This window comes from Carassius gibelio, chromosome A5 (assembly GCF_023724105.1).
Source record: "Carassius gibelio isolate Cgi1373 ecotype wild population from Czech Republic chromosome A5, carGib1.2-hapl.c, whole genome shotgun sequence".
In the NCBI taxonomy this organism is placed as follows: domain Eukaryota; kingdom Metazoa; phylum Chordata; class Actinopteri; order Cypriniformes; family Cyprinidae; genus Carassius; species Carassius gibelio.
The window spans coordinates 11272071-11344159 of NC_068375.1; the positions used below are offsets into that span (position 1 = coordinate 11272071).

Genomic DNA, 72089 nt, shown 5'->3' on the forward strand with positions numbered 1-72089 from the left:
GTGGCCTGCCAACCCATTCGCAAATATCTCAGGTTTGTCTGTTGCAATGGGGATATGTGTCTCAAGATAGTTGTGCCTTTTTTGTAAACCAGTAGTTCATCCTTTGTTGTAATGCTGGGAATTACAGAACACGTGAGGACACTGTGCGTCAGATAGTGGGCAGTCTGACGGGTGACGCAGAGGGGTGCACTGATCTAGCCAATGAGCTCTCTCGAGCTGACCCTGTTACCTTGGAGACACAGGATAGTGAAGATGAGGGGAGTGATCCGGAAGACTGGACCCCAGATCCCACTGATGCTCTCACAGGTTAGTGTTTTTTATTTTTGTCGAAACTGTGATACATTTTTTTTTGGATTCTTTGAGAAAGAAAAGTATTTATTAAATATAATTCATATTAATATCTAAATAATGCTAAATGTAGTTTTATTTCATTGTGGAATATTTCTGTCAAATGTCCCAGCCACTGGCATGGGTGCAGAATAGAGTCAATACAGTCTGCAGTCACAGAAATTTGGGTCCTGACAGGTAATCCACATTTCAGCACTCTCTCATTGCTTCTGTAGATAAAACCGGCTCTAAACGGCGCTCTTCTGACATCATCAGTCTGCTGGTCAGCATTTACGGAAGTAAAGAGATCTTCATTAATGAGTACAAGACTGTACTGGCTGACCGACTTCTGCATCAGCTCAACTACAACACAGCCAGGTTACCCACCTTACACACACAAACTTAATCCAAAATTATTAGCTTCAATAACAGCCTCTTTACAAAGGAAAAAATACAAATAAATTCAATACATAAATAGTAAATACAAATACAAGTAAAATAAATAAAAAATATAATTTTTCAAATATAATGAAATATTTAAAATATTATTTTAAATCTTTCAATAAAGAACCATTTTTTTATGAAAGTTAAATCGACTATTGATAAGCTCTCTTTTTATAGACTGCTTTTTTCAAAAGTAAAAGGTGCAGTATGAGATCTTGGAAAATGCTAGCATTAGCCTGATAGCACTGAAAGTGAATGTCCCACCCTCCCTGCAATTCCCGCCCAAAGCCAACTGAATGAATTTATGCTCACAGACCAGAATACCAGAGACAACATTACAACAATAGGCTACATCACCTGTTCCCAATTCCAGCCCATGTACCAAAGTGAAGTAAACCCCTGCTCGGGGAGTAGGGGGCAATGAACACGGTGTAGGGATCATATCGATCGGGACACAATTCATTCACGTAGCTCACTTCTAATGAGTTGGTAATCTGAATCGGGTGTGTTAAGTGAAACAAAAGATATGTGCGCAAGGACTGGAATTGGGAACCACTGGGCTACGTCATGTGCCATTCACCTGCAAGAATTGTTACGTCCCCTGTTGTTAGTAAAGGGTATGGGGAATAACATTTAACTTTCGGGGTTTGACTTCAGTCCAAAACCAGTGCAAGCAATGAAAACCAAAGCGCTAAAGCCAAGCAACAAGTGTTTATTTACAATGTTATTGTAGGAAAGCTTATATACAAAAATAGCTCACAGTGATATTTACATAATAAGTAACAAAAGGAAAAATAATAATAAAGCCCCAGGCAACTAAGGGAAAAAAGAGGAGGAAATTGGGTGGCAGTCAAACAAAAGGTATAATCAAAACACAGCCCAACTCAATTATCAATTCTACACTAAAAAAAGAAAAAGTATCCGAAAATCTTCAGTATCCAAAGATACCCTAATTTAAGCTACTCTTTCTAGCTCAAACAAAAAGTACATTTTGGGAATGCACCGAACACACGCAGATATACAAAAACAACAGCTTAACCCACGATACACAAAGTTAGTGTCGATCATCGGCTACAAATCACAAGAACAAAAAGAATAACAACAGACAACAAGCAATGCCTCTCTTGCATTGTCAGCATCTTCCTTTTATAGATCCTGGTATTCGCCAGGGGGCGATGACGTAACAAACATAACAAAAAATGTTTCTGAAGACAATCACCTATTGCATCTTTTAGAAATGTGTGGAAATTGGATTTACTTTAAATGAGAAATAAAAGAAGTTGTTGTAGATGTTTAAATGTGGGTGTTCAAATTCCCAAGGAACATAATGTATGAATGTAATATTGTATACCTTAAATGCACTGCAAATCACATTAGATAAATATCTTGCAAATGCATAAATGTTAATGTATTCATCTGTGAGAAAATTGCAGATTCATTTTTACAACCTTGTTTCATAATTATAAAAACACTTGTGTTACTTGAGTTTTAAATTCTAATAGTTTTCATAGTGTAATGATCTATTACAAAAGATCAAGGAAAATTAAAGGTAACACTTCAGTTTGGGGAATAAATTTCACTGTTAACTAATTGCTTATTAGCATGCATATTAAAAGCATATCGGCTGTTTATAAGCACTTGTAAAGCACATATTCTGCATGTCCATATTCCTTAATCCTACCCAATATCTAAACTTAACTTCCTTACTAACTATTTATAAGCAGTAATTAGGAATTTTTCCTCAATAAGGCAAAGGTTGTAGTTAATAGTGAGAATTGGACCTTAAAATAAAGTGTGACCAGACTAAAATAATCATGACATGGCACTTTAAAGCAAAAGAGAATAGGCAGTGATGTTTGTTTACCATGTTACTAATGTATACAGTACCTCTGTGTTTGCGTTTATAGAGAGATTCGCAACGTAGAGCTGCTGAAACTGAGGTTTGGCGAGTCCCACATGCATTACTGTGAAGTGATGCTAAAGGTATGCTTTGCACTCTTCGCAGCTCCTGTCCACAAATGCACATCTCTTGGTTATCAGTCATCCTGTTATCACAATATGTGACTTTGAATGGATTTACTTCCATTATGTGCGCTATTTATATTGAACGTGTCTGTCTTCCTCTGCAGGATGTAGCAGACTCTCGGCGGATCAACACTAATATCCGTGAGGAAGAGAGTCGTCTTCCTGTAGAGGAGCAGTCTACATTACCGCTGTCTGCCATGATCATCTCATCTGAGTTCTGGCCCCAGCTGAAGGACGAGAAGATGGAACTGCCTTCAGCCATCTCTAAAGCCATGGAGGACTACACAAACCGCTTTGAAAAACTCAAGGTACTCCCGGCGTAGAGATATTATGTTGCTGACCGAACACAGATTTCTGAATCATGCCAGTGATGACATGCACATGCTTTTTTAATTATTCATTACAGTGTTCTGTTGAAAATGCATACAGCCATATCTTTTTTTCTTAGATTTTTATTTTATTTTTATTTATTTTTTGTAGGCCATGAGGACTTTGAGGTGGAAGCCTCACCTGGGATCTGTTACGTTGGATGTGGAGCTGGAGGACAGAACCATCGCAAATCTCACAGTGACTCCTATCCATGCTAGCATCATTTTACACTTCCAGGACAAAGGTACTGAGCTTCCGACAGTGCTTTTTGTCTTTTAAAAAAAAAAAAAAAAAAAAAAAAAACCTTTCCCCTGAAACATTGGAATTTGGAAATAGTTTGCAAATGATTATAAACACAAAAGGATGTGAAAGCAGACTACTTGGTAGACAAGGCCCTGACATCCTCCCTATTTCCATTTAGCCACTGTTTAGTCACCACCTTTTTCAAGACAAGTAAAGGATAAACAAGTAAAATACAAGGGGTATTACTGATGTATTTCATGACACAGAATAAAGTGGAAATATCTTGATATTGTGTTAACCACAGTACTGGTTTCCAGGTTTTGACATATAAAAAAACACCATCAGCACTCCTCATCATTCTGAACATGTGCACTACCTAGTGTTCTAATGAATGATACAGTCTTGATTATTTGTGTGCCTGAAGTTCCATTACTATTTGTTTTCCTACTCTAGGCACATGGACATTGGAAGAGCTGAGTGGTGTCCTGGGCGTGCCGCAAGAGATGGTGCGCAGGAAGTTGGCACTGTGGCAGCAGCAGGGTGTGCTGCGTGAGGAAGCCGGAGGTCGATTTACAGTGCAGGAGACGAGCACTTGCAGAGAGAGATCAGACAGAAGTGTCATGCTCATAGACAGTGATGAGGAGGGAGACTCCAACACCGCAACACAGTCTGAGCAGAGAGAAGAGAAACTACAGGTTATTTAAACACTTACAACTCTTGTCATAGTACTGTAGTGTAACACTGCTTAGGACCTTACTTGCCATATAATGCTAAGACCCTTTTCCCTTATTTCTCAGCTGTTCTGGGCCTACATTCAGGCCATGCTGACAAACCTGGAGAGCATGACTTTGGAGAGGATCCACTCCATGCTGCGAATGTTTGTGGCCGCCGGGTCTGGTGTCACTGAGATGGATGTGAATGAGCTGCAGGCTTTCCTGCAGAAGAAAGTCAGAGCCCACCAACTTATTGTTTCCACGGGTGTCTACAGACTACCCAAGACCACCCAATAGTCAGAAACAATTGCGTTGAGACCGTAAAACAATCATGAACTTTTTCTCATAATTTGTGTCAAATGCACAAATTACTCTGGTTTGTTAATTGTGCAAAATAATAAAACAATGACATGTTTGTAATCTCGTCTTGCTGTCTTTTTATGATATAAAATGCAGTGCTGTGAAAATGTTTTTGCCACCATACTGATTTCTTCTGTTTTTGTTTGTTTTATAATAAATAGTTTTAGATGTTCAAATAAAATATAAACAATCTGAGCTAACACACAGTTTTTGTAATTATTTTTTTAGCAAAAATACAAATAAAAAATTCGAAAAACGAATCGCCCTCTTAAAGTTAAAATCTGATTTTTTTCCCTGTAACAGTAATAACTGCAACCAAATGCTTCCAATTACTGGAGATGCACTCTGTGCTCCAGAAGTTACCCTTAGGGTTCAAATATTGTAATCTGGTGATTCTTGGGGCAGCACAGTGGATGATCAGCTGTGAACCAAAGCTCTCTTCTGACTTTCTCCCAACGTATGAAATAAGATGAGAGCTGACTCATCAGACCACAATGCTTTTTCCATTTCTTAGTGTCCAAGATAGAGCTCTTGACACCAGGTTATGCATCTGTGTTGGCCTTGGATGAAAGTGGATCCATGGCAAACATGCTGCAGTTTCCATCTCTTTGGAGCTCAGTGGAGTTTGTGTTGATTATGGATCGCAGAGGTGCTGTTTTAATTCTCTGAAACAAAAATTATGTAAAGTGTCTAATCCCTCCATGAACCTTTACTTTGGACTAATGATTTAACAAGATCTTTTTGGTTTATTTGTTTTGTAAGTAGAATTTTTGATTTTGGAATGTGTGTGTGTGTGTAATAGTAATGATTTTCCCTAGTTAACCTGTCTGACCTCTATTTGCAGCTTAAAAAATGGCAAGTCGGTGATATATTTGAAACTAAAATGTAAATCAGATTACAATATTTATTGTCACATTACCATATGAACAAATGGTACCAATGTGCTCCCAACAACTGCATTGCATAAGTAACATAGTATGTGCCATATACGCAATGGAGAATATGCAAAGATGAAAAATTCAGAATATAAATCTGAGTGCCAATATGCTTATTATTAAATACAATATAATAGCGAAGTCAAGTAGTGTTATAATGTACATTATGTGTCACAGACTTTCACAAATTTTCATATAGCCTATTTATTAATTCTTAATTTATAGGGGAGTCGTGGCCTAGTGGTTAGAGAGTTTGATTCCTAACCCTAGGGTTGTGGGTTCGAATCTTGGGCCGGCAATACCACGACTTAGGTGCCCTTGAGCAAGGCATCGAACCCCCAACTACTCCCTGGGTGCTGCACCATTAAGTGTGTGTGTGTGTGTGTGGTGACCAAGTAAGGGTCACCATACTTGGCTGAATGTCATGTCACTTTATCTTCTAAAATAGTTCAGAAATCTACAACCATTACCCTTCAAACTGCATTTTATCCCAAGAATGTTCTGAAAACGTTTTGTGTTATATAATTAAAACCTAAAATAACTTTCCACTAGATAATGTTCTGTGCAGTGATATACAGTTTTGCAGTTTGTTTAATTGGTTGATCTAATGAGTAGGCTACGCTATATGGGCCATTTTACAGAATTGGTCCAAACTGCTGTCCCACAAGCAAAAACACATTTAAAAAGCAAAGTGTACAAATCTTAGATGTTTGCTAAGATCATTGTATTATCTATTGAAACCCACAATAATATTTAAAATATTAGTAAGCTTAACATATATAAAATCATTATTATACTTTCAGTTAAGAGGTGGCTGTCCCGAACCCTAACACCTACATTTCAACTTGATATTACAATATATATATATATATATATATATATATATATATATATATATATATTTATTATTATTTTTTTCATTGCTATTTACATTTGGTTGTTTTTAAAAAGTAAAGTAAACTATAAATAAATTAATAACTTAGATTTGCTTTGTAAAAAAAATGTAAATAAATAAAAACAAATTTTAAAGTGTACTGAATTTTCATGTCACTACCGAAACACTGTATGTTTTAGTCCACTGGTATTTTAGTCCATATTTGTTTCTCTCTCATAGCTGCAGGGGGAGGCCCCATCATTTGGAGATAGATGTAATTAAAAGTCTGAAAAACTGTGTGTAACTCTGAGGAACATCACTACTGAACACCTTTATTCTGCAATTAAGCACACTTTTTGGGGGAGTTTTTCCATATGATTTAATTTTTATGTGTTTACAACTATGTGCTTATCTTTGAGATAGGTTCGAAAGTATCTAACTGTCACTACCGAAACATTTGGTGGAGTTTCAGTAGTGACATCTTTATTTATTTGGGGTGCTATTTGAGGGAAATTATATATATATAATGTAGATGTAAGCAAAATCTTAATAGGTCAATATAAACCTTCTAATTAAATTATTATTACTGTGTTTCGGTAGTGACAAACTTGGGGAGAGCACAAATATTCCAAAACTTTCTGAAAATACAATTTTGAGAATTAACTGCGCAATTACTAGAACGGTGTACCTTGGATATCATACAATTTGCATAGGCTAGCCTACATAGACATATTTTGGATATAAAAAAAACAAACACTGACTTTGGACCCATTCTGTAGAATGGCCCATATAGCTAGGGACATTTTGATTTCTTACAATGATAAAACCTTTGAAATTCACCTGAAGCAGATTATTTGACCTGCAGACAGAGGGAGCCGTTAACTAGAGTATCGGTTATTAGCTGTCATGACGTGCAGGGGCAGTGCGAGGGCCGCGCGCGTTGAAGTTTCGCTCATCTGGATGTCCACACACGTACACGCGCGCACAGTCACACTCGAGAAGTCCATCAAATAAAGCACCAGGAGGCTCTGTCAAGCAATTTCATCGGAATACCAGGAGGAAAGGCGTCACGAATGGATTGTACTATTTATTTAAAAGAGGATTTTAATCATTTAAGTTTGATCTGAGAAGAATACATCATCTTACCTTGCGCGCTCACACTAGGAATTGTTTGTCAACTTAAGATGGGACCGGGACTTAGGATGGGATATAGTGTTTTCATTGTGCTGCTTATATATGTACTCATACCGGGATGCAGAACAGAAAAAGGGAATATCACCGTAGCGGTGATGCTGCCCGACAATTTGAAGTATTCGTGGGCATCGCCGCGCGTCCTCCCCGCGATCCGTATGGCGCAAGAGAAGATTCATAAGAGTGGACTTTTAAGGGGGCACACCATCAACCTCCTTAACTTCAGCACAGAGGATTCCTCTGGTTCTTGCTCGGAAAACGAGGCACAGATTATCGCCGTGGACACAAAGCTTTACAACAAACCAGATGCGTTCTTTGGACCCGGCTGCACGTACTCGGTCGCGTCCGTCGGACGGTTCGCGTCCCACTGGAAACTCCCTCTGATCACCGCGGGAGGACCAGCGTATGGTTTTGAAAAGTCGGACGAGTTTAAAACTATTGTCAGGACGGGCCCGACCACCACGAAACTCGGAGACTTTGTCAGTTATCTGCACGCGCATTTTAACTGGAGCAGTCGAGCGCTGATGATATTCCACGACCTCAAACAAGACGACCGGCCTCATTACTTCCTCTCCGAGGGCATTTACATGATGCTGCAAGAGGAGAACATCACCGTGGAGGCTTTCCCGTATGAAGATCCACAGTCTTTAAATTATAAAGACATCATCACATTTATAACGGACAACGGGAGAAGTAAGTTTAGATTCAGTTCAAAAAAGATTCGATGATTCTGGCCACTATGTTTAAACCACTAAAATGAAAATTATAACAATAAAATAAAATACAAAAGCACCATCATCCTTTGAGGTAAAGGTAGTGAATTAACATATCATGTTAAAAATATATAATGATGTTTACATTTTACTCAATATCCAAAAAAAAAAAAAAAAAAAAAACCAATGATGATTCCATCGGATGTATACTGTGGTACCCCACTGAATATTCAGTCATTCATAGGATAAACACAAATTTGTTTTATGTACAAAACACTAACATTTCTACCCAAATGGACACTTAGGAAATGACTTTTAAGTTTTATTTAGAAATTACCACATTAAAAGCCCTTTTTTTATGTTACATGACAATATATTTTACAGTGTCAAACTCTGAATTCTACAATAAGCCTTTATTCATATAGAAATTATCTCTAAACTCCCTGTTATAAAGATGAAAATATACATTTAGATTCAGTTTATTTGCATATTCATACCATATGCTATTGTACATTAGTATATCACATCATACTTAAAAGAAATAGTGCTACATATTGGAAAATACCATATATCAAATACTACAGTATTGCTATCTGTTACCCCTAACACACACACACACACACACACACACACACAAACAAGTTTATCCTCTTTAATCAATCGTGTTTGTGTTATTGCATAAAGCATCCCTCCAAGAAAACCAGATTGATATTCTTGATCCAATACATCTAAAATCTGAAGACTACAATGAGGCATTGATAGCTTTGGTTTAGGACTGACACCACCTGTGTTCCCCCGGGCTGTATTTTTGGCCCTGTGGTGCCCTGTGTGAGTTATTTACAGCACCACCAAAACAGGAGGGCACGCACCCTATTCACAGTTAATAAAGCAATGTAGTCAACATCTATGGACGCCTTGTGTACAGTAACCCACTAAACACTTATGTTTTTATTTTATTTTTTACAGTTTTTACAAATTTCTTGAACTGAAACACACTGAAAATTTGTAGGCGAAACTCAAAAGATACAGTTGAGTTAAGCAGAAAAAAAAAATTCCTCAGGCAATAGAATTACCGAAGAATGTTAATTTTTTTAGTTCCTTACCAAACACAAATGAACTGTTGTTTCAAATGCAGTAAAAAGACAATACGCCAAACAAATGATTCAAACAAATGATTCTTGATAAGAAGAAGGTTCTTTGTTGAATTTACAGGGCTGCAGAGAAACCTTGAAATCCGTTATTTTCAAGAGTGTGGCTTTATTCCTTGCTTTGTTACTGTGCTTGACATTCTAATAACCCCTTGAGCTGTCAAACACAGTTATTGTTGCAGGAATGCAATAACGCATGGAATGAGGAGAACACATTATGCATGTCTTTGAGGATGTCTTTGTGTCTCCACTCAGGATATTAGTGGCTTATATTTAGTTTAATTCCCTGAAGATTCACACAGCACAATATACTAAACGTCACATTATATTAATGCACTTCCGATTTAATTTATACAAATATTTGATTGTAAATTCGTGAGCACACAGCTGGTCAATGAGTTGTAATGCATGAACACTGATTGTACAACAATACCGAATGATATTATGCATTAAGTCCAGATTTATTAGATTGTTTATATCCACATGTTGAGAAATACCAAATGCAATTACTCTGAATTGATATCACCGTAAATAAGTAAATATATTTTTTTCCTCACCTTTTTTTCTTTTAAAAAACAAATATTTTAGATTCGACTGCTCTCGGAAAGAGGATCTGTAGTAAAGGATTGTTGCGACAAATAAACAGATTTTAACTATTGTTTTCTCTTGTTAAATATGTACGCACATAAAAAGTTGGATGGTCTTCTAAAACTCATTTAATATCATTTAGGCAAGGAAAATTAATTTTCACCCCTCCTGGTTATCAGATGTAATTAAAGTTTTTGTTCCCAGCCTCGGGACAATTATAAATGTGAACTGATCTTTCTTTAACCATAGAGCTGTACCAAATAATTATGTTTTGTCAGGTGAAAGTTCCTCAGATATTTTTAATTTTAAAGTAATTAGGCCATTATTCCTGATAAGCTGAATGAGGCATCATGCATTGCATTTTTGATGGGACACCAGTGTTGCATGTCAAGTCACCTTTATTTATATAGAGCTTTTAAAAATACAGATTGTGTCAAAGCAACTGTACAGCATTAATTAGGAAAATAGTGTGTCAATAATGGAAAATGACAATAGTTAACACTCATATTCTCAGTTCAGTTTAAATAGTGTCTGTGCAATCAAGTCAACGATATCGCTGGAAATTAAGTGCCGTCTTTTTGTGATGACAAATATTTGTTAAATAAAACTTGTTGAAATAAAGACATATTTAGGAGACAAACCATACACTGACAAAGCAGAACATATTTCATAGTGGTAGCATTATAATCTCTGCAGTGCAGCTCTTTTGATTTCAACGGTACATAAAATCAATAGAAGATTTTGTCTGGTAAGAGGCTGAAAACAGCTGGAGCTGGCAGGCGAGATGCAGCCCATTCAGTACAGTCAGACCGCATTTACTGGTTAGATGGTCTAACTGATTCCCGTTTAGTATTTCTGGTGCCTTAAATAATTGGCTGATTACACTGTGTTTGCCACAGTTAAGTATTTTTTCATGAAATATCAAAGGTAGGAATTGTGTCCTGAACGCAGCCTGACCAGCACTGACCTAAACACAACCTCAGGCTACTCAAGAACTTGCTTAGTTGTTTTAAAATGTCTGAATGATTCATGATTTGGAATTCCTCCTGACTTATGAACAAGGTTTGCACAACATAAATGGCTGTCTTAAGTTTTAGTCATTATAATGTTATGAATCCAATCATAAGAAATATGTTTTCAGAGACATGTTATGCCAATAGTCTTCTGCAGAAGTGTAGTATTTATGTGAGTCTGGGTAAGTTTTCATCCCTTTGTCTAAATAAGTCAGATCAATGACTTTAGTCGCTGAATCCACACTGCCATGGCAACACAAATCCATGTCTCCCAGTGTCTCCTTTGAACACACAAAGTAAAATGCAAAGGAAAGCGGCATGCTGCTTACAGCTTTTCACAAAGACGTTAGCTGTCATTTTACAGTCAGTGTTCAATAAAGAATATGCTCCATCAACATCAATAGATAAATATGAAGGAAGGTTCAATCACAGTGATGTACAGTCACTTTAATTTTATTCTGTTACTAGACTGCCTCCAGATTTTTGCACTTATCATAACCTCACTCTGTCATGTTTGGATTTATCAGTGCTGTAGCCTATGTTTACAAAAGTAAGTACGTCACCAAAATAAGCGATACCATCAGCAGCACATGACTTTTATCTGATAATACTTTTACCTTATCGTTTAAAAGCCTTTGGGAACAGTTCAACCTAGATTGTTCTGACATTAAACTACCCGGTTATAGTGTGTGAACATTTCAACATTTAGAACACTTTTAGAGCTAATTGCTTGCAGTTGCCGTTTTACTTTTAGCTTGATTGACTGCTCACAGATCCTGATTAGCCATGTCTTGTACTCACTTGTAAGATGCATTTATTAACATATTGCAAGTAAAAGAGAGCCATGTACGACCTTTTGAACTAGATTTAACTCTAGTAATGCAAAGGCAATGAGTCCCATCTGAAATAAGCTTTTATAAATGTTGTAGTAATCCAAGCTGTGGCAGGGATTGTGTAGTGGATGTATCTGTGACAGAAAAAAACATCTTCTAATGCGACCATTCAGTTTGAAAGCTGACTTATGTTGTAGTTTAATACTCTTCCCCATCTACCCCATCTCTCAATTTATCAATATATAAAGTATAAAAATTGATTCCATTAACATGCATTAATAACACTGTTATAACTATTTAATTACTGATAGAGCCCCCACAAACCAACAAGAAATACAGCTAAAATGTACAAAATTGGATATTGAACAGTTGTGCTAGCGAACGCATCCATACACCTGCACATTCATGTTTATTATGATTATTATTAATGTATTTGCCAGTTTATTGACATCTCAAAAGAGCAGTGGTTTACGTCCAGAGACATCAGAATGTCTCTCTCCCATCATTCCTCAATGAGTTTAGTTGCTATGACCCTGAGGTCAGATTAATTCATGTTTTTGGTTGTTGTTGTTGTCTGAGCTCGTTCAGTTTGTGAACTCACATTCCATACATTGGTGTGATAATGATCTGCCCTAGGCTGTGAAGTGTCATCACAAACCCTTTCTCCTTCCCTTTTTTTGTGTCCTTTTCGCTCCTTTACTGGTTAGACACTCAGCAATGAGCAAGTGATGAAGAAGTGTGATCAGAAAATTTTACAAGATGCATTCAAACTCTTACTGCCCACATGAACACTTTTCCCTTTCTTTTGGTTTAAATGTGGGAAACAGACAGAAGCTTTTTTTCTAATGGCCAGCTTTGTCTAATTTTTTTATACATACATATTTGTATGTAACATTTACATGAAAGCATACTTTTTATGTATGCACTACTAGCAGCATCTCTTTTCGTTGTATGTATGTCTGCAGCTAAAAATGAAGCAGGAGGTACATGGCAAACTCAAATCCAACTGTCCAGTCGTATAATTGTTCAAATGTCTATCCCTTAGAATAAGCAATAATTATAATGATGCATTCCTGATTTATTTGTTTCTGAATCATAAGTAAATGCTATTTTTCATAAAGGCAGAAGGTTAATTCTTTACCTTTCAAATGAATGAAAGCAGATTAAAACCAAATGTCAAATAGCCGAATAGGAGACCGTGCCAAGCTGTGTTTTTGTATGAAAGAGTGGGCATTAGTTCACTCAAATGTTTCAACTACACAAGTTCCAAACACACAGCTAAAGCACAAACAATAGACCAGAGTGTGCATTTTTCACTGTTGAAAAGACTGCAATTAAAGGAATTATACAGGCCTTTTTAAAAATCAAACTCACTGCATATTAAATGTCTGCGATGATAAAGTGAATCAATGACAATTTTTTTCTTCATTTGACATCAGCATATTTTCAAAGAGTTAAAAACAGTTGCATCAGCTTTGTTTGCCACCAGTTGTGACAATTTTGAATAAACAAAGCACCACTGAGCATCTTTTGTGCAGTGCACAAAACAAATGATTTTGGCATGACTAACAAAATGTTCAAGTGAAAAAAACAACAACCAAACAAACAACACCCAAACACATTTCAAAACCTCATCATAGAGAATTTTGAAACAAAATGTTCTCAACCAGTTTCCATGGGCTTTGTATCAGCCAGACTCGGGCCGATCCTTATAAATTCTATAACACCGCTGAACATTTTCCTTGCCTTTTTGTGCATTTGTTTTGGAGTACGTCCAGGAGACAGCAGGACTACTTGGCATGCATTTGTCTATGCTATAAGAGCTGAGGATTTGGGGGCTGAGAGGCAGACTGGGGCCGGCTTTGGTCTAGCACTTAAGGAAATGTCTGCTAACTGGGAGTCTGGCCCCTGAGCTGGCAGAAGCAGTGCTGAAAGACACTGCTAATGGAAATAATGCTTATAACATAGACACCAAGGAAAATATACACATATGCACGTGTGCATCAATATGCTGCCATGCAGCGGGGAAGAGTTCTGTCCTCCGATCCATCCTCTTAAAAACCAGGAGCACCCCAAAAATCATTTTCATTTGTGCATTTTGTGGTATTGCTAAAGGCAAAAAATATAATAGCGCTTACCTTTTATTTAGTAACAATTAATGTACTTCTATAGTAAAATACTGTCAAATGTACTATTAGTAATAAATGTACTATATATATATATATATATATATATATATATATATATATATATATATATATATATATATATAAATCCAATTAATATAAGTAACTGTAAAAAACTTAACCTGACGTCTGACACTTCACATTTGATGGTATTTTGCAACATGAAATGAAATGAAATGCCAGCTAAGGGGCCAGGCTCCCAGTTAGCAGACATTGCCTTAAGTGTTAGATCAAAGCCAGCCTCAGCCTGAATCAGAATCACTGTCACAGAATCAGAATATCATTAGGGCACCAGAAATATTTACGCTGAAGATGTAAAAAAATTGTTTCCATCTAAAGGTTTTTTTTTTTTTCTACCACAGTTGTGTATATCTGTGGGCCTCTACAGACATTTTTCCAAATAATGAAGCTCTTTGAAGATGAGGTGAAGAACCCGGAGGACTATGCCATCTTTTACCTTGATGTGTTTGCCGAGAGTTTAAGTGGTGATGTTCCAATGCCCTGGAAGGGTTCAGAGATACAGTGGAACGACCCCATCAAGCTATTTCAGGTATAATTAATCATTCCAATAATAACTACTGAGCTTTTGCATAACATTACCAGTGGCATTTGTCTGCTTTTGCTTTTGATATCGAACAAGTAGTTGCTTTGAATTGTCTACCTTACATTATGATTCAATGTGAGTGAGTATGATTTTTTTTCATGTTAACATACTTTAATGCAGCATTACATTTGAAGGATTTTGTCAAGTTATTTTAACTGATTTTATTTATTTGAATAATTCTCACTTAGCTGAAAAGTCTTCCTGGTTACGTTGATAGTGAATAGTACATTAGGCTTCCATTTACTTAAATGAGTGATTTTGCAGTAATTTCCTTACCTTTCGTTACCTCATTACCTTATCTCACTTTAATTGACAATGAAAAATGCAACATTATATTTTCTCTTATACTCGCACTTAAGTATCATAGGCAAGAGAGAATGTATAACTTTGTGTTTTTGGGTGTAAACGTAAACATCTGCACCACATTTATAGATTAATTTTTTTATTTATTATTACTTTTTTGCCATTTTTTCTTAAACCATCTTCAGAGTTGCCATCAAAATAATTGTGTGCCATTAAATGTAGCCTTTCTTTTCGTGCTTTTTAAATTCAGTCTTTAAAATATTTGGATTGACAGGTAATTGAGTCAAACGGCTCAGAGTTTAGAGATTACTTTTAAACATTATTTGGAGTTGTTCCTTTAGGCAGTTTAATGTGCATTACACAGCAACCTAATGTGATCAGCAAGTAATAACTTGCTTTTATATAAATGCCTGAACCTTATTGTCCAGAATGACACACTTTAATGTGTCTTACATTTCCAAAGACTCCAGTGTTTTGACACAGATGACTCTGATGAAGTTGATTGTAAAAAAAAAAAAACAGTGACTTGGTGTATGTAGCGTCAAGTTGTCAATATCATAAACCAGTGAAGAATAAAGGTGTATATTTCAAACTATGGAAGGTTGGTATGACCAGATCTGGTCACTTTATTTTAAGGTTCAGTTCTCACTTAACAAACCATTAACTATGACATTTGCCTCAATAAACCACTAATTTGCTGCTTACTTATAGTTAGTAAGATAGTTTTTAAGTTTAGGTATTGTTAGGGATGTAGAATATGTTCATGTAGAATATGTGCTTCATAAGTACTAATAAAAAGCCAATATATTAATAATAGGCATGATAATAAGCAACTGGTCTCTATACTAAAGTGTTACCTCAAAATCTTTCACAGCATGAGTAATTTTACATCGCACATCTAACTGCATTTATGTGTTTGTTTGTTTAGAAACTGAATGCACACAAACAAAAAGTTAAGATTATTATGATAATTCTGGTAGAAGGAACACTTTTAACTACAAATCAGAACAGTAATATGCTAAAAGTATAACCAGGTGAAATATGCAGAAAGAAAAAAAAGAAAAAAAAAGAAAGTGTAAATCAGTACAATTACAATAAAAATAGACTGACACACTTTCACGAGTTCACATCTACGTATATTAATTCAGAAAGGTTATGCGTATTTGGCGTGCTGTCCGGGTGGAGGGCTCCGAGCTCGGGATGTGGCCCGAAACCAGAGCACTCCCCCCGGTTGTGGTAAGAGTAGATGGATCTATAGTGAGGTATGACTTTAATAATGCACAATTAAAGAACATTAAACAAGTCAAGAAAAGAAAGTAAAAATATGAGTCAAGTGAGTAAATGATGTAAAAAAAATTTTTTTTTTAGTTTTTAAGACATTTTGAAATTGTATGGCTACGTTTATATTTAAAAACATACTCAGTGACTTCTTATGTCAAGAAATGTATTTTTGCCTATGGGTGATCATGTGTTTTTTTAATAACTCTTACTCTCTGACTGTTTTTTTTCTCCATCTCTCTAGTCTGTGTTCATTGTAACATACCGAGAGCCAGACAGCCCTGAGTATACCGCTTTTCGCAAAGAACTCCACAAGAGAGCAATGCAGGATTTTAATGTCAAATTGGAACCCTCAATGGTGAGTTGCTCATAAGCAAGATCAGGTTTTGGCATATATGCACAGCCATCTGTCACATCAGATTTAATTTAGAACATTTGTACAGACTAGCGTAGTTCTCTTTTGGCCTTCTATCACTGTCTTGAAAATATTGAAAGTTCAGTTCAGCTCTATAGGCTTTCAGGATCTAAACTGTGTTTCCTTTTACCACGAGATCAGATATGACACTTAAAAGTGCTTGAATCATAAGTTTGGCTTCCTCATGTCAGTCCCATTTTCCTGAATCAGCTGTACCCTTTGACAAAAGTCGGAAACAACTCCCCAAAAACCTTGGATCCACACGTAGCTGCCAATTGAAAACATTCAGGAAATGAATCCTTAAAGCCTTTGAGTACATACTAAAATGAGCTGCAATTATGAGAAAGTTAGAAATCAAATTTCTGCTTACAATAATTATACCAATTATATAATACCTATCCAGTCAATCATGCATAGTTTCGATGTCTACAGTTTCTCCAAAATTTATTTGGACACGTAAGCTCTTAAACACACTTAAAAATATCTGAATGCCATTGCATCAGAAACTAAATATGAATGCAAGTGGCATCTGCAAACAAATGCTAGAGCTAACTAACTTAATTTTACTGAGCTATTTTTACAATGACTTTTAACCAACCTCTCCCAAGGGGACTTTTAGTAAATGTATGAAGTTAGTTCTCTTCAAGGTCAAGTCAAGTCAAGTCAAGTCACCTTTATTTATATAGCGCTTTAAACAAAACAGATTGTGTCAAAGCAATCACACAGAAGTGTCTTTACAGAGTAACCACAGGCGTAGCTCATCACATTACCTATTTTTGACAATCTCAATTTTGAATTTGTTGTTTCATTACTTGGAACTTCATTAACATGATATGAATTGAATTTGCTTTAAAGGAACACTCCGACTTTTTGGGACTTTAGCTTATTCACTGTATCCCCCAGAGTTAGATAAGTCCATACATACCTTTTTCATTTCTGTGCGTTCTGTAAGTGTTATTTGACGCACCCACCGCTAGCCTAGCTTAGCACAAAGACTGGATGTAAATGGATAATGGTAGCATAGTAATCCCAATAAGTGACAAAATAATGCAAACGTTTTCCTATTTACATGTTGTGATCTGTATAGTCACAGCGTGTACAAATAACAAGGCTATATGAGACCGAGACCATTTTTAATCATATAAATACTGGGAACTATATTCTCACTAGGCGTAGAAGCAAAGCTAACGTGACTTGGGCGTAGTAGCTACTTGGGCGGAGCAACTTGGGCAATATATTTGTTGTCTAATGCAATGGCATTTCAGTTTTTTAATGTTTTATAACATTTGGGGTCACTATACATCTGTTAGTTTTACCTCAACTCATTTCATCTTCACTAGAGGACAACAGGCCTAATTTTTCTGCACTCCCCATTTCTGTACTGGATGAGATTTAGTTTTAGATTTCTTGATGTTTCTTTGTAATAAATCTATGTTTTGCCTTTCCTCAGATGGATTTTATTGCCGGCTGTTTCCATGATGGTTTTATGCTATACGCAAAAGCCCTCAGTGAAGCGTTAGCAGACAACGTGTCTCAGAATGATGGAATCAACATAACTATGAGAATGCAAAACCGCAGGATCTGGGGTGTGTTGAGTCTTCCCAGTTTACAAATACAAAGATATATGTTTGATAAAAGCATTCAGAATATGACCCTATGATGCTTTGATGTTCCTATCAATAGGATGATCAAAGATTACAACATTTAAGTGCTTCACAGTTTGAGGACGTGATGAGAAGTATCTAGGTTTTTAACAGCAGTGTCAAGCTGGAGTGTTTTGGCAACTCTTGTCTGTAAACTCACAGCCTCTCTTGCAGGGAGTGTAGAGGTCAGAGTCCTTGATTTAAAGCATGTCCCAGCTAGCTTGTGGATGGAAAATCTGTTTCTAATACACAACCCAGCTGCTGAGCCCTCTCCCTGGAGGAAACTACACACACTGCACCAAACACATACAGCAACCAGGCATAATACTGAATGGGAAAAACAAAAAAGTCTTGTTTTCAGTCAAATATTTAAACATAGTGAAAACAAGATTCATTTAGAGAGAAGAGAATATATCTTGAATTACATGTTTTCCTTCAGAGCCCTGCGCATTTCTGAACCAAAACTAATTACCATAAACATAACTTGGTCACAGTATCTATAATTTTTTCTGCATGACATGTGTGGGGCTCCGTAGAAAAACCAGCAATTCAAGATATTTTCTTTTTTTTCTTCAAGATTTTGCTTTCTGATGAAGCTTTTATACAAAAAGATATATAATTCAAGATATATGCAAGATATATTATCTTAATATTTAACAGGTTTTAATATTTTACACTATTTGCATCTCAGCTTTACTCGCTTTAAGGCTGTTCAGATATTTTACTGTAACTATTGAACTATTGAAAAAAATTGTAGAGAATGACATAAAAAAGACATAATAATAACCGATATCTGTTGCTTCTCCAAGAGAACAATGTAAACTGATATTACATTTTCTGAATTTCTTGAGAAAAATCACACGTCTCTTTTAGAAATTCAAACGAGAGATTCTAGTGTCCACAAAATCAAACCTCTGAGATTTCAAAATGAACTCTCTAGTAAATATCTAATGGCAGAGTTTCCTCTCAGTAAAACATTTTTTTCTCTCTGTCTTAAATTTTTTTTGTTGGCTAACAAAGAGGAAAGAATACATGACCTTTTAACTTCATACCATTGAAAGCAACACTCAGATAGAAATGTTTATTCGATCCCTGGGATTGTGTTTGTTTATCACAGGGGTGACTGGCCTTGTTAGCACAGATCGGAACAATGCCAGAGACACAGACTTTAGCCTTTGGGGAATGACTAACCTGAAAACTGGACAATACGCAGTAAGTAGAATGTCCTTTTGGAATCAAACGGTCTCTTCTGCTGCCAAATAAGAGTTTCAGAACCCATGAGTATCAGCAGGAGTAACTGAGATGTCTGCTTTTGAAAGCATCAGAAATAACATTATGAATGATGTAGCTTTCCTCTGGAATGTTTCTTTAATGAAAATCTTTTTGATAGACAGGTGAAAATAAATTAAAGCTTTGAACATATGTAGAACAACCGTCTAATTTAACCCACACACCACATTTTCCATAATTACTGTAAATGTGGCTGTGGTTCGGCATCGGCATACCAAATAATGTGTTGTTTAAAAATAAAATCCTTTACTTGCCCTTCTGTCCTAATCAAAAGCATGTGTTCATGAGCTTGTAAGTGTTTGTTTTGTTCATTTTTCCATTTAACTTGTTCATTCATAAATGTTCCTGGAGGCTTGCTTGATTTAGAGAGGTCTATTGCAACAAAAATATGAAAAGAAACTAACAGTGATCAAAAGCTGGTAACAAAGCGATTGAGTTATTGTGCATTGTTGCTATAGATACCCCTTATGTCACCAGTATATTCAGACTTTTGTTTTTCATCAGACAATGTTGTACAGTATATACACACTCTAAATCATAAAAATCATATACCATGATCATATAGTTTAAATATTTTCCGTATAACCATAGACTAAATAAAGTACAATTGGCTGGTTTTGTTATCTTTATTTTTATGTTATGTAATGCAAGATGTTGTTTTCTTGTCTGAAATGGGTTGCACTTATTTTAAGGTGTCCTTAGTGCACTGTAATTATTTGACTTACGAGGATACTGATACATAATTATATACATAATTTACTGTTATGTAAACAAGGACACTGTAAAATAAAGTGTTACCCTGAAATGCTTTAAATATACTTATGAGTATACTTTGTTACACAGATTGTTGGTCACTACAATGGGACCAGTAAAGAAATCCTGTGGTCCCCAACAGAGAGAATTCAGTGGCCAAAGGGTGTCCCACCCCTGGACTACCCACCGTGTGGATTCTCCCCATGCAAGGAAGGTAGGGACCTTTTTTAGTGGAAACTCTTCCAACACACAACATGGTTTTGGTAATTGCATGCTGCTGTTAGGTGACCCTTTACTCAGTTTTATTGGTTCAACTGAATTAAATTATTCCATTTTGGTTTATTTTTGACTGACTCAAAATCTTTCATCTGTGGAAGTTCTATATGATGTAGATATCACTGTTCAGCAAGAGGTTAAGCACTATACATATCCTTTCTATATTAATCAGACACACTGTAGATCACAAAAACTGTATTGCTATATATATATATATATATATATATATATATATATATAAAGAAAAAAAAGAAGATGTTTTGGGTACCTTTTGTGGTATAACTTGGCAAATATCCAGATGCACAATGTCAATGAGCTCAATTTCAGCTGATTCAGTTTAATCTGCTGCATACTCCACAAGCTGGAACTTACAAAACTGACCCACAAAATTGGCAATTGCACAGAGCAAGCTGCATTCATCAGACTTGGTGGGCGTCGTTAAATGAATTGCATAATTTCTTAAGTGAATTAAGCATCAGGTGGCACAATTTCTTTTCCTCCTTAGTATGCTCAATAAGTTACTGAATTAAAAGTTTTATATAATTGTTATTTAATTCCCCAGATCATATTCCTGTACTTGGAATAGTGGCAGTTGGGTCTGGACTAGCCCTCATCATTTTTGGAATCTCCAGTTTTCTCATATACAGGTACATTATTTTTTACTTCAAGCTTAACTGTAATTATTTTAGTTTTCATATTAATGACAATATGTGGAATACCTGAGAGAGGCGAAGAAGACTTGCTTGAAACAGCATATGTTTCTTTTTCAGAGGATTTACAGGAAAAGCTTCTATAGGTGCCAGAGTCGAATTTACATGACTGTTGCCAGAGCAACTGCTCAGCAGTTGTTTAAGTTAAAACATTTTCTGAGGCAAATCCAGATAGTCTAAAAACTTCAGTGCTTGTTTCACTTGGTAATTCGATATTTGAATAATATCAGGGTGTGCTATTGACCTCAATGCCTCAATTATGACTAGACACAGATGGAATCTGTGGACACTGCATTTTCTGAGCTGATTTTGGAAGAAAATCTGTGGAATTGTATGGAATGGATTTTAATGTGTTAAACAATGCTGAGAGTTTTGGCTTTTCAGTACCTGAAATCGTGAGGAAATTACTATAGACACATTTGGAAGCTGCAGATTTTTCTGTTGAGATTTACTAGATTATGACTGATACAAGATAAGATAATTATGAAAAAATTGGCTATTTTGAATTTTAAGTGAAGTATAATTTAAATATACATATGTTAACCACAGATGTTATATTGATGCTTCCCTAAATAATAATACTAATAATAAACTACAGAAAAAAGGTTTGTCAAAAAATCTAATGTAGGCCTAAGTGAATAAATTCATTCTTTCTTTCTTATAATTAATTATTTCATTGTTGAAAGGCTTTATATACTTGGACTTCTTTATTATCTACAGTATGTAGTCTTAAGATGTATTGACAGAAGCAAATAAATAAAATAAATAAATAAATAACCTGTTTGCAGCCTACTATTATGAATATTATAAGCTAGCTCTGTTGACAATTTTCTAATGAAGCTTCTCATCTCTTAATCTCTTTGAATTAAGTAAATAGTAAGTGAATACTGTGGGATGGTTTTCTGAATTTGTGACTCCATACATCATATTAAATTAAATTAAATTAAATTAAATTAAATTAAATTAAATTCAATTCAATTCAATTCAATTCAATTCAATTCAATTCAATTCAAATGTATAGTCAGAAAAGTTCTCAACTTAACTTTACTTGAATTTAAATTAGTGCAAACATGGTGTTTCAATCAGAATGTTATTTTTTATTAAAGTCACGCTCCTCCGTTGTGTATGATACATGATAGCCTACTGACATTTTTAGTGAAGTCTTGTGCATGCAGATGTATACTTTTCCATTTTTTTCAACTACTTCACTTTAAAAGGTCTGTTAGAACAGTCTACAATTTTAGCATGTTTCCTTCTTTTTCTAAAATCGGAGAGGATATTACTGAATAGTATGGAACGACATCTTGTGGAAAAGAGAATTGTAGAAGCTTACTCATGGATTATATAAATGGGCTCATGTCCAGTATAGTCAACACTATGAGACGAATATTGATGTTAGCTCCTCATGAATACTAGAATAAATATTGCAGTTGCAGCAAAGGTAGGCTTAATATTGGACTTGTCATTCTCTCATCTGAACTTGGTTTAAAAAAAATTTATCTAATATGAAAATGTTGTTTAAGGACACCCGCTCACACATAGCGTACACACAAACACACACACATAGCAGAAACTTATCAAGTAACAAGAATATAAACGCTCTTGGTTTCTAGGGTTAGGCAACACTCGTTCCCTCATCTAGAGAGAACCAAGATTAAATTTGTAACCAAGAGCGTTCCCTTACGAGAGTACTCTCGTGTTGCGTAAACTAGCATATGCTACGGGAACCCAATGTAAAATGCAGTGCGTGCTTAGAAATGTCCACACACACACATATATATATATATATATATATACATATTCCATACATATATTCCCAAGGGCATGTGCCCGGAGTATACATAATAGTAGGTAAATCCACACCAACTAACGTGGGTGTGAGTATATAATATGACCATCTCGAAGGACATGGGTGCTTATTACATTATAACAGTCAGGAACGACATGAGTTAGCCTAAACTGCATAAAAGCAAGGCTAATATCAGTTGGATATCTGACCAAGAGGGACAGATATGATTGTAGAATTACAGTGAGGGAGGACCTAAGTCAGCCTGATCTGTTAGTCTTAGACCCGTGCTAGCAGCACGCTCATAAAACACTGTATGCACAACGCAGAGTCGGGCAGATCGGTGGATATTACTGTACACCTAGACTGACAACAGTTTAGCCTGCCAGGCAGGAACTTCCAGGTTATAGAACCTTATGAATGTAAATGGGGAGGCCCTGGCTGCCATCACACAAATGTCCTGGAGTGAAACTCCACTGGACCATGCCCACGAGGAGGCCATGCCTCTTGTGGAATGAGCTTTGATGCCCAATGGGCTCTGTTTCGACGTGGCTAGTCCCTTAGTGTGGCACCAAAAAAAAAAACAAAGAGCTGCTCTGACTGTCTGAAAGCAGCAGACTGTCCGACATATATCCTCAGCGCCCTGACCGAGCAGAGGAGGTTCACATCGCCCTCACTATCAGATCTTGGAAGAGCTGACAGTGAAATGACTTTTGCTCTGAACGGAATGGAAGGCACTTTGGGTACATAACCGTGTGTCGGTTTGAGAATGACTTTAGAGTCGTTAGGTCCAAACTCGATACATGTAGCACTCACAGAGAGCACGTGCAGGTCACCCACTCGCTGGTCAGCCACAAAGAAACTGATCTTAAATGAAAGATACCGCAAATTCACAGACTGCAGTGGTTCGAAGGGGCCGCCCTTCATAGCATCCAGGTCCGTGGAGAGGTCCCAGACTGGAACCAGAGGGGGCCGGGGAGGGTTTAATCTCCTAGCACCTCTCAGGAAATGAATGATGTGATCATTCCTTGTCATTTTAGCTTAAAGAAGGGTTCTCGTGAGCGCCCCCTTTGCGCCCTCGATGCACACTTTTGCAAAGCCCAGACTGGGGCGAACTCTGCAGCAGACTTCTAATTTTAGGGAATCAAATTCATGACACTCATACCATGTTTTACCAAGAATGTATTATTGATTATCAATGAAACACTGTTTAATATTGGTGCTACAGTAGTTACTGTTGGCAAGGGTGTTGATATAACTAAACGTAACATTTAGCAAGAACAACACCATGCTGTGCAAACCGTTGATAGTTTTTTATGTGGAAATCATGACCAAATAGGACCTTTGTAGAGTCCTGTAACTAATATTACATATTGCTTTAGCCTGAAAACATATTTTGATGTAACATATTAGTTCTATTAATTACTGCGATTAATTATTTTAGGCAGATATCAACCACAGGGTGCTTCAGTCTAAATATTTTATATACAGTATAAAAAGGAAAACTTTTATATCTCACAAAGCCTAAATCTTGTTGAGAGCAAAATGTTTAATGGAAAGTTATTATATATATATATATATATATATATATATATATATATATATATATATATATATATATATATATATATATATATATATATATATATAATATATTTTTAGGAAGGATGTTAATGCTGTTCTTTTCCAAACAATGAAAGTGAATGGGAACCATAGTCAGTCAAGCTCCAAATATAACAAACAAACATCCACAAATTAAATAAATATAAGCACAAAAAAATGCTTACTTAAATATAAATAAAATACAATAACACGTTATACAATGTTGCATTTACTTCTGTAAATTACAGTAGTTGTTAATGAAATAGATGGCGATCTTTTGAATGTCGTATAATGCAACCGCTAACATGATTCAAATATACAAATCTTAAGATATAGACACAAAGTATGTAAAATTACAATTGTAAAGGATAAACTCACAAGCAAAGCTTCTCTGGGGTTTTACACAAAGGAATAAAAACAGATACAAGGACCATGTAATCTCCCTGCTACATAGATCTGAAAATGGCTGCTGTGCTATTGCCCTTTGTGTGATGAAGCATAACAAAGGCCCTGTCCCAAATGGCACCCTTAACGTGCATTTTCTGACTTAAGGACTTAAAATCCCATTTGTCCCATTTGTCCTTTTAGCTTATAGAAGGGTTCTCGTGAGTGCCCCCTTTGCACCCTCGATGCACACTTCTGCCGAGCACAAACTGGGTCGAACTCTGCAGCAGACTTCTAAACGACAGTGAAAACACCGTTACGTCTCAAAAGTGTGGACTCAAGAGGAAGACCGAAAGGCTGTGATCAGGATAGGGATAGGGCCAAAGATTTTTCTAAGTTGTGGAGGAATTTTAACCAAAGAATGTTACAGACATTCAATGAAGACCCTAAAGAATCATACCAACTTGTGGAAAATGAGCATCCAATCTCCCCTTTAAGAAAATTATTTATTTAACACTATTTGCATTAACAAATAATGTGACCATGGCAACATTCTATTTTTTTAATAGCAAAACCTGGGTCGCTTTCATGAAATACTTAACAGTTTCCCTTTGCTAGGGGAAGTGTTTAAGGGATTATATGCAACACCCTTAAGTCATTCCCTTAGGTAAGGAAATCACGCCTTAAGTCTCATTCTTAAGGGAAAAACTAAAGGTGCTTTGTGCAACCGGGCACTGGGGTACACACCTTTTGGCTGAGGATCATTGATGGAGTGAGGAGAAGGAAATGGATATGAGAGGTCTTGTACTGATAATGGATCACACTTCAGCCATTAGAATTGACAGCATTTCGGGAGTCAGATGCGTGCAGCTGAGGAAGCATGAAGTCAAAAATTCACCTGGAAAGTCCAATCATACTCACCCATCTTCCTCCTATGTGAGACAAAAGGTGGGTTATTAAAGATCCATTGCAGCCTTCTTCACTGAGGTAATTTTTCACACTTAAATCTTCGGTAGAGACCACAAGCATATTCAGCTCTTTGCATGCTCCTGTGAAATTAGTTCCACAGCCTTTGATAAGCCTTCAAAGGCGAAGAAGTGGCAAAGTGCATAAATGAAACTTGATGTGTCCATTGACGTGTCCAAAAATGTCCTGGGATTGATCACGGGATGGAGACCTAGTAACAATACCGTGATCAATATTGTTCCAGAGCGTCGTTCAGTTCCAGATCCAGAGCATGGGACCAATGCTGTAAGGAGTGTGCTGTAGTGATGATGCAAGTTATCGTGCGACTCTTTCACTTATGTACATCAACATTCAAAACAAAAAAAATGTGTGCAAACTGGAATGAAGCAGAGATCAGGGAGCTGATCATTTTCTGCACTGAAGCTGAGATCGCTCTCTTGCTTACTGGAATGGTACGTGTCACATTACATGACACATACCAATGTCATGTGTCTTTACGGGATCTTTACCAGATTCCAGGAAACCACTTGCAATGTGAATTAACCAAAATGAACTGATCCCGGGACACATTATCAGTGTATTTTCCAGAATCTATGTGTGAAAGGGGCTCAGTTCTTTAGAGTCCATCTTCCAGGAACGGGTTTAGCCTCTGAACAAAACTCTGCTTGGAAATTACTTTTTCATTTTCAAGACAAGCAATTTCTGCTTTCGAAGCCTCCCTTTGTTAAATGCGAGCCAAAAATCATTACAATTAAAAGAACCAAAGATATAAACTTCCGTCTGTGCGCATTGAATTTATTTAATACACAAGTTTTATGATTAATGATTTCCAAGATTAACATTTTTAGAATCAGTGAGAACCAAGGCCAGGATCAGGGGTTAAGCAGGTTGTGATGTGTGATGCTCACACTTCCATGTCTGTATCTGGAAAGATAAAACTGTAGGGAGCTTCTTTCACAGGGGTGGGTGCTAGATGCTGCAGAATTGACGGACCAGCGAGCCAGTTTGTTTTAGTTAGGCAGCATGCAGGAACTGGTCTACTAGCAACATCTGCAGGGTTTTGTGAGATTAGAATGTATTGCCACTGCTTATTCTCAATTAAAGAGGCTATTTTTTCATCATCTTTCAATCTTTTGAAGACCGAGGTGGCTAATTGGCTGGGAGCAAACTGGGGAAAGAGAGAGGCTTTAACACTTGGTTGTGAAGTTAATTTTTCCTTGAGGTAGTTTATTGGGACATGGGCTAAATTAGGATTGATGCCCATCTTCTAGAATGTTCGTGCAGTAAACACTCACAGTCGAGGGCTTGTGAGCAGCACTGAGACACACTTTGTCAACCACAACCCTGCCTAGGTCCAGTCTTTTGAGAGTATGGAGCATTTTTGACCCATTGCATGCTATCTTATCTTGTGAACTTGGAGGATATCACATCCATGATGCACATGCACAGAGTGTAAGGAAATTCTGTGCTCTTGATTCTGAAGAGGGCGAAGAACTAAGATCTATCAAGTGAACCACTACTTTGATTGTTAAGAATACCACAGACATTAAGTGATTTGTCTGGCTTTTCTTTGGGGTGAACTGTGATATGGCAAATTTATTAAACAGGACCATAAACTATTAGTAACTCCACAGACATCTGTGCATTTAGAAATATTAGAAACAGGACCATAAACTATTAGTAAATCAACAGGTCTGCAATTTCTTTCTCCCCTTTAGTCAGTCTTTTTTAGTGTCAATGGAGGTGGTGCAGGAAGAAGGGCTGTGTGATTGTTGCTGCCACACACTGTTCACTGTATGTTAACATCATAGTCTTTGGCCACATGTTCACTGAAAGAACAACATCTTAATCAGATAATATGCTCCTTCAAAAACTTTTTTCGTTCCTCAATACTCTTAGCTCTAAATGCTTCGCAATGTTTGAAGGGATGTTTTGTGTGTCTGTGTGTGTGAATGAAGCATTGTCTATTGATATCAGGCTTACCGTTTTGTTAATTCATAATCGGTAGATCTTTTTTGGTGGTTCAGACGTCTCAGGAGCGCTTCTGCCCGAGCGCTCTGGAAAGAAGGAAAAAGCGGTGCGCCTAGCGTTTTCCACGCGTTTTCCTTCTTTCCAGAGCGCTCGGGCAGAAGTGCTCCTGAGACGTCTGACTTTGCTAAGCAACCATAACGTGCTCTCTCCATGAAGACGCGGAAATTTCAGCAAAGGATAAACGCGCGCATCTCATCAGTAAAGCCGGTTCTGTGATTAGTAGTAAATCTCCATCACGTTCTTTCAGATGGCTGACAAGCTATGCAATATCGTTCATAATTGAATGTGATTCATCTGCGATTATGAACGCGATATTGCATAGCTTGTCAGTGAACTACGGCTCCGTGTATTAAATGCAGCTCCATCCGAAAGCACATGATGGAGACTACTACTAATCACAGAACCAGCTTTACTGAAGAGATACGCATGACAATCACATGCGATTTATCGTACAGCCCTACAATAAAATAAAATAAAATTAATGCATTTAGCAGATGCTTTTATCCAAAGCGACTTATTTGCATTCAGGCTAACATTTTTACCTAACGTGTTCTCTGGGAATCGAACCCACAACCTTATGCTGCTAACGTTATGCTCTACCACTTGAGCCCAGGAACACAATAATAATAAAAAATAATAAACACAATAATATTTGTCCATCCATAAATCCATACTTTTGGATCTTGACTGCTCTTGGTCCTCATATACTATCCCAAAAACAGAAAAAGTGTGCATATTCTAAAACAAAGTCATACACATTTTTAGCATATGTGCGATATTGGTAGAAAAACTACTTAAATTAGAAAATGCAATATTCATAAAAGCAACATACTCTAACCCTCAAATATGAAACACTTTATTGTATGGTTATTGTATAGTTTGAATTGTATGATTTATTCAGAATATTTATATTGCTGTGCTGTAAAATCAACTATTTCTCGCCACTCATGCAAACAGTTTCCAATCTCTGACATTCCCTGAATTGACGCTTCATTGAATTTCAGCATTTTAGAACAAGGATTTTCCCTTTGGCAAACAGCTGAGTATAAATTTGTGAACCTGGCTCTTAAATATAAAGATCCTACCAAGTTTACTTTCCAGCTCTCTGCCTCCAAAATCTGGTCTACAAAAACAAATAAAGGTTCTTGTTTTGGGGCTTACAAGGGTGGCTCTTAAATCGAGTAAAGCCCTGTTGAAATGCAGACGCTGCAGTACTTACACTCTGCCATCTGGAAGTGTTTTACACCTTTTAGATTGTAGTGGAATGTGTGGGGGTTGCTTTATTTTCTTGTACTTTATTTTAAGTGCTCTGAAACTTAATGACGATTCTCTTCATTGATTCCTACTTTCGCAACTCTTAGACCGCATCCATTAAACATTCAGAGATTGATTTGTAAAAAAAAAAAAGCTAATCTTTACTGTGAATAGAAGCTGTTGAGAAATAGCAGGTCCTCGGAGAGCTCCTCCAGATGTGTTGATTCGCTTGGAAGTTTCCCCATGTATTTATCCACATGGCTGGTGGACTGCTTGGTTTACTTGCGTTTAAAAATAATATGCTGGAAAGGGCACGACATCAGTGACCCTAAGATTGGCTCACATTGTATCGCCCCATCAAACTTCAACTCAGTCTGCTGCAAAAATTGTTTCCACCTTAGTTTTATCTTACACTGACTTTTAGTGTAAGGGTTATTTAAACTAATTGTGCAAAATTAAATGGTATTTCCAAAACATTTTCATGGTGCTTGCACATATCACTCTAACTAGACTTTTTCAACTCAAAATGCTTTCAACTCAAAGCATTAAACTTCTGCCTGTCACTCATCCTGCAATGTTTATGTTTATAGCAACCACCTAGCAATGCCTTAGCAACCACTCTGAAGACTTTGGTGACCACATAACACAGTGGAAAATGTAAAAATCTAGTTCAGCATCTAATGTTGCTGAAACATGTTTTTGTGTTTGCATTGGTCATTCATTGCTTTTAACCGATCTGCTCTTTTATAGGAAACTGAAGTTGGAGAAGGAGTTAGCTGGGATGCTTTGGAGGATACGGTGGGAGGAACTGCAGTTTGAAAGTCCCAACAAATATCATAAACGAGCAGGCAGTCGTCTCACTCTTTCCCAGGTACAAGTGCTCTCTGGTATTCTCATGGATCAAGCTGCATAAAACTGATATGTTTTCCAGTTGGCCATCTCTAAACCAGATATAAAATTCATTTTAAATGTGCAAGGATTAAATTTAAAATATACAAAAGACGAAATGTCTCTGAGTTTCTGTTTTTGTATAAACAACGTCAAATAAAGAGGTTTCCTCCTGTTTCAGCCCTTGTCCATATGGTTTTAATTTATCTCATAAAAATGCCTTTTTGGACTTGGCTGTTATTCCTGGCACTTGTTTTGCCATGTCCATTTAAAACGGCATTCCTTGGGAATTACAATGATGGCTTAGACAGTCAGTTGGTTGCAAAAGGTAGCCTGATTTAGTTAATCTGAATTCTCTTTCTCTTTGAAATAAAGAATAAACAAATTCATAACAAGCTCACAGGTTTTGCCCTTACGAAAGGAAAATATATTTACCAATATATTTCTTAAAATATATTGTGATATATTGTAATATATTACTTTCCCTTTTTATTTTCTAATATTTTATATATTTGAATACATTTAATAATATATTGATGATACATGTATCATATAATATATTGCAAAACATACAAATGATTGCCACTTTCAATATATTGCAATATATTGGAAAAAATAAATATATATAAGAATATATGCCTAATATATTACATGATATTTTCCAATATACTGCAATATATTTTTGTTTCATAAGGGTGTTCCCATTTATATTCAAAAACTAAAACAAAATGTGCTCAGTACCCTGTAATTTTTCAATGAATTTATATAAATGGAATAAACAAGACAGAAATGAACAGAAATCAGAAATTATCAAAATCTTTATAATGTATATATTTCATACACATTCTTGACACATTTCACATTCTTCAGGTTTAAAGTAGCAGACTCATATTAAACAATTATTCAAATGAGCTCCAGAAGGACTGCCTGGTCTCCTACTCAAAACACATTATGTATCATGATCTGCTGTGGATTATTAGCAGTCTTTTCCTATTAAACACACACACATGCACACACAAACATTTACAAGTACAGTGGTTGTCATTAGGTTCTTTTGGCTTCATACTTGGAACATGCGTTTTGAAGGCCAATGCATTTTCCAGGCCACCTTATACAGTATTACACATTTTGGAATCCATTCCAGTTTGTTCCACATCATTGGACTGAATGTATGATTCAGTCTACTCCCTTGATGTTATTTAAATGAGGCTTTTTTCTTCTCATCGTACAATAATATATATATATATATATATATATATATATATATATATATATATATATATATATATATATATATATATATATATATATATATATATATTTTTTTTTTTTTTACTCTGTATATTAATAAGTGCCACTGTGACTCAGTTAAGCTTTGGGAGTCTTTGAAAAAAAAAAAAAAACATTTGGTGCGAAGCATTAAAATGCACCTTCAGACATTTTTCACATTTTTGACATTTTTGTCAACTAAAAGTATATTAGACTTCAGAAGTACCACTTTGATTTTTTTTTTTCATCAAACCTGGAAGTAAAATTTAAATTTAAATTAAGTTTTGTTGCAAAATGACAAAAAAATAAAATAAAATAAATAAAAATGTTACATTTATAACTATTTTTAGATAGTCATAGATAGCCATAGATAGATAATTAAATTTGTGATAATCAAACGATGACACTGACCATGTGAGGAGTATGCAAAAATAGGTATTTGTTAAATTGAATAATGAAATTTTTGTAAAATGAAACTTTTCACAATTTTTTCAAATGCTATGCTGATAAATTAATTTGCAATCAACAATATTTATCTAAATCTAAATAACTTTTGGACCCAACTATAAATGTTTTCTTTTCTCATGTGCACAATGAAACTACTCTGTGTTAAATGCTTCCTCATATTGCATTCTAGTATATTGCATTCTAGAGTCTTATAGCACTCTTCAAGAGTCAGAGCAGGCTGTATTTTCTGAGGAGGTTCAAGTCTTTTAATGTCTGCAATACCATGCTACGGATGTTTTATGAGTCTGTGGTGTCTAGTGTAATTTTCTATGCAGTGGTCTGTAGGGGAATTAGTATGAAAGTGGTGGACAGAAATAAACTGGACAAATTAATTAGGAGGGTGCCTCTGTACTTGGCTTGGAGCTGGACGATGTTCATGTTGTGGCTGAGAGAAGGATGTTGTCAAAACTTAATTTAATCCTGGACAATCATTCTCACCCACTAAACAGTGTGCTGGCTGATCAGAGGAGCACATTCAGCCAGAAACTGATCACTGCCAAGTGTTCGACTGAGCGCTTCAGAAGATCCTTTTACCTGTGGCCGTTAGGGTGTATAACTCCTCTCTATAAGTGCTGGGACATTTATGAGTAATGCATGTGCAATGCATGTTCAGTTTTTCTTGTGCAATGCAATTTAAAATGTATGTGCAATAAGCGATTTTCATGTGCAATACAATTTGTTATTATTATTATTGCTTACTTATTATTACTAGATTAATGTGCAATATATAGTATATAACTATTATAACTATTATACACAACTTTTCTCATTCTATTGCACCTAATTAATTTTACATTTGATCTAAACTACCATTTTTATTGGTATAGTCTTATATTATTATTTGTATGTCTTACTTATTCATTTTTCATTTATTGATGGGAATATATTTATTCATTTTATTATTTTCTTTTCTTTTCTGTCTTTCTTTCTTTTTGAAAGCAGTTGTCACATGGAAAGCAATTTCCCCTGGGATTAATAAAGTTATTTGAATTTAATAGAATTTTCTCGGTATTTCCTTTGCAGAGAGGTTCCAGCTATGGGTCCTTGATAACAACTCATGGAAAATATCAGCTATTTGCAAAAACAGGCTATTTTAAGGTGCGGCTGAATTCTTCTTCCTCTGCTGCACATCCACACACACGTGTATTGACTGGAGAAATGGAGAGTGGGTGCACTAGTACCAACTCAATGTGTTGTTTGAGATAGTTTAATGCAGCTTTGCAGCTCCTAAAGTCAATTCACAATGCTAGGTGTGCTATGCCATGATAAATGGATCACAAATCTTAAAATGGTAAAAGCGTACACTGGAGGAAAAAGATTTTGCGGTGTGCAGGTGTATTATTTATAGATCTCTTTGTAATTAGGCTTCATGATGCCTTTGTTAATATTTTATATTATATAATATTATATTATAAACAAAATATATCAAATATATAAATATATAATAATATAAGTAATGGCGTAGTGGATAAGACACACACCTTTGGTGTAAGAGACCTGGGTTCGAATCCACTTTGAGACACCAATGTGTCCCTGAGCAAGACACTTAACCCCTAGTTGCTCCAGAGGCGTGTGACCTCTGACATATTTATAGCAATTGTAAGTCGCTTTGGATAAAACTGTCAGCTAAATGAATAAATGTAAATGTAATAATTATTTAGTATGAGTAAGGGATAATGTACATCCATCCGATTGTTTTCACAGGATAAACCCTGACCCTGAAGCAGCTGAATGTTCACAGTTTCACACCTACACAGCTACATAAGTAAATAATTAGACACGAAATAGTGATTTGAAATATTTTATTAGCTCTTTAAATGCAAAACTTAAGCAAAGAAAAATAGTTCCTAAAAAACGGCTTTGAGCCTAGATGAAAGTTCAGATAAGATGGACATTTAAGGCGTAATGCACATAGGGTCATATCTCTAATTACACAACTTTTCTCCACATAAATAATGATGAGGACATGTTATATGAGAAGAAAGTGCTTTTAAATCTTACCTGTTTATCATCTTAAATCCATTATTACTCTGGCAACAAGACGATATTACCCCACTCCTACTATTAATACTTAAGTCCTTTAGGTTTAATTTTACAGTAAATACAGTCAATAAATGATGTGCAAGATGATAGCAGTTACAGTTGAATGAAATGAGAGACAGCGCGGTGGTGTAATTATCTATGTGGTGAAAAGCGCTGTAATATGTGGTATTATTGTACCTTATTTATTATATACCTTACTGTACCTATTATCCTTTGCTTAGTATATACTGTAACAAATATATTTTTCATTGTTAGTTAATGTTTATACATTAAACCATATTAAATAATATTACTTAAGTACGTCACAATGCACAATCAGCCTGCAATTATTGCCAACCAAAACTGAGAAAATGTGAAATATTTATGTATATTGACTAAACTAAAAAGTCACTCTCACCTCTTTGTCCCACAGTGTAAGCTAAAAATGACACTGAGGCATCAAATGTCCACTGAGCCAGCTGAATATTTCTGCTGTCACTGTAGCCACTGACAATGACAAAGCAAATGTTCAAATGTATTGATTTACATGCCATTATTTCAGTATCAGGATAGACTGTCAAAGAGATCATTTTACTTTGTTCAAATACACAGTGGAATCTTTTATTGCTCCAAGGTTATTTTATTGCTCAGGAGCCTTAATTGAGTTCTCAATTTCATTCAAGTAATTTTGCCTCAGATCATGTCTCTAAAATGCAAAATAAAACAATTACAAAACCATTTAAATGTTTTAAAACTTAATTTTGTCTCCTGAGCTATGAAAGAGCACCTTTGAGCAATAATGTTTTTGAAATGTTAATTTATCCAGCTATAAGACTATAAGAATATAAAATTAAATTAAATTAAATTAATTTATGCATTTAACAGACGCTTTTATCCAAAGCAACATACAGTACATTCAGGCTAACATTTTTTACCTAACATCCTATATAAAAATGCTATAAATTTTCCATCATGGCAGTCTGACATTACCTTTCAGATCTGATTGTCTTTAACACTTGTTTCCTTTCACAACAGGGCAACCTGGTGGCTATCAAACATGTGAACAAGAAGAGGATCGAGCTGACCAGACAAGTGCTGTTTGAACTAAAGCATGTAAGAACATACCTTGAATCATGAGAGAGATTCTGTGTATGTTAAATTTGTATTTGTATTTGTATCCGAATGTGTTTGGGATAAGAAGACAAGGTATGCATTTTATGTACGTGTTTAGAACATTGTTTATTTGGGGTTTTTACAAGGTGTTTCGGAAAGAATATACTGACTTTAGACATGGAATATTGTTATGAAATAGATGTTGAAGAAATAAAGTGAAAGACCATTTTTTAAATCTGAATAATGGAATAATATGCAGTAACTAGGAATTGGTCATAGTCTTTAACTAGTCCAACTGCCACTTAGGGCCCTATCATACACCCAGCGCAATGCGACGCAAGGCGCAGCTGTGTGTTTGCTAGTTTCAGTCCGGCGCCATTCGCATTTTCCCGTCCAGCGCAACGTCGTTTAATTAGCAAATGCATTTGCGCTCATTTTTGCGCCCATGGGTGTGCTGGTATAAAAAAGAGGTGTGTCCAGGCGCATTGCTGCCACAATGCTATTTTAAGGAGCCGAAAATAAAGTCTGGCGCAATGTTTTTTCTTTGTAATTTAAAGAGCGTACACACTGCTTATTAAACACAGGGACACACAGCAGCACACAAACATGCCAAATATAAAAAATTAAAGGATTGCAATGCATAAGATTTTTTTTGTCGGCTAATATATATGCCTACATGTCATAATGGATAGTCATGTATCAGAATTAGGTTATTTGCTCTCACACGAACAGCTCCGTTTCATCTCGGAGACTCGTTCTGTCTTTGCGCTTGCCAAATTACGCCGTTAAAAGCAAATCCGTCATGGCACGAGTGCACCTGGCTCTTAAAGGGAATGGAAGATGAAAGTCTGATTAGTTTATTGCATGTTACGGCCAAAATATACTCATTAAGAGAATAGGGACAACACGTTTAGACCATGCGCCCGGGCGTGCCAACCATTTTTCCGTTGTTAAAATATCAAAAGTGGATTTGGACACGCCCTGAGTGCACCTGCGCCATGCGATTTACACTTTGCGTTTAGATCGTTAAAATAGGGCCCTTAGTCTATTATTGTGATATTTATTTTTACGCCGCGGCGTCCTACCAGTTTTTTAAATGGCCTTAGCAATTAGTTTCTCTGTTCTTTAAATGCATGATTTGTTTTATTATTATTTTCATTCATCCTGTTTAAAGCATCACTGCTATTCTCATTCACACGGATATCTTTGGCCACAACTTCATGTTTTTTTGAGCAGCCCACCACAAGTGTTTTTAGAATGCCATATCAAGTTAAACAACATACAGAACTCATCTTGACCACCCAGTGTGCTATTTCTAAATGCAAGAATGCATATTATGTAAAAAACCCTCAAAGAAAAACATCCAACCATGGTAAGATAAAAAAAAAATTCAATATTAAAATAATATTTAGTTGTCCAATTTCAAGCTATTTTCTGATAAACCACAAAACCCCAACAAACCATTACGAACCAAATCATGGTTGAAACAGTTCTGAACAGAACTGGCTACAGTTCTTTTGTCATATTGGATAAGGAAGGTCATTATAAAGTCGAGTACATTGCATTGTGGGATACAGTGTTCCCAAAACTTTTTGGACATCTATGGTATTGTCTGCATGCAGAAAATTCTAATGCTATGCACAGTTTTTTACAAAGCTGAAATAGTAGGAATCATATTTTAGTATGCTATACTATTCATAGGCTAAATCTGTTCTCTCTGTCTGTCTGAGACGATCGTGATTAAGTTTGAGCCTAAAAAAAAAAACTAAACATGCAGTGAGTCCATGCTTCCCATAACAGGCTTATTTGAAGCCTAAGTTTATTTTGACAAGGGAATTCTTATTCCTAGGGAAAGCTGATAAGACCAGCCTTGTGGCCAGTTCTAACCTGCTCAGCTTTGATGGGAAAACTGCATGGCTTGGTGCTTGTGTGGTAAAAAGTGTCATCACTGCAGACCGTGGCCCTGGCAGCCTGATTAGCTGTTGGGACAAAATGAAATAAAGGTCCAGACAAAGACAAATGGGAGTGGGGGGGGTAAAAATAGGGAAGTGGAAACTTTCTTCTTCGCTCCCACTGACATGTCCCCTTCAGTGTTATGGAGGTCAGAGGTTGTGCTAAAGTAAACTTTACATGATCTTATACAGATTTTGCCACTCACTGTAGCTCCATAATGTAAATGTTTTGCCATGCTGTTATAGACACGGTCTGAAAAAAATAAAAATAAAACCTTGGGGAAACTAGAAAAAAAACAATTTCTAATGATATTTAAATGTATTTTATTTTATTTTTAGCTTTATTTTACTGGTCATTGAGATTTTCAGAATAAGTGAAAACCATACTATCTGTCAGCAGCATACAGATTATAATTCAAAACCCATTTTGTTGTTACTTATAGATGAGAGATGTGCAGTTCAACCATTTGACAAGGTTTATTGGCGCTTGTATCGATCCACCAAACATCTGCATTGTGACAGAATATTGCCCCAGGGGAAGTCTCCAGGTAAACACTCTCAAGTTTATGCTTAAAACTACTTTGTTTCATATATATATATATATATATATATATATATATATATATATATATATATATATATATATATATATATATATATATACATATATATATTTGTGTGTCTGTGTCTGTGTCTGTGTGTGTGTGTGTGTGTGTGTGTGGTTGTATGAAAATAACTTCTGTGTATTTAGATGTTTTCCAGTGTTGAATTCCAGTTTGTTCTTTCACAGGACATCCTTGAAAATGAGAGCATCAACCTGGACTGGATGTTTCGATACTCACTGATCAATGACATTGTGAAGGTTTGTGAGACAACTGAAATCTTTATAAATGTGTATCCAGAACATACTTGAACCCTATTCATTCACACATTTTTTTTATATGTATTTTAGTTTACTTTAGTTAAATGATGGTCTTTTTAGTTCTGGAATTAAAAACATCATACATTAAAAACAACTCTTCCCATGGCTTTTGAAATCCAGTAAATATAGCGTGCCTTTTAAAATGTCTAATGTATTATTGAAAATGCCAGATGGGAAACATAATCATAAAGCAGTGTTGGTTGATTATTTGCTTTTCTGAGACGTGTCCCATTTGTAAAAGAAAATGGCATGGTGTCAAAGATAGCATGACATTGTTTTTGGAAAAGATATAAAAATAATTTCTCTCTGAACGCTATCCCTCAATTAATTAAAGTAACCAAATCTTCTGTTCAGTGTCAAAGGTAGAAAGCCCTGGCACATAAAAGCATTTGGTGTTTGCTAAAAAATTGGCTTGGAACAACAACAAAGTAAACTGTCACTTAAATGCACAAATCATTCCTTTTGCTTTTAAGATGGAAAAAATGTTTTAAAAGCATTGCTTGATTTAAAAATAGCACTTAGACCAAGGCCACCTGAATTTATGGCTGTCAGATATAATTGCCTAGGAGTTGTTCCTCCTATATATATATATGAAATAATATGTTCTCTGGCTTCTATCAACCCAGAAATGTTCTTAATGCTTAAAGTATTATTAAGATTAATATTCAATGTGTATTCTGCTCTATTCTGCCCCATAAACTGTGCGTAAAGACATAATGTTTTGTTTAATGCTTGTGCTGCCAGGGAATGAATTATCTGCACAACAGTTACATTGGCTCCCATGGCAATCTGAAATCATCTAACTGTGTGGTGGATAGCCGCTTCGTTTTGAAAATCACAGATTATGGTCTGGCAAGCTTCCGTTCGTCTTCTGAAAATGAAGACTCACATGCACTGTATGCAAGTAAGAACCTGCTAAGGTTTTCTGTTTTGATGCATGAAAAATCAGTTGACTTTTGTTGCAGTGATGATTCAGTCCCTAATGTGACCATATTTAGTGACTGCTTCCCAAATGGATTTTTCAGAAAAGCTATGGACGGCCCCAGAGTTGCTGATATATGATAGGCATCCACCCCAAGGAACCCAGAAAGGCGATGTGTACAGTTTTGGGATCATACTACAGGAGATAGCACTAAGGAATGGCCCATTTTATGTTGAAGGCATGGATCTCAGTCCCAAAGGTAAGAGCCCTAAAGTTAAATACATTTAAACTGATTTGTTGAACACCATTGACACGTGTTTGGTTTGGTTTACAGAGATAATCCAGAAGGTGCGGAATGGCCAGAAGCCATACTTCAGGCCTACCACAGATAACAGCCGGCACTGTGAGGAGCTGACCATCTTAATGGAAGGCTGTTGGGCTGAAGACGCTGCGGAACGGCCTGACTTCAGCCACATCAAGATCTTTATTGCAAAATTTAACAAGTAAGCACTGCACACTTAGATCTGTTATATTTACAAGAGGTAGCAGCAGCATTGTATCTCTGAACAGACTGCAGCATCTGTCCTAGAGCTGACAGCTCATTGATAAACAGCTTTTATTGATGTGAGTGAAAGCTTTATGGTTAATTACCCAAAGGAGCACTTGACAGCCATTGACAAAGTTCCACTAAAATGCCTGGTATGTTTCACGTAAAAGAGGACCATAAAGCCCAGTCTTCATTATATAAATGCATCTTGTTTAGACATGTTAGTGATTAGACAATGTTATCTGCGTATAAACCAGGGCAGCATTTCCCCAGATCACAGAACTGATTGTACAGGCCAACTTAAAATTACAGGCTGTTTCACAAAAGCTCAGTACCTGAAGCAGTACCTGAAAATTGTTGTAGATCAAGTGCATTGTAAGGAGAAAGACTTGTGCAGTCAACTGCAGGAGAACTGCTATAAATTACATCTAATCTCAATGCCGTTCCAGTGCTGGTTCTGGGAAGTGAGGACGAGACGATCTAATTGCAACTAGACTTTTATTGAACAAATCAAAGAAGTTACTCCCTAGACAGCTGGAAAATGCTGAAGTTTTATAAAACAAAGTCAAAACCAAACGGAAGACTTAAATAGACATGATAAAAATCAACAGAACAAAGAGCAAGTGCACAACAAAATCAGTGTCCAACTGGAAGTGGGAACAACGGGACAAAAGAAAACAGGAAAACCAGGTCAAAAGAAAATAAAAGTATAAAACAGAACATAACTGTCACAGATGCTTACATTTTATGCACTGTAGCTAAAATATGTATGTGATATTAGTAGACTAGTATAAATGTTCTTTTACCTTTATCCATCCAGCTCATCCTCAGCTCGTACTCATTTGGGTACAGGTATTACCATTGGAGAAAAGAGTTATTTGAATTCAAATGGGTAATAACAGTTTGGTAAGAAATTTATTTTCAAAGCCATGCTTCAGTGGGTAGTAATATAATTTATCCAAATGGATATGGGAGTGCAATGAGGGGGGGGGGGGCACAACTAGTTTATACACAACTAGTGTTTTTAAAATATGTGCACACAGAGTGAAGTTTTAAAATGGTGTAAAAAGTTGTATTAGTTTTGTGATTGTATGTTATAGTTAAATATTTTTAGGACCTCAATGGAAATTATCTTTATTACATTATTATCCAAAATAAAAATAAAATAAATCTTCCCGTAAGTATGAGCAGTATTTGATTATTAATATATTCAGTTGCCAAAGTTAAAATCAAGCATTGAGAAATGTGGCTCATTAGATGAAAGTAGCCCTGCAGGTCTGTATGGGTGTGCTGCATGTAGGAGCGAGCTCTGACCCCTAAATAGAACAATATAATTGAGCAAAACACATGCCAGCAGCACGATTCATCCAGAATCGACCACACTTCATCATAAGTGCTGCGTTTTACCGCCTCGTCAGATGCAACGATGCTATATTCCTTATGAAGTACACTGCACTTAACTGCAGAACTGAGTACGTTTCCTATTTTCAATGCCATTTTCATGCTTTTTTCTTTTTTTTTTTTTTCATAATATGCTGCAATCTCTCCAGATCATCTTGTTGAATTATTGATGGGTTACCGGTGATTTCACATAATTGTAATCTTCTACTGTAATCTGTCTTCTGTAATTATAATCATATATATCTGCTGTAATTACACACCATGTGTAGAAGCAGGTGTCTAATGTTTTGTTTTTTTCTCAACAGAGAAGGCAGCACCAGTATTCTCAATAACTTACTGTCCAGAATGGAGCAATATGCCAATAACCTGGAGAACCTGGTAGAGGAGCGAACACAGGCCTACCTCGAGGAGAAACGGAAAGCTGAAAACCTTCTTTACCAAATCCTTCCACAGTAAGAATCGTGTTGTGTAATTTTCCAATGCAGTTTCCAAACTTTTAATTGGAGATTGAGGAAGAGATAGCTATTATTTAAAGAGTTCTCTTATTACTAGATTACTTGAATGTGACGTCACTTCTACCATATTTTTTATCTCATCTAAAAATGGCTTATTCTTCTTTGACTATAGTCTTTTTTTTTTTCAGATAATTATGTAAGCGGTGAGAACTTTTAGACTGGCTTAAGATGAAGCAGACAAGCTGACTAAATATAGAGTATTAAACCCTATAAGGATATAGCTAGGAATTAACTAGGGTCATTTATTCTTTAATTAAAGCTCATTCTTAAATTATCATAATTGATCACAAAAGTGATCTTGGGTCTTATTAAGGGAAAGCTGCTGAACTAAGCTCCCCTATTTCGAAATGCTGTAAATCATTTTCAGTTTGTTTATACCTTTCTTTAGTTTTTATATAAGGATTTATTAAATGAAATTATTTTCTGTGTTCAACTATGAATTGTTAAACTAACTGATAGTTTGCGGCTACATGTCTGCTATTGTTTTTGGACTGGTGTTTGGAAAATAATTTCATGGTTCACATCATAACCTAATTCTTCTCACAGTTCAGTGGCAGAGCAGCTCAAGCGTGGGGAGACTGTACAGGCCGAAGCCTTTGATAGTGTCACCATCTATTTCAGTGACATAGTGGGCTTCACATCAATGTCTGCTGAGAGTACACCATTACAGGTCAGCACATTCATTTTGAATGATCTTAAAACTCTCAGATTATTTCTAGGTATAAATTAGATTTTGAATCTTTGATTTTCAATGTATCTTCAGTGGGAAACTACAGTTGCATCTCAATAAATTAGAATGTTGTGGAATGTTCAACTCAAGCTGTGAAACTTGTGTATTAAATAAATTAAATGAACACAGACTGAAGTAGTTTAAGTCTTTGTTTTTTTTTAATTGTAATGGTTTTGGCTCACATTTAACAAAAACCCACCAATTCACAATCTCAACAAACTAGAATACTTCATAAGACCAATAAAAAAAAAAAATGTTAGTGTATTGTTGGCCTCCTGAAAAGTGTGTTCATTTACTGTACATGTACTCAATACTTTTGCTCTAATTACTGCATCAATTCAGCTTGGCATGGAGGTTTATTATATTATATTATATTATATTATATTATATTATATTATATTATATTATATTATATTATATTATATTATATTATATTATATTATATTATATTATTCATTTATTACCACAGTTTCCAGAAACACAGGGTCAAAATTGCATGTGCAAAAAATAAAACAAATAAAATAAAATAAAATAAAATAAATGTGCTGTTTAAATAAACTCACAGTAAATCGCTGCTAGTTTCAGATTATAAAAAAAAAACATATGACTTATGTTCTGGAAATTATGCTATATTATTTAATAATAATAATGCTAAATATATTATTATTTAAAAAATATGGACAATGGACATATTTCATATTTTGTCTGCTCTCTTTGTGGTTGAAGTGAATATAAATATATTTAGTAAGTGACTATCCTACAATATTTTATGATTATGCAAGCACTGCACATCATTTCTATTGCAAGCAACACGTAGACTTATACTTATAGCAAGATGTAGTTAACATATAGCAAGATATAGACTATATGTTATGAAGTTTTGCCCCAAGATGGTCATATATTCTCACTTGATGCTCGTGCAATAATGAATTCTGTGCCAGACATCCGTAATGTTGTGTAAAGAAGAGTTTTTATTTTAATTAGCAAATTTGAAGATAGTCGCAACCTTCATCTCCCCTGTAATAAATCTTGAAATCCAGCTGTCTTTCAGTGGTTAAGCTTATAGCATGACAACTTCATAAGGAAGCTGGCCTCCATATTAATTTTGTCATATTTTTTGCTGTATGTATGCAAATATGTGTCTCTGTAAGGCCTCTTTCTGGGCATACATCCAGGGATGGGATCGGGGGAGAGGATGGGGCTCGGGGAGAAGGTATTTTAATTTGAGGGAACCATTGAGAGTTCAAGCAGAAACACATCACAACAGTCTTAATTCGCTTCATCTCTATGATACATGGCAGAGCTGCAGACACAATAGACTTTTATTATACATTCTGTTTGAACTGATTTTTTTCTTCTTCTGGGGCACAGATGTAGAACTATTTCTGTCAGGTTCTCATAAAAAAATAAAAAAAATCTCTTGAATCAGAAGAAGTCTCATCTGAATATAGTCAAACTAATGAATTTTGGTGAGAATGAGCTGAACAGAGCAACATGTTTTGTATCATGGCTGATTTCAAAGAAATCGTCAAATGGACAGCACCTTCATTAATAAATGCTTTCAGTGTTTCAGTTTAGTGGGGTAACTGTCAAGTGTCTTTCCTGGATGTCTCTGGATTTAAAGGATTATTTTCTATGATTTATTGGTTTAAAAAGAACACACACACACATACACACACACACACACACACACAGGGGTTACACAAAATTATGTGAACAGCCACAATTATAGGAGTTAATATCATTCGTGCAGACTACAATAAAAAATGTTTTTGTGATTATCTTTTAGTTATCAGAGTAATATATCTTGTTCAGCAGTGGTTAGTACAAGTGTTCTGTGAAATGGATTCCTTGCCAAGCAGGGAAAATCAAGGGAGCCTATTTAGCAGGAGTATCTGTAAGCATAACAGGCCAATTTTTTGTTTGTTTTTCTTTACAGTTTTGACTATGTGAACAAAGCATGGCAAAACTTCATCTGCAAAGAAGAACAGTGGGCGAAAACTGAAAGTAAATGATAGGGACTGACGAACAATAAGAATGATTGTGTCCAAACAACACTGAAATACTGCAGCAAAAGTGACTGCAAACCTCAGTATCCACAATATATCTGTTTCCACAAAAACTGACCACTGAGAACAAAGCCAACATCCACGAAAGAGCTGTAATTGCTAATTATTATTATTATTTATTGCTAAATTCTAAATACAAAAATGTGAAAAAGATGTTGTTATAATCTTAAATCCTGGACAGCATGAGCTAAAAATTTTGAACTTCAAGAACAACTTCCTTAACATCTGTGAAGCAATTGGCCGATTGGCACAACGTTACTGTAGATTATTTCTACAAAAGTTTTTACAGTTGATAGCTGTAATAAAAGAAATTTGTGGTGAAATATCTTAATAAAGATATATATATATATAATCTTGATTTAGTTATTTATTTATTACTTTTAAAATTGTTGTAATAAAAAAAAAAGTGCTGCTCTTAACAGTGTTCTGTTACTCTGCTCAGGTGGTGACACTGCTCAATGATCTCTACACATGCTTTGATGCCATCATTGATAATTTTGATGTATATAAGGTAAGTGTCTTTTTTAAGGCAGTGCAGTATCTTTTCATAGGTAACTGTAATACACTATCTATCGATTTGATAGAATGTGATTTTATAATCAGCATATTAGTGTTTCTGAAATTATTGCAGTTTTAATCAGATTATTTGAAGGCTTAAAACTGTGAAAAATTCTTTATTCTTTTGCTCATGGCAGGTGGAGACAATTGGTGATGCATACATGGTGGTCTCGGGTCTGCCTGTGAGGAATGGGAAGCTACATGCCCGTGAGATAGCCAGCATGTCACTGGCTTTACTGGAACAGGTTAAAACCTTCAAAATCAGACACAGACCCAACGATCAGCTACGACTGCGAATAGGAATCCACACAGGTATCGTAACTGTTTCACAGATTCCATTATTAATATTCATTCATTTGGTCATTCAGTCAAGTGTTGACTAATGTTGAGAAAACCATGGCAAGTTAAGGCCAAGCAATGATTGTGGATAATAAATGCATATGAATATTTGTACAATAACCCATAAGAAAATGTTCAGAGGTTGCTTTCAACTTTGTCTCAGATTTTTTCTCCTAAAAATATAAAATATATAAAACATGAAATCTTAAAATTTAATAGCCTTGAAATTTAGACAGTTTAGGCATTATTTAAGGGTATAGATCCTTAGAATGAGGCTGATAGCTCAGATATTTTTTATTTTTTATAAGAATTGCTGGCATTCATATTGAATTTAATTGTATATGTTGTCATCTTGGCAAATCTAAAGTCAAGTCAAGTCACCTTTACCGATACAGATTGTAATGAAGCAATTGAACAGCATTAAATAGGAAAACAGTGTGTCAATAAAGCAAAAAGGCAGTTCATCATTGAATTCAATTATGTCATTATCCTGCTAAGCTCAGTTTAAATAGTATCAGTGCAATCAAGTCGATGATATTGCTGGATATTAAATGTGCCCAACTAAGCAAGCCAGAGGCGACTGCAGCAAGGAACCGAAACTCCATCGGTGACAGAATGGAGAAAAAAACCTTGGGAGAAACCAGGCTCAGTTGGGGGGCCAGTTCTCCTCTGACCAGAAGAAACCAGTAGTTCAATTCCAGACTGCAGCAAAGTCAGATTGTGCAGAAGAATCATCTGTTTCCTGTGGTCTTGTCCTGGTGGTCATCTTGGAGACAAGGTTTTGACTATGGATCTGTATCTGGGGCTCTAGTTGTCCTGGTCTCTACTGACATTCAGGGCTGTAGAGGTCCTTTCTAGGTGCTGATCCACCATCTGGGCTGGATGTGTACTGGATCCGGTTTTGCGGTGAACATCTGATCCAGATACAGGCTGGCTCTGGTGGCTTCGGTGACCTCGGAATAAGAGAGAAACAGACTAATATTAGCGTAGATGCCATTCTTCTAACGATGTAGCAAATACATTGGGTGCTTAGGAAGGGTTCCCTAAAAACAGTTTAAGACCTTGTTGAGAACTTCTAAAAAACACATGAGATTATAAGTTTTTTTTCTTCTCTTAAATATGAGACAAAAATCTTAAAGCTTATTATTAAACCTAAATCACACTTTTTCTCTATTTACAACATTATTTATTTTTTTTGTTTCTGTTTCCATTGAAGTATCTGTTTGCATCTCTTTTATGTAATAGGAGTGCATTTGAAATGTAAGGTGATTATCAAGTCAAATCACCTTTACTTGTAAAGCTCTTCATACAATACTGATTGTGTAGCAATACAGTGTCAAACAGGAAAATAGTTTGCCAATAATGCAAGAAGACAATAACAAGTCATTTTTGCAGCTAAAGTCCATTGATGATTCAGAGAGGTCATTGTCCAGTTCAGCTCTCTTCCAATAGTGTCTGCACAATCAGCCAAGCATCCCCAACTATAAGTAAGCCATTTGCGACAGTGGCAAGGAACCAAAACTCAATCAGTGACAGAAATGGAGAATGTCATATTCGGTACATGTGATCTGATAGTTGCCTGTTGCTTTTGTTCAGTCGATTTTTTTTCCCAACCTGTCAGGAAGTATTAGGACTGTGTATAAGCAGTTACAGGATTCCAAAAGTGACTTAATCTCCCTCTTTGCTGCATTTGTGTGTGTTGAGCAGGCCCTGTCTGTGCTGGTGTAGTGGGTCTTAAGATGCCCCGGTACTGTTTATTCGGAGATACTGTCAACACGGCATCCCGTATGGAGTCTACAGGGGAAGGTTGGTGACAAAAATATGTTTTTGATCTTTGTTCAGAATGCAAAATTGTTTCCACACCATGACAATGCAGCATGATACTATAGCTCCTTTCACACTGCACGTCGGACCCAGCAAATTGCCGGAACATTGCCGGGTCGCCTTCTGTGTGAAAGCAAACATGTCCCGGGATTGATTCCAGCATTGAACCTGGGTTGGGGACCTAGTAACATTGCTGGGTTAAATCCCGGGACGAGCGCTGTGTGAACAAAAGCCAGATCTAATGCTGTGTCGTGGTGATGACGCGCGTTATCGCACGACTCATTTACCAGCTGTTTGGAGGAAGATCAACGTTCACGACAAAAAAATATGTGCAAACTGTAATAAGGCAGAGATCAGTTCGTTCCTCACTTTCCACGCTGACGCCGAGATCGTTCGCTTGCTTCAGTGAAAGTATAACATGCCTAACGTTTTCGACTCGTATATTACACATCACGCGCTGATGTCACGTGTCGTTACGGGACCTTTACGTGTTGTGTGTGAAAGCACGCACATATCCCGGGTAATCACTGGCAGTGTGAAAGTGCAAAATCTTGCGACCCGGGAACAATTGCAGGAACACTTTACCTGTGTATTTGCCGGAATCGCAGTGTGAAAGGGGCTTAAGTTAACTACATCTTGGTTTTGTGATTTTGTTATATTAACATAGAAAACTGTTAGTTACTTTTATTTTGTTAAAGAAATTATACTTTTGTTCAGCAAGGATACATTAAATTGATCAAAATTGAATTACAGTAAACTCATTTATTATGTAACATAAAATTCATATAAAATGCTGTTGAACTTTCTTTTCATCTAACAATCCTGAATAAAAATAAATCATGATTTACACAAAATTTTAAGCAGCACACCTAAATTTCAACATCAATTATAGTAGGAAAACTTTCTTGAGCACCAAATCAGCATATTCTAAAGTATTATGTGACACTGAAGCTTTGCCATCACATGAATAATTACATTTTAAAATATGTACCTTAGAAGGTAGCTGCTTATGTGGACAGCAGTCAGCGAGGCAGCTCACTAGGGTTGGAAACAAAGCTCCTCAGGAGCATTGTATACTTGTATTTTAATATGCATTTCACCAGTTCACAAGTAATAGCTGTTGCTCGTGAGACTTACCACAAGTATCGACTCTGGGCTTTATTAATAATTAATAATTAGTGACAAGGACCCAGTATCCAACATCCGGTTAGATTTATGGCATGTTTACACTTTGTTGCAGCTTTAATGCACTCTTAGCCATAAGGAGTCCCGCACTACATGGAGCCTCTCAGATTAAAAGCAGTATTCTGTTCCTCCTATATCCAGGACAGATTGCTCATTGTCCCATACGTGTAGTGTGTCTGTTGTCGTTCTTATATGTGGTAAATCATATTTTATCATGGTGTCATCTCACTCACAGCTGTGCACTTATAGTGATTGGCTGTTACTCTATTGATTGTTAATGACTATCATTTCCTCCACAGCTCTGAGGATACATTTGTCTTCAGCCACCAAAGAGGTGCTGGATGAGTTTGGCTACTTCGAACTCCAGCTGCGAGGAGACGTGGAGATGAAGGTATGAGGCTTCACTTGTGCTTGGTTTCTGAAATGATACACTATATGAATGTGAGAGAAAAATAAATTTTTTTGTGATCAGTAATAAAGAATAAATATTTCTCACTTTAAATTAGGTCACGGAAAATATGGGAGAATGGCATTAAATAATGGCTTGAAACCAACCATTGATAATAAATTAGATTTGTATTTACCGTCCCTTATTACAAATACATTAAGAACACACACACACACACGTTTGTTTTTGTGAAAAGTGGGGACATCCCATAGGCTTGTATACTGTACAAAATGTATATTCTATGGCCCTACACCAACCCTAAACCTAACCCTACCCCTCACAAGAAACTTTGTGCATTTTTACTTTCTCATAAAAACTCATTCTGTATGATTTATAATTGTTTTGAAAAATGGGGACATGGGTTATGTCCTCATAAGTCACTTTCTCCTTGTAATACCTGTGTCATACCCATGTCAATATACACAGTTGTGTCCTGATATATGACACACACACACACACACACACAAAACTAGATTTAGAGCATTTGAGCATTTTATAGCACAATCTTTAATGATTTAAAAACTGTAATAGAATTATGATTAAGATTAAACAATACTTAATGACTGCAGTATATTAGTTCATCCAGTAGGATTTTGTCAATCCAGTAGGATCAATTCAATCAACAGAACATTGATAGAGATTTTCTATAGAAATTCTGTACAAAATCCTTTAGGTATTAGGCATTATTTTCCCACCAAAACAATAAATAATCTGTTCCTATCACTTTCATATTTTCAGATATCCTGTGAAATCTGAACATTTAACAATGCTCTGTTGTGTTGATGTTGGCCTTTCATACCAATCTGAGACTTAAAATGCCTGGATCACAATAAAGCTCCGGTTTCCACCACCTGTCTTTGCAGAATTCTTTAGTCTTTTCATTATGAAAAGAGCATATTGCTTCGTAGATTAGTTCCTCCAGTGAGCTGTTTGAGTGCTATTTGATGCATGCTATTGATTGGTGTTGTTCCTCTCTTTTAGGGTAAAGGCAAAATGAGAACGTATTGGCTTCTGGGAGAGAAGACAGATGTCTATGTTATCTGAGAGCGCTGCTGATGACAGGAAGTCACCAGGATCAGAGCCACTGTTTCATATATTTGTTCTGTGTCTGCAAGGGTTTCTCGCTCTTGCGTGGAACAACGCATTATAATACCTTTTGAGGGAGGTTAATTCAGGTATATTTCATACCTGCTTTAAAACTGCAAAAATTGTATAGTTGTTGTTTTTTTTTTTTTTACATTTAAAATTTCTTGTGCTGACAGTTAAGTAGGTCTTTCTCGGTGAAAGTCTTATTTTTTTTTGTCCTTTCTATATTTAGATTTTTGGAAACTGGTGATGTGTATTTGAGATCTTCTTAACTCATTCAAAAGAATTGAATGGTGGTTGTCTAGTCTGAGGACAGAGTGAAGTTTTATCATAATGTAATATTTATATATATGTATATCCAAGACATTGTAAGATATTTTGTTCAGTAAACTGAATTAAAAGCAGGTTCTTGTGTCATTATTAGCAAAACTTGTAAATAGTCTCACTCTCAGGAATTGTGAATATTAATGTATCCTTTCCCTCTCAATACACCTTCCCAAAGGGCTTTGCAGCTTATTGGCAAAACAGACAAAGAGAAAACTGCACACTTGAATATCTCAGTCTTTCTTAGAGCTACATTAACTGCAACTCTTAAGCTAAATACTCCACTAAATACTCCACCTCCTTATTGATCACAACCTAAAAAAACCTCTTGGAAAGTATTCAAAAACCATTTAACCCTCTCAGACCTGATTTATCATTTTTTTAAAGTATTCATTATTATTATAATTTTTTTATATTATATTTGCTCTTCTACAATATAGAAATGAGTCTTAAAAACAAGATTTGTGACAACTCTTTTAATTATAAAACTTTTCATGTCCACTACAATGGACTCCAGGACCGAAGCAACATAAAAATCCCCACATTTTAATCATACTTATGAAGTATAGTTTGTGTACTAGAGTTGAACTATATGTTGAAGATTTTGAAAAGAACTGTACTGTATGAATGGACAATGCAACAATGTAGAAACAAAGTAAGATTATATGAAGTCTCAAAAAAACTTTGTTTCTGTTGGTTGCAATGGGTGAATGTGAGTATCAGTGTAAATGTCTTGTGTGTTTGGAATGAATTTATGTGTCTGGTTGTTTTGATAAATATATGATTGTATACATTACAGCATTAATGCATCAGTGTGTTTGGAGGGGATTTGAGAGTGTGTGTTGCTGTGTATTCATTGATCTTACATCCACTAGAGAGAGAGAGAGAGAGAGAGAGAGAGAGAGAGAGTATGTAGCTTAATCTAACTACTGTAAGATATATAGCATATTTTTATAGTATGAGATACCAACTGATGGTTAGTTTCTACTAATGTTACTGTAACCCTCTGTTTAAAAAAAGATAATAATAGAACATCATTTTCAGTATCCCCATGTCATAAAGCATTTGGTGTTACTCTCTTTGAAACCATACGCTGCTCGTTAAAGAACATACAGCTCTGATTATTACTGCTCACTCAACAGTTTTGTGGTAAATAGGGGTGACGTCGTGGTCTGATCATTAAGAATCCATTTGGCATCTGTGCCTTTAGTGCACTGCATCTGTGTGTGTGTGAACTCATGTTCACAGCTGCTTCTCACCCCCATGATTCTTAATTACCGCCCACCATCAGCTCTGTCACAGTCAATGCTGTTGCCAAGTGGTCATTCTGCAAAGCTCTGCGCACTGATATATACTCAGCAACAAAACTGATTTACCAGGGCTTTATGAAATATAGGCACAGCTTTTAGTTTATAAGTATGTTTAATTACAAAAAAAATATGTTATTATTAAATATACGTCAAAATCACCTTCTGTTGGTTTCAAATAATACAGTATAAAACATTGATACTGTTTCGGCTACACACACACACACACACACACACACACACACACACACACACACAGAGGGCCCTATCTTGCACCCAGCGCAATTGACTTTGTACACCGACGCATGTGTCATTCCTATTTTGCACCTGCGCAAAGCGCGCTTTTCCCTCCACAGAAGCACGTCGCTAAACTAGTGAATGAACTTGCGCTCCCTGGGCGGTTCAGCGCAAAAAAGGAGGCGTGTTCCGGCGCAAACAATCCCTGGTGCTATTTTGCTGTTCCATTAAACAATTGCGCCACTGACCAGAAAAAACCTAGTCTAAAGTCATTGGCGCGTTGCGCATTGTTCATTATGCTATTTTAAGGGCGCAAGCTTGACCATAATGTATAGCGTGCACAACGCGCATACACTTTGCTCATGTAATCTACACAGATGCAACAGTTATTTTTGCAAATCATAAATTGTTACACTAAAAAAATATTAACACATGAGAAGACGGAAATCATTGTGAAATCTTGCTTACAAATTATTCAGGCTAATAGTAGTAATTAAGGATCAGACCTGTTTGCCCGATAGTGGCAAGACATATATGTATATAAGGACATCTGACAAATTTGTTTGTCCGTCAAGAACCAGAAAAAAAAAAATCGATGAAACAATTGTGGCTATTTCCTCCCACACCTGTTTAACCGACGCTATTTTGGGTGGGTTTCTCCCATCCCCATACAACACAACTTCTCTGTCTTTCACTGCTCTTACAAGAACATCAGTCTCCTCGGCTGTGAACCGCTCCTGGCGTGCGCCTGGTAAATACGCCATAATAATAGCAATCCATAATGGAACTTGCGCACCTGCTTTTAAAGGGAATGTTGGATGACGCTCTGATTGGTTTATTTCACCTTACGCCCAAACCACACCTATGAATAATGAAGCTACTTCAGACCAACCCATTTTAGATTTGCGCCGGGCGCAAGAGCCATTTATCCCGCCGGGAAAATAGCAACAGCGCCGAGACCCGCCCACAAAGTTACTTGCGCTTCGCGCTTTGACACTTGCGTTTCAGATCGTTAAAATAGGGCCCAGAGTGAGAGAAAATGATTTAAATGTATTTTTCCTTGAAGCGACAAGATTAAATTGTTTAGGAATTAAGCCAGTTCAAAGGCTTTCTGTGGAGTTCCTCAGAGAAAACAAATTTTGTAAAAACAAAGGGAAACACTGAATTAATGAAGTCTAAAATTACTTGTTGCCATAGTTACCCAATGTTAATTTCTGCTGTAAGAGGAATGCAGCGACAGAACAGCTCTGACTGACAGCACAGCTGTGTGAAAGTAAGCATCCTGATACAAAGAAACAGCACATCAGTTGATTTTCAACAAATAGTTAGAGCTCTCTCTGAGGATGAAAAAGGCTGCCACCTGCACCCAAATAAACATTTTTCTAATTTGGCCACAAAAAACAAGTAACTTAATTTTACTAGAGAAGTATTAACTAGTCACTTGCTCTTCATTAAAACATTTGTTAAGTCAGGAAGTCATACTTGACATGGAAAACATTACATATCTTTACCCATGAAAAACCCATGAAATACACTGTTGTTAAACTATAGTATTTTATAGAGTATTTTGTAGCAATGGGAAATTACACATTTTTGATTTTAAAGTTATACAATAAAATGTACATTACAAACTACTTGTGCAACATGTAGCATGCTTGTTAGGATTATGATTACAGTGCAGTGGGTCTGCAACTTTCATGATTTCTGATTCATATAAAGGCACAGTCTGGGGAAAATAACATGATAAACCATGAAACCGTACGAATATACACACACACACACACACACACACACACACACACACATATATATATATATATATATATATATATATATATATATATATATATATATACATATATACAGTTTTTTTTTTTTTTTATCAAATCACCCTGCACTAATTACATTATGTTAAAAAACTGTAGTTGGCTTGTTTTTGTCATTTAATCAAGGAGTGCTAATATAATATACAGAGTGTTATCTGTTAATCTCAATGGCAGTTATTCAGCTGACACGTGTAGCAAAAAAAAAAAAAAACTACATACAGCCATCATTACTTCAGGCCCAATAAGTTTAGAAGAAATGTTTGACTTTTTGAAAATGTCTTTTAATATTTCAAAATACACAGTCACTTTGATGTGTGGAGATAAAGAAGTAACGACTCATGACTAAGTTAAGCAGAAGGAGTCTCTCTAAATCAACAGATGGATGAAAGAAAACAGATTTAAATATACATATGGATGTCTGTCTACCATATATTCACAGAGACAACAATCTGAAATAGAGAAAGAGCCAACTCAGCATTGATTTCTTACGATTACATTAAAACAAGAATTGCATAAATAAAGTAGAAAATGCAAAATTTTCTGATTCACCTTTAGGTCCATTGACTGTTTATTTAGAAAATGAATCATGAAAAAATTATATTGCTAAATAAAATATGTAAAACAGTATTTGTCTTTCCATACCCACCTGCACAAGATCAATGGGTATGAGGTACTGTCTCATTTCAGAATTATATTTTTTTTTCATCTCTCGCTTTAATTTATAAACAATATTACAACCACTTGTCTGGGGTCAGAGACTTGTTACCAAGTTTATGTTCAAAGATGTAGAACGTTGGATGATAAATAAAAATGTAAATGATTTAATTGAACTATGAATCTAACCATGACATAAATATTCTTACATCACTGCTCTCCCACTGTTTCCTCTACTGACACATGAAACAAGAAATGTGGGAGGATCATAAAATGTCACTTGGTTTTACACACAAAGAGGTTGTTAAACATTAAATTTCTGTTTATTTAGCTACCTTATTCTTTTGATGGGATCATTTTCCAAAAGTTCAGCTCGTCTTCTGTGTTAAGTTTCTGTGTATAAGTTTATTAATAAGATTTATGCAGCAGAAAGAACTGATGGCTTTATTTGAAAGGACCTACTATATAAGCTGAAGAACAAAAATACATTTTAATAATGCGAAATACATTTTTAATCCCTGGGTCAGCTGACACTGTTGCGTATGTAACCCTAGTTTCCTGAAGGAGGGAATGGAGACATTAAGTCCCTCCTGATGGTAAATCTAAGGACGTTAATAATAACAATAATAATAATTCCTTACATTTATATATCGCTTTTCTAGGCACTCAAAGCGCTTTACATTGTCAGGGGGTATCTCCTCATCCACCACCAGGTTAATATTAATTTTCTTTACATTTATTTTGAAAGATGAAGCACACGATTATGGAAAGGTGTGTTACATTTCAGACGAGTGCTTGCAGTGTTTGGCCAATCACAATGCACTGGGTCAGCTGGCCAATCAGAGCAAGACTGCACTTGTTGGAAGGAGGGACTTCTGACTTTGTAGAAAACAATGTGTTTGGGAGAGATGGGGCATAGAGGGCCTACAATAATGTACAGTATTATAAAAATAATGTGTTTTTTGAACATTAAAGCATGTCGACATATTCTGTTACACAGCAAATACACAAAATAATGATCTTTAAAAAAGCATCATATGAGCCCTTTAAACATGTTGTGTGGAACCCAGTTTCCCAGTAAACACCTTCCTAACGGTTCATCGTCCTCATTAACCTCCGAAGTCATTGCTCTCACGTTTGTTTGCATTACGATGCTGTTTGGTAAGCAACAGCAAGGGTTAGTCTCAGGCTTTCATTAATATATATATATATATATATATATATATATATATATATATATATATATATATATATATATATATATATATATATATATATATATATATATATATTTTAGTAAAAGTACTATGTTGCACTTGTCGATATTTATTTACACCTATCAATCCCTCACAAACCATGGCAATGTCTTTCTTTCTTTCTTTCTTTCTTTCTTTCTTTCTTTCTTTCTTTCTTTCTTTCAAATGATGTATCTTATTGCATTACCTTGTTCCTACACTCTTTGTAAAAAAAAATGTTAACTACGAAAACCCAAATAAATTATTTGTGTGTGTTTGCTTTTGTGTATATAATACATGCTAGTTATAAAATTACAATTTAAAGTTTCACCATATCCCTTGACCAAGCAGCATAAATAATATTAATAATACATGCATACATACACACACACACACACACACACTCATATATATATATATATATATATATATATATATGTATTATAATCTGCCTGTCTGTATTCTATATGCTACATCTATGAGACATGTAATCATTGGCATATAGTGGTTCAGTTTTCACATCACTCAGTGGGATGTCATCAGGCAATTCCCCAAACGATAAATGGATAGGACTTGCATCCAGGAACCTGGGAAACATTTAGAGAAAGCTGAACTGGTTCATTCTGTTAAGTCACTTTCAGACAGAAGCTTGTTATGCACTGTGCTGAATGTTGTGCACTGTACTTTCTCTGAACTCATCCCCAAAACCAGAAGCCAGTGGGTTCCAAACTGTTGAACTGAGGTTAGAATAGTGACCGAATTTCATGCTTACTGAGGAATTGATAGAAAAGAAAAAGAAACACAGAATCTGTCTAATTCTGACCACATTTCAGAACATTTTATTTTTAGAGCTAGGCTTTACATAAATCTGTATTTTATTCTGAGCTTTCAAACACCACAATGAAAAATCTGGGGAAAATCCAATTTAAACTTGAAAACCTCTTTTACCAGCTCTTTCAGAATCACAAATATATCTTCACTGACTGATTCACTGCTTTTATACAAAATATTGTATAAAAATGAGTAATCTGAATATTTACTGCCTAAAAACGACCATCTAATTAAAAAATATTATAGAAATGCTCACTGAATTCCTAATGGAATTTATATCATAGGTGAATCGAAGTGCTCAGAGATGTTGCTTTCATTGGACTGCAGACTTCATTGAGCTATCTGTTTAATTTAACTATCAGCCTCATCTCAGATATTAAAAAGATATTAAAGATGTTCATTTGGTATTTTCCTTTCCTTATGAGATCCTAAATAACCAAATTAAGTCAAAATGGATACAAAATATGCACAATTTATTTTCCTAGCCCCATAGCTTTAGGGGCTTTGGACTTCCATGACTTTATCAAACTTGGTGTTGTCAATTCTTTTCCGAGTCTCTCTCACCAAACAACTACTGTACCACACAAGCAATGTTCTCTAAAACTGTCAACACGTCACTACTTCTGGGCCACTGAGCAGCTTCAAAACGTCGATCCTCCCAGTGACAAGGTCCTCCCAAAGCACAACATCATTACTATTTGCTCCAGTTTAAAAATAGGATGTCTATTAGCCAGAGAGTATGTGCAAAACTTTTTCAAACTGCACTTTTTCTAACACTCCAGGAGCTTAAAACAACATTTCCCCACCCAGAATTCACAGTGGGTCTTATGTGTGGTCATTCACACTGGCAGGATTTGGTCTGGAATCAGATTTGCCCAACCTTAATTAATTCTTCCTTTGCTTTAGACAGTTCAGAAGCCGATTGAGTCTCATCACCTGACCTCTTCCTCTTTTCCTGTTAAATGCTCAGTGTCAGACATTTAGGGCCCTATTTTAACGATCTGAAACGCAAGTGTCAAAGCGCGAAGCGCAAGTAAGTTTGTGGGCGGGTCTCGGCGCTGTTGCTATTTTCCCGGCGGGATAAATGGCTCTTGCGCCCGGCGCAAATCTAAAATGGGTTGGTCTGAAGTAGCTTCATTATTCATAGGTGTGGTTTGGGCGTAACGTGAAATAAACCAATCAGAGCGTCATCCAACATTCCCTTTAAAAGCAGGTGCGCAAGTTCCATTATGGATTGCTATTATTATGGCGTATTTACCAGGCGCACGCCAGGAGCGGTTCACAGCCGAGGAGACTGATGTTCTTGTAAGAGCAGTGAAAGACAGAGAAGGTGTGTTGTATGGGGATGGGAGAAACCCACCCAAAATAGCGTCGGTTAAACAGGCGTGGGAGGAAATAGCCACAATTGTTTCATCGATTTTTTTTCCTGGTTCCTGACGGACAAACCAATTTGTCAGATGTCCTTATATACATATATGACCTCAAACATGTCTGATCCTTAATTACTACAATTAGCCTGAATAATTTGTAAGCTAGATTTATGCCTATTTTGTTCACATCTTCGTGGCACACCACAATGATTTCCGTCATCTCAAGTGTTAATATTTTTTTAGTGTAACAATTTATGATTTGCAAAAATAACTGTTGCATCTGTGTAGATTACATGAGCAAAGTGTGTGCGCGTTGTGCACGCTATACATTATGGTCAAGCATGCGCCCTTAAAATAGCATAATGAACAACGCGCAACGCGCCACTGACTTTAGACTAGGTTTTTTCTGGTCAGTGGCGCAATTGTTTAATGGAACAGCAAAATAGCACCAGGGATTGTTTGCGCCGGAACACGCCTCCTTTTTTGCGCTGAACCGCCCAGGGAGCGCAAGTTCATTCACTAGTTTAGCGACGTGCTTCTGTGGAGGGAAAAGCGCGCTTTGCGCAGGTGCAGAATAGGAATGACACATGCGTCGGTGTACAAAGTCAATTGCGCTGGGTGCAAGATAGGGCCCATAGAGGTATAATGAAGACACATACACACATCAATTCACCACTTACAAGAACTGTTTTGTAATGAATTTTGTCTAGGAATCTAATCCTCATGTTGCCTGTAATTATTTTGAACACACCACGAAGTGTTTGGCTTTTCTTTTTTTCTTTTTTTTTCTTTTTTTTTTGTAATACCATACATATGCAGGTCATAACAGGTTAAATTTAGAAGAATAATCCTTTAGGTTCATTTTCAGATATTGTGAGTGATGCTTGTCCATGCAAAACTCACCACCATGATGTTAGTGTGTTGTGGTTGATTGATAGTGTACTTCTACTGTTTGTGGCTGCTAAGTCTGAGCCTTAGTAAACACTACTAAAAACTGTATGGAAATAATGCAGCATTACTTTATTGATGGTGAATTAAAGTTGTTGTTGTTGTTTTTTTACACAAAAGCTTTGGCTTGGTCAGTTGGGGATTAAAAAATGTATAGTTATTTAATAGTAATACTATTAATTCAACTGCACTGATGAGAACTGTCGGATGAGAACAACATTTGAACTGGATTAAACTGGATACTGACACAAACTTTGTAACATTAACACAAATCAATAATGTCACTGATCTGAATTGAATCACCACTGAACTGACTTGTGCTGAATAATGACACTATTGTCTTCAGTAGAGCTGTTTTACAGCTCATATTTAACTTGATGGATTCTGCTACACTGACACTGTTGTTTTTCTGTTTATTACTGTGAAGCTGTTTTGACAGTCTGTATTGTATAAATAAATGTCATAAATTCTATATAAATAAATTATGTTACTTGATGTTTTTGCTATGTTGTAGTACTCAACATTCAGACACTGTCTTGATTGTTCCTCTAGTCTGAGTTTTTATGGTCTTGGTCTTTCCATGAACTCAGGAGCATTTGGACTCACTCTTGACTCCAGATTTGAGTACTTACAACATCGGTCTGTGCCGATTTGCTCTGTCCCATCTGATCTCTAAACTAAAGAACAGTATGTATGAGTGCTACAAAGGTTCGTGTGACATTGACATGAAACCAGGCTTCTTTCAACACACACACACACACACACACACACACACACACACAGGTCTCTGCCTGGACTCAGACTTAAATGAGCTGGTTTTCCATACAAAACAGAATTTTGGTCCATAAATGTTTTGTTAAAAAAAGTGTTGACATACTCACCCATCCAACTGCAACTCGTGGAAACATAATCTGTTACAACAGCTGCAATTTCAATGATTGTGTTACTTCCTGCTTCCACTGCATCCAGAACAATGTTTGAGTCAGTTGGTTATTACTGACTGCTTAAAAAAAAACCTGAAACTTGGAAAAGTATTTTATTACTTCACTAAACCTCTGTGGTACCTTCTCAGGCAGAGCATTACTGTACATGTAAATGACTATGCCTCACATTAACAACAGTATTTTTACAGTTTCTTTGTTTTTAGAATCGATACATTTATTATCGTGGTATCAATAAATATGGTCCTGAACCCAGCCGAGACAGTACAAAACTAGGAGCTGTCAAAACACATACTTCATATTAACATTATAACCTCCGAACATTTTCTTTCACCACTGAAGGACACGGCTGTGTATTGTGTCTTCGGATATGATCATGAAGTGAATAAAGATGTGAACGTAAAAGAATGAGTGTGCTCATTTCCATCGTATTGGCTTTTAGCAGACTACCGCACATGGATCTCAGGAACTTAATAGAATTTTTTGGCTGTTAATATGTGCTATTCATCACACGAAGAAGGGAGCTCTATTATTTACCTAGCTGGAATAACACTTCAGCTCGGACGACAGTGCAGCCTGCTTCGTGTTGTTTTAACAAAGTTCTGCTGCCGTGGGCCGAGTGGGGGCTCAGGTTATGTGGGAAGCACTGTCTCCTCTCCAAGTGAGGCTAAGCTGCCTTTCCTCCGGCCCCTGAACGAGGGTCTTGTGTTTTGCTTGGCAACTACTGGTATAGTCAGCTGGTGTGCACATTTCATAGCGGAGTATACAACCTCGGAGACTCTTTTCTCTGGTTGGGATGGTGAGGTGTGGCGGTAAGACTGTTAACAGGCCGATTCTATAGCACACAAACACCTTCAGCTGTGGTCTGTGCGTGCTCAGAGTGCCAGGGAAAGCAAAAAGCGAGAAGAACTGACAAAGGCAAACTAGTATTTGTCTAATTTGGATGAATTCTAAAAATTGGCTTTAGAGTTCTCTTGGAGTTCTAAGAACTATACTATACTCAAAGCAAGCATTTGGCTTGTATTGTCGTATTACTGTGGTGGAGACAAACAAAACAAGTGGGTTTGGTGGTGCTAGTGACAGACATTAGATTTCTCTAAACAGATTTGCAGAGCCTTGCTCCATTTATGTTCAATGGACTCAGGGTTAAAGTCCAGTTGGATTTAGACAGACAGAGCATGGTTAAAATTCTTCAACTGTTCCATCCTCAATTTATAGTTGTAGAAACAGCTCTGTTATGAGCATATGGCCTGCAGCTGTCCTGAAAAAAAAAAAACAAATACCAACCCACAAACACCTGCCCATGACACACGCACGCACACACAGACGCGTGCGCACGAGAACACACTTTTTTAAACATACTGAGAGCTGTTGAGACAGTTGCCATAACATGCCTTGATACACAGTAACTGTAAACCTCCACAACTAACATATCTATTTGAGAAATTAGCCATTCAAAAACTAGATTGCTACATTGTCATAAGAAAATTAGAATAGTTTTTGTCCCTGCAAAACATATGATGCAGAGAGCATCGCCAGGGTGTTGATATATGATTCTCAGGGCATTCTAAGAGGTTGCTAGGGTGTTCTGGGTGGTTGCCAGGTGGTTAGGCAAAAGAAAAAGCCCTCCCGGAATCTTTTTTCATGGTTGCGTCTTTTTAATGTGGGTCTGTCATTGTATCATAAATATTTTTTATTTTTTATTTAAAGGGGACCTATTATGCAAAATTCACTTTCACTTGTTGCTGGGACATATGTTTGTTGGCAGTGTATGTACACAACCACCCTATAATAATACAAATCCACCCAATCCTTGTTTTTAATCCCATTAGTAAAAAGCAGTGTCTCCCAACTACCTGTTTTCAGCATTACTGCTAATTTGTCGTCACATTAGACACAGGCCTCGCTCACGAAAGTTGACAGACACTGCCATTTATACATAGAACCGCCCTGAGCGACTTCACAGTGAGTTGAACACAGTCCGCCATTGTTGCACTGACGAGAATGTCCCCAAGCTCTTTAGGTGTTCTGTAGCTAGATGTATGAATCCACATTGCTCTCTCCATTTATTCCCAAAATCAGAGCCACTGAAGACGAGATGAATTAATTTTGGTTTTGAAGAAGATGCTCCCTCAACTTTACTGCAATTCATTTATGTGTGCACAAATAATTTTCACCAGACTGCTTTGTGAATGAGGGTCAGTATAAAGGAGGATGGAGGATGGAGCAGTGCCAACTGTTCGTGATCCAGTTACACCTCCAGAGGAAGTAAGTATCATGCTTTAGTTTTCCAAATTGCCTTTTCAGTCTCCAGCCTGTACGGGGGTAGATAGTAACAGAGACAAGATGGGGGTCCATATTTTAAACACTCACCTGGGTCAAGGTCGAGTCTCAATCTTTTACTTTGGGTCCCAGGTCTTTTTAAGGTTGCGTGCACACTTGTAGTTCAGTTTTCTTGGTTTGTTTGGTACAGACCAAAAAAAGAAAACAATACATTTGGGCCTGGTCCGCTGAGCATACACACTGGCATTTTTGACAGCTAACCTTAATGATACTGAACCTAAAGGCATAGTGATATGTCCACAACCTGATTGGTTGAGTTGAATGACGTATATTTTGCGAAGAAACTCACCAAACACCACAAACAAAAGCTGTGTTCGACTAAAAGTTTACCTCCTTGTTGCTCCATGTTTGCCCTCTGACAACTTTTTTTTTTTTTTGGATACACTACTCGTTTCGAATTGTTAAATCATGATGCTAGCATCGCATCTTGTCATTACTTCCTGTTTTTGGTTTGTTTAGATGTATTTGGTCCATGTTGCATTTGTATTTCCTTCGAACCGCACCAGAGTTCATTGGTTGGAAGCGGACTGAGACCCATCTTTTTAGCAGTCTACAGAAGAAACTTGTATAGCTTTGGAACAACTTGAGATTCATTACATTATTCTTTAAAGCCCGACATGTACTAATAGTGTACTTACAGTGTATTTATCTAAGAAAGTTCTGATAACACAAAGTAACTACATTGGGGTAGGGTTATGTTTAGGGGTAGGTTCAGGGTTAGTACCTAGTTATTACATAGTTATTGTAATTGCTATAATAAGTACATAGTATGTAGATGAGGAACAGGACTGTAAAATAAAGTGCTACCATAACAATAACGATAATGAGAAAGATATATATTTTTAAAAATGATTCTGAATATAAAATGATAATGACACTGGGGAACAATATCATTGGAATCACTTTCAGAACTATTTTTTTCCCCAGCTGATGAATAATAAAAACATTGACAATCAGAATCAATTTAAAGAGCTTGAGCATTTAAAGCGCAGATGACCTGCAGCACTTGCTTAAAATAAACAGATTGTTATTGAGCGTTGATGTGGACATGAATATATTTATCATTATAGTTTTCTTTATTGTTATCAGTCTTGGTGTAAATGGGCCTTTAAGGTATTATGTACATACAGTATGTAGCAAAAACAGCAGCAGTGTCCCACATTAGACACAATACACAATGCGCTTAAACTATGCACTTTACTAAATGCTATTGTTTAAGATAGTTATATTGTCATCCAGCATCAGAGTCTGATGTCACCTCTCCTTTTACTATGTAATTAAAGCTGTTATTAAAGTGTTCAATATTACATGTTTATTTAGTGCATCATTCAGGTGTTTTAAAGTTAACTTTTTCTTGTAGGAATTTTCGATGTGATCACACTAATTATGCTGTATTTATACTACAAGTATTCAAAGTCTGTTTTTAGAAGTTTTTTTTTTTTTTTTTCAAGAGAATAATGTGCTTCCTGCATTTTGACCAGTCAGGCCATAATAAAATCTTTGTAAATGATCCCACAAAGAGCAAACCAGTCATTCAAATATCTCTTACAGTACATCTGCACAATGAATCAGCTCCACTGTTAATTTTTTCACCATTTATTTTGAGTGAGAAAGTTAATTTCATCATATTGCCATGTACAGAAACACCCTGTGGGAGAGGAAATGTAGTGGCAATAAGTCCAGCCTTGTTCAAAATCCCTCAACACAAGAGGAAAGTACATTTAGAGCCCACAGACCATTTAGTAGTAAAATCCACCCACCTTGTTCCAGGATGCATAACACTCTGAGCTGGTTTGTATATTACTAAAACAGTCTAGAATGATTTCCCGTTTTTGTTCTTTTGTTTGAAACCAGCCTTTCTTATCCCAACTGTGATTACACTTTTCCCATGGTTCAAAACCTTGTTAACGTTTCACAGTTGCTCTCTCTTATCACCTCACCTCAGTGGAAATGATTGTTTGGAAGATAATTAAATGATACATTATGGACACACTACAGAGGAGGGATACAGTGGTTTAGATTAAATTCACCATTTATGTTTATGTTGGAGAAATGAATCATCATATACTTCATACATTTCATTGTTGGGGAGGGCGATGCATATTGGGAAGAATAATTAATTAGCAACTAAATGATAGTTATATGTTCTCTGCAAAGGTGTTTAAAATGTAAATAGGGTAAATAATTGCTAAAACTGATCTACATTATGTTTTGCAAAATTAATTGTTTGTTTCTGTAGTTCTTGATATGAAAGATTTGCCTTAAAAATTTATATTTATTAATTTGTAGTCTTTTATCTCAAAGAGATGAACTTGTGACTTTGCACAGCTGAATAATCTCTTGCTTTAGATTATCTTGTTCTCTTAGTTGTTCTTTTACCAGCCTTGCTTCTAATTATTTTTGACATTTCTGCTTTTACAGTACAGTGTGACATGGCCTTTGATTATAGAAAATGACTTAGCCAGCCAAACGGCCGGAAGAGGGTCTTAGTCTTATTTAAAACCAAAGTGGAATTCAGCTGACATATAAAGTAATTATCCTATTGAGAACAATTCGGAGACTATTGCGATTTTAAATGTGGGATTTAAATAGAAGTCTTAAAAATTCATCGGGTTTTGGAGGTAGATAAAAAATCTGAAGATAAGAAGGAAAGACTGGGTACATTAGACATGAAAGATTCAATTCTTCAACAGATCGCTGGAGCTGTGCGAAGTCCCTTCATGCTTTAAACGCTCCACCATCATCCCCATCCCAAAGAAACCCCAAATTACAGGATTAATGACTACAGGCCTGTGGCTTTAACATCTGTAGTCATGAAGTCATTTGAAAAACTGGTGCTGGCCCACCTGAAGGACATCACTGGACCCTTACTGGATCCTCTTCAGTTTGCCTACAGAGCAAACAGGTCTGTGGACGATGCAGTAAACATTGGACTGCATTATGTTCTGCAACACCTAGACAGACCGGGGACTTATGTGAGGATCCTGTTTGTGGACTTCAGCTCGGCCTTCAACACGATCATCCCAAACCTCCTCCTGCCCAAACTAAATCAGCTCTCCGTGCCCACCTCCATCTGTCAGTGGATCAACAGCTTTCTGACAGACAGGCAGCAGCTAGTGAGATTGGGAAAATACACATCCAGCACCCGTACAATCAGCACCGGAGCTCCCCAGGGCTGTGTTCTCTCCCCACTGCTCTTCTCCCTGTACACTAATGATTGCACATCTAAGGACCCCTCTGTCAAGCTCCTGAAGTTTGCAGACGACACCACACTCATCGGCCACATTCAGGACGGTGACGAGTCTGCTTACAGACAGGAGGTTAAAGAGCTGGCTGTCTGGTGCACTCTCAACAACCTGGAGCTTAACACCCTCAAAACAGTGGAGATGATCATGGACTTCAGGAGAAACCCCCCTGCACTCCCCCCACTCACCATCATGAACAGCACTGTGACTGCAGTGGAGTCATTCAGGTTCCTGGGCACCACTATCTCTCAGGACCTGAAGTGGGACATTCACATTGACTCCACTGTGAAAAAGGCCCAGCAGAGGTTGTACTTCTTTCGCCAGCTGAGCAGAGGTTGTACTTCTTTCGCCAGCTGAGGAAGTTTAACCTGCCACAGGAGCTGCTGAAACAGTTCTACTCCACCATCATCGAATCCATCCTCTGCACTTCAGTAACTGTCTGGTTCAGCTCAGCTTCTAAATCTGACCTCAGAAGACTACAGAGGGTAGTCCGGACTGCTGAGCGAATCATCGGTACAACCCTCCCTTCTATTCAAGAACTGTACTTATCCAGAGTGAGCAAAATGGCTGGAAAAATCACTCTGGACCCCTCACATCCAGCACACTCCCTCTTTGAACTGTTGCCATCTGGTCGACGCTACAGAGCACTGAGCACTAGAACGACCAGACACAGGACCAGTTTCTTCACTCAGGCAATCCATCTAATTAACAAATTGATAATAACTGTGGAACACACTACACTTTATATTTATATACACATACACTTATTTATCTAACACACATACTTAGTGTATATTTTGCACATAATATACATGTACATACATAACTGCTTTTTTTTAATATACCTGCCTACAATTGTCAATTTGTATATTGTCATTCCTTACCTACTTATTTATATTTTTTGTATTTGTTATTCTTTTATTGTGTGTTTTATGTTCTGTCGCTGTCATTCTGTTGTACTGCGGAGCTTCTATCATGAAAACTAATTCCTCGTATGTGTGAACATACCTGGCAATAAAGCTTATTCTGATTATGATTCTCACAAAATACATGCGTATTTTTGAGAATAGGGGAATTTAAAATGCATTTTTCGCAAGTATTGCAAGTATTTTCGCAATTCACATCTAACACGATGTAGCAGAAATCACAATTTCTCAGTAACCCAGTGGTTATATTTGTTTAGTAGGTGGTAAAAACTTTTTTCTTTGTATGGATTACTATTCTGCATTTAACTGGATATATTTTATTTTTATATTTAGTAAAAATGGGATAATTTAAATCGTTAATCTTTTACTCATTTGTTAAGTACATTTGTTAAGTGATTATCATTATGATTATCCTGGTAAGATTTTATTATTATTATTATTATTTTCACATTTCAAGAAAATCTCATGTTTTACCATTTAAGGACTCTATACGTCATACAATATGTCGAAAAAAAAGCCATTGTGGTTCATTTCAGTGAGTTCAGAGTAAGATGAATGAATAGATGTTTTCTATATCAAGTAGCATTAACCAGCTGGAGCCCCATTAAGGCTGCACTGAAATGATGCTTGATACTAATTGAAACACCTGCAACATTGTCATGAATCAGCAGCACTTCTCCAAATCAAATAATACAACATCCTGCTGGGTGTTGATGTTTACTTTGGGCTACTAGGGCTAGAGCCTCTTTTGATGACTTTGTCTTGTGATTCTAATGAGAAAATAGTTATCAACTTTCACTCTTCAGCAGGTCTGTAATCCTCTCATATTGTTTCAAAGTGTGAGGATTCTGGAATTACATCCCCTCCTATGATGCACACTCAGTGGAACCCTGCAGTCTGAATGCTGAACACAAGCCAGGTTGCAGGAAATCTTAATCAATTTACCACCAAACAAAATACTTGAGCTCTGTCAGTGGTCTCATCAGGTTCTCAATGAGATTTTGTGTTTTTGTTAATAGCCACATAGCTACTGAAGAGAAACCAAGACAATGGTGAATCTAAGGATAACGTGGCACATTGTAGACTGTGGCTGGTAGGCCTATAAAAAGGGACCAAGTTGCCACCATCCTCATACCAACTTACAAGACAAGAGGTGAGAGACCACAGCTGAACCACTGAAGAAACACTCGGGATCAAGAATGAAGCTTTCCGTTGGCACTGTCCTCATCTCTGTTGCACTTTTGTCTGAGTGCTACTTCAAAACCGCTGCCATCCCCATGACCAAAGCTGAAGACACGGAGCCAGATCTGCAAGGGTTGAGTGACAGCTTGGAGGAGAACGCTCTGAGATCCGCACCAGGCAACTCCAGGATCATCGTGGTGGCTGACTCCAATCTGCTGAGGACCCTAACATCTCTGAACAGAGGAGTCCCTCATCTCAGTCTCCCCGAGAGCCTTCTCAGCACAGAGCGCAGAGATGTCGGACCGGACCTGAGCCCAAGCATCGCCATCATCAGAAGGGACACCATGAGGTGCATGGTGGGAAGAGTGTATCGACCTTGCTGGGAAGTGTAGGTCTTCTGGGACATCAAGAAGAATTCAATCAGATACCCCTTCTTCTCTAATCCAGTGTTTCTCAGAGAGAATGTAAAGGTTTATGCTATTTATCCGAAATGTGTCTTGCAATTAAATGCTGAAAATATTATTCTACCAATCTGTTCTCGTCTGTTCTAATTTAACATATTTTTCTTCAAACTTCACTGTCATTTGTGTTGCTTTTGAATATGGGATCTGAGGTCTTGATCAATGTTAATACCATACATCTTTGACTAGGCAAAAGTAATTAACCTTAGATTTTTGATGAAAAAGTGCAAAATGAATCCAAACATTTTATATATCAGTGTAGACATTCATTTTCAAAATCTCCCTATTATGCTATTTGAAAGGTTCAGAATTTGGTTTTGGGTCATCAACAACAGGTTTACATGCACGTAAGTAAAAAAAAGAAAAAAACTTTCATTTTCTTATAATATGCATTTAAATTTACCTTATTTCTCAATGACTCTCAAACAAATTGTTCATCTTTCCAAAACCCTCTTAGCATGAGGCTACTCTGCTCTGATTGGTCCAATGACCCAGTCTGTTGTGATTGGTTTACTGCATACATTGCATGTTGGAAAGGAACACCCATCACCATTACTGGATTACGGTTTATCAATAAGATGAAAAACATGTTTTGATCAATAACAAGATAAGATAAGATCAATACAAGCTCTGGCTCAACCAATAACGAGAGTCTAGGGGCAGGATTTTTCGTTGTCTGAGTCTTTTTCACAAGATTAATGAGCAGAAATCCAATTTGTAGTCAATGATGTGTAAGTAACATTGAACTTACTCTACTAGTTTACCTTTTGCCATGCAACAAAAGGGAAATCAACCTTTGACTGTTGTCTTCTGTGTCATTCTATCATTACCAGAAATCTATTATACTTTTTGGCACCATTTGTTCAGACATCACATGCTCTTGGCTAGCCACTTTTACCTTACGGCTTTGATTAGTGCACACACTTCTGTCCATCCAATTACTTTTCTTCCAGCCCTCTCACTCTTTAGCTGATTTGTGACCCATTTAATTTGTGCTTCCCGTCTTCTGTCACTGGTTAGCGGTCAAACACAACAGGGGAGGTGAAGAATATAATTTCTCACCTGATTAACTCTGTTAATAACACATGGGGCATGTCATGGGGGAGGTGATGTTATTATAAGATAACAAAAGAAAGGTGCATTAATTAAGAACAACAACAACCAGTATTAGTCATTCTGGGGTTGTAGCTGTCAGCCAGTGAAAATGTGATTTCATTTGAAGAGACAGCAGATGTTTTTCAAGCGTTTGGCTTTACGTTTTAACAGTTTAGTAGCAAAGCACCACTGGATATATATACATTGTGTATCTTATCAAATTTTTTTCTACAGACAGTGTTCACTTTATGAAGGGTATTGTGGGATCCATCCCTAATCCAGTTTACTAATTTGTCAGCATCCCCTGTCAAAATGTCAATGTCAAAGGACTTACAGAGATAGATAATTTTTTCTAAAAACCTCCATTTGTGTTTCACAGAAGAAAGAAAGTCAGATAGACCTGCAAATGCATGGGGTTTATTTCTGGATGAAGTATCTCATTTAGGTACCGTTCTAGTATCTTTCTGTTCCACGTTCTAACAGTGGATCAGCAGAATATAAGTACTGTCAGTATTTATCACTTTATTAAAGATTCGTATATCACATAAATATCAGAAAAAAAGTAAAGCTTGTCAAATGTATAATTTGCAAATTTGCTACACCCAGTGTAAGTACATTTTTAGCAAATTTACCAAAGTTGCATTCAGCATTTAAGAAGAATAGCATTAATGTTAATAAAAACTCAGCCAACAATGCTAGTTGGATATTTATATCTGACCATATAAAGCATGTTTTTAGGTTAACTAGGAGCTAACTTAGGAGTTTTGGTTCCTTGCTGCTGTCGCCTCTGGCTTGCTTAGTTGGGGTCACTTCATCTACAGCGATATCATTGACTTGATTGCAAATAAATGCACAGACACTATTTAACTGAACAGAAATGACATCACTGAATTCAATGATGAACTGCCTTTAACTGTCATTTTGCATTATTGACACACTGTTTTCCTAATGAATGTTGTTCAGTTTTGACGCAATGTATTTTGTTTAAAGCGCTATATAAATAAAGGTGACTTGACTTGACTTAACTGTCAAAACATTTTCACAATGTATTTAAAAAATAATAATTTATGTGGTTGCACTGAAACAAATATAGCAGAGAGAACATTTTAATTGTGCATGACCTTCCGTCTGAGGGAGTCTACTGAGAGGCGAATTAACCTTCTGTATCTTTCTAATTCAAATGTCTGCCATGATCAGACGAGAGCAACCCTCATCTGAATGTTGCACTTCAATGTTATCCTGTCAACTGCAGACAGTAAAAGGGATGACAGGCAGCCTTGAATGGAGGTTCACAATGCTGACTGAGAAAGAGAAAACATTTCCATCATACCTTTTCGTGCAATGAAATAGAACCAAAAATAATGAGAATTCTAAAATATATGAATAATATATAAAATAATATATTTGTATCACTCAAATGCTCAAATGGAGATTAATAGAAATGGTTGTCAGCACTTAAGAACACTTAGCAACCACTTTTCTATGGTGTTCAGGTTTCTTACTGAAGTCAAAAGAGCCCACCCTCAAGTATCTAATGTATGATATTCTGGTCTCAAGATATGGCATTTTTGGTTTTCTGCACTCTCTTTTCTACTGCTTCTGGTGTTTAATTATGCACATACACTCTATGAATATCAAGCTGTGTGCACTAACAACCTGGCTTTGATTATAAAATCCTTGTGTGTGTCAAAGGTAAAATACATGGTTGGGTTCCTCCTTTCTTGTGTGTGACTAAATCACAGTGGAGGATGATAATAGGAATTTTTATGCTAAGTATGCTAATGCAGAGTTGTTTATATACTGTAGCATTTTTCTTTTATCATGCTACAATCCACCACACACTTTAAGGTTGCATAACTCTGGAGTTTTGGTAGTAGGATATCTATAAAGGAGGAGGAGCATTTTTGCATTTGGCTCCAAAACTATGCGATATCCTTATCCTTATGCTATTACACTGATCAGAATCTCAAAAATTTTTCACCAATTTTGTGTTACCCTTATAGTGGCAAAGCAGAGGACAGATACTTTTTTACTTGCATGTCAAATTCTATTTAACACAGTTTCTTCTTGTTAGACTTTGGTGAGGCACGTCAAGTTTATTTGTGCAGCACATGTCCCACAAACATCTGAAAGTGTAGAGCAGTAAATATATTGACATTACATTCATATCATTAACTTGCGAGGTACAGCAGCTAGAGATTACACCAGCTCCAGTTTGTCTCCAGCCCAAATAGTAGGCGAGTAGTCATATGTCCAAATGAAATAAACAGCACCTGGATGACTTACATCTGGAGTGACCTTTTACTACCCCATGAGGCCACCGGGAAGCAATTGTGAATTGCAGTGAAGCGATGCAACTGACGCCATACTAGGTCATAGGACTACAAATACAGCAGGCGATTTCAGACGCAGCTCTGGATCCTCTACTGTGAGTTGGGTGAGATCTGTTTGTTTGATGCTGCAGTGGAGACCTGAAATAGCAGTGATCTAGGGACCCAAAACTTATATGTGACTGTAAAATCCAGCCCTGGATTCTACACTGAAAATGTTTCACCCAGCAACAGTGTGTGCTCTATATATGTATTAGAGCAACTAATAAAGTGGAAGTTGTTTTAAAACTATACTTGGTCAAGCTACACATGATTTAAATTATTACAGGTTGGTATTAGATTACATTATTGTTTGGTAGTTAGGCAGCTGATCATGCTCTACACCTACATTGGATAACCTGACATCCTATTTGCATAAATGTAAAAGCTTTTCACACTTCCAAACAGTTGCTATTTTAATTATGAAATCGACAGCTCCCATTAAATGTCATGATTAATGTTCATTGTGTTCAAAAAGGTTTCATTCTCAGATCTCTGAAGGAAATCTCTGAGGATTCCTCTTGTTGGAAAAAAGAAAGCATGGAATAAATCAATTATGAGTTTAAAAGTGCATGAGTTCTTTGCAAAAATGCTAGAACAGCAAGAGTTTGTGTATGGAGATAACCTTAACACCAGTGCACATAAAATGACTGAAAATTACTTTGGAAAAGGCCTCACATTTTTTCAAGTAATTATACCCTTTTTACGGTATAAAAAAGAAAATCTGACATCTGGAAACATTTTATTCTTCTGTTATTCGTCTGTCTCCATGAAAGAAAACGTAGAACTTTCTAGGAAAGCAATAATAAACAACTGTTAAAATCTGGCTAATGTTAAGTGAATACTAAGTACAATTGATTCTAATTGTGAGGTGCTGTGTGCCATGCCAATAACTTTGGTATTCAACAAATATCCAAGAGCTGGGTTTAATAGAAGGCTCCTGATAACGCTATGCTGGCACTATGACCTATAACAACATTATAAATATCTTCATTAACAATGACAAATTCTGTATAAATGAAACAGTATTCAGTATACTTCCAAAAAACTATACATTTTAGATTAAATGTACTAAAATAAGCATTTTCCCTGTTTAAATGGAGTGGATATATGAAACGTTATCTTGATTTGTAATGTAATTGTACTAACACTATTCAAAACCCATTATTAACATTACCCACAATAGCATTACCATCTATACGGTTTCATTGAGCATATGGCGCCACAGCATTGAGCAACAG

The 72089-nt window shown here is 36.3% G+C and overlaps 3 protein-coding genes across 3 annotated transcripts in view; all 3 read left to right on the forward strand.

Moving 5' to 3' along the window:
• Positions 1-4541, forward strand: part of LOC127993351 (anaphase-promoting complex subunit 2) — an 8817-nt gene extending 4276 nt beyond the window's left edge. The window contains exons 7-14 of the mRNA XM_052591713.1: positions 1-32; positions 128-306; positions 564-705; positions 2679-2754; positions 2901-3104; positions 3277-3409; positions 3862-4103; positions 4206-4541. The exon at positions 1-32 is cut by the window's left edge and continues 86 nt beyond it. Of these exons, the coding sequence (XP_052447673.1) occupies positions 1-32; positions 128-306; positions 564-705; positions 2679-2754; positions 2901-3104; positions 3277-3409; positions 3862-4103; positions 4206-4418 (1221 nt within the window). The 3' untranslated portion in view covers positions 4419-4541. The remainder of the gene's footprint in view (positions 33-127; positions 307-563; positions 706-2678; positions 2755-2900; positions 3105-3276; positions 3410-3861; positions 4104-4205) is intronic.
• A 2712-nt stretch (positions 4542-7253) lies between these two features.
• On the forward strand, positions 7254-49958 carry LOC127993367 (atrial natriuretic peptide receptor 2). Its single transcript, XM_052591714.1, has 22 exons — positions 7254-8174; positions 14325-14512; positions 16392-16505; positions 18013-18148; positions 19323-19417; positions 20339-20462; positions 21087-21171; positions 30008-30128; positions 32945-33019; positions 34979-35056; positions 37452-37556; positions 37799-37870; positions 38675-38834; positions 38956-39111; positions 39187-39355; positions 41106-41252; positions 41862-41985; positions 44557-44625; positions 44810-44984; positions 46719-46817; positions 48320-48411; positions 49450-49958. The coding sequence occupies exons 1-22, from the start codon at positions 7475-7477 to the stop codon at positions 49510-49512; spliced, it is 3147 nt and encodes a 1048-aa protein (XP_052447674.1). The 5' UTR covers positions 7254-7474; the 3' UTR covers positions 49513-49958.
• A 16912-nt stretch (positions 49959-66870) lies between these two features.
• LOC127987737 (pro-MCH 1-like) lies at positions 66871-67450 on the forward strand. Its single transcript, XM_052590138.1, has one exon. The coding sequence runs from the start codon at positions 66941-66943 to the stop codon at positions 67313-67315; it is 375 nt and encodes a 124-aa protein (XP_052446098.1). The 5' UTR covers positions 66871-66940; the 3' UTR covers positions 67316-67450.
• Positions 67451-72089: the final 4639 nt, after the last annotated feature.

What these genes read in the sequence shown, in the direction of transcription:
- LOC127987737 (XM_052590138.1), top strand. Translation starts at nt 66,941, where the DNA reads ATGAAGCTTTCCGTTGGCACTGTCCTCATCTCTGTTGCACTTTTGTCT.
- LOC127993367 (XM_052591714.1), top strand. Translation starts at nt 7,475, where the DNA reads ATGGGACCGGGACTTAGGATGGGATATAGTGTTTTCATTGTGCTGCTT. An exon ending in TCCAGTTTTCTCATATACAG is followed by an intron (nt 21,172 to 30,007) that starts GTACATTATTTT and finishes GCTCTTTTATAG; the next exon opens with GAAACTGAAGTTGGAGAAGG. An exon ending in GTCGTCTCACTCTTTCCCAG is followed by an intron (nt 30,129 to 32,944) that starts GTACAAGTGCTC and finishes TTTCCTTTGCAG; the next exon opens with AGAGGTTCCAGCTATGGGTC.